Source organism: Cupressus sempervirens, chromosome 7 (genome assembly GCF_028749045.1).
Source record: "Cupressus sempervirens isolate cs-2001-9-10 chromosome 7, ASM2874904v1, whole genome shotgun sequence".
In the NCBI taxonomy this organism is placed as follows: domain Eukaryota; kingdom Viridiplantae; phylum Streptophyta; class Pinopsida; order Cupressales; family Cupressaceae; genus Cupressus; species Cupressus sempervirens.
The window spans coordinates 736,171,788-736,243,876 of NC_143124.1; the positions used below are offsets into that span (position 1 = coordinate 736,171,788).

Below are 72,089 nucleotides of genomic sequence, written 5' to 3' on the forward strand. Positions count from 1 at the left end.
GTACATGCCACCATACCTCTAGAAGATGTAGATGAGAACAAAGCCATTTTTTCTTGTCTGTATAGGGAAGAGGTCCCAGTTGATATTACAGTTTAGTCTCATGAAATAATCATTGACAAGTATGGGCAAAGCCTCAAACTAATGAAATGACTTAGTGTAAAGGAAATGGTCCCATATAGTGAAACGATAAAGGTTTGATAGATCCAATTGATGCTACATTAAGATGACCTTATGACTTAACAAGCCTAGGTTTTAACTTTTACATGGGAATCATTAGATCTGTACTAAAGTTTGATAGTCCATCTAAACCTAAATATAAGTGTATCTAAAAATTAGGGGAAAATCTTTGATGATGAGGATACCTTTCCTTATCCTATCCCGCTCAATCTTGCTATGCTCTTTGCACATCATAATGACTTTGTACCACACATCAGTACTCCCATAACTCAACTAGAATAGGGTGAGTCTAGTCATACAGTCATTGTTGCAAGAGTTGAAAAAAGCCAAGATGCTAGTGAAAGTGGAGAATGGGTGCCCATGACTACCAAGGAATACTTCAATCTACCTCCATGTAGCACGGATTCTAATCAGTATGATTTTTACTCCCTCTTGAATGCAACACATTATAAAGATATAGACATGGTACACACATATGAAAACTAGCTCAAAGTAGGAGAGAAGTCTAGGGTTCATCTGATGATTCTAACTCTACCAACATTGATGTTTCTTCAGTTAATATTGTTAGGACTTAGAGGAATTTGAACATACCTCTAGAAAAAGTTGTGCTAGGCCTCGACTTACTTGTCCATGCTATTTATGACTATAGTATGAACACACTTGAACTAGTCACTTCTCTTTCACTCACTTATCCCGAGCTAATAGATTGGAACACTAACAATACATCTAACAAAGTCCTCATGTTTTAGAATGACTATGATCTTTTCTATTACCCAAATTCTCTCAAACAGGTGATGTCTTCCACCAGTGAACATAGTGTAAACATGACAAAAGCTAACATCTAATATCTTCGTCATACAATCAAAAAGAAAAAAGATTAGGTGCTCTAATGGTACAAACCAAGTTGTGGCAATACCAGTTCGTAAAATAGTAAAATGAAAAGATGTATGCAAATGTGAAAACCTCTTTAAGGCACCAAAGGATGGGATATTTGATGCTCTTCCAAATCATTTTCAAGACCAGTCATCACAATTGATAGAACTAATGCAACCAATAAATCTGGGTATTGAAGAACATCCTCACATCATATATCTTGCACATTCATTTTCTACTGAAGAAAAGAAAGAGTTTACTGCATTCTTCTAGGAAAATAAAATTAACTTTGCATGGACATACTCAGATATGTTGATTTAGACCCTAATCTCATCATTTGTCACATGTCCATTGCATCCAGGGTAAACCTATTAATAAGAAGCTCCACAAGATGCACCCTCATGTGGTACTTTTGGTCAAAGACGAAATGGAAAAAATACTAAAATCTAGATTCATTCAAGCCATCAACTATACTGAATGAATATCTAACATAGCCCATTTTCTAAATATGATAAATCTATTAGAGTCTATATCCATTTCTAAGATCTCAAGAAATCATACTCAAACGGTTACTTTTCACTTCCTAACATTGACACGATAGTGGATATGATAGCTAGTATGAAATGTATTTTCCAATAGATGATTTCTTTGGCTATAACAAAATCAAGATTACACTAGAAGATCAAGGAAATACGTCCTTCACCTATGCATGAGAGACATTCTACTAGAATGTAATACCATTTGAATTTTAAAATGCTAGAGCTACATAACAACAAGATGTCACAATATTATTCCATGATATGGTACACAAAACAATGGAATATTATTGTGATGATGCTCTAGCTAAGAGCATGCAGAGAAAAAATCATCTCAAAGACTTGGGACCTATATTGGACCACATGGAAAAATTTAGTCTAAGGCCGAATCCCAAGAAGTGTACATTTGGTGTCACATCTAGAAAATTTATAGGTTATATTGTTTCTGCAAAAGGCATAGAGGTGGATCTTGAAAAGGTCCAACCTATAATAAAATTGTCACCACCTCATAATATTAGTCAGATGAGAGGACTCTAGGGTAGACTTTAGTCTATTTTCTGGTTCATCTCATAATGAGTAGATAAATCAAAACCATTCACTAAGGCTTTGTATAAGGGTGTGCAATACAATTGGAATGAAGAATGTGACAAGATCTTAACAAAAATTGAGCATTATCTAGACAACTTGCCTATATTGATGCCTTCCATTAATGGGAAGCTTCTTATTTTGTACATCTCCATAACTGACTCATCCTTGGGTGCCTTTCTAGCTAAAGAAGATTATAACAATTAGGAATGAGCTATCTACTATATCAGTCATACATTAGTCCCATATGAAATTAATTGGAACTTCATTGATAAGGATTTTCTAGTAGTTCTCTTTTCTTCCCAAAAGCTAAGGCACTACATGCTTTCTTACACTACTATACAAATTGTAAATAGTGACCCATTAAAATATAGAACTAAGTTAAGCTACCTTGACAAGAAGATAGACAAAATGTTTCATGATACCAAGTGAGTTTGACATCAAGTACATATGGAAAGGAAAGCCATCAAAGGGAAAGAAATCTCTAATAAACTAATAGAAGCACCATTGAAAATTCACCAACCAACAAACATTTAATTCATTGATGAGTCATTCTTCTTCTGATACACCAAACATGGACTATGTTCTTTAAGAGATCATTCACTCAACAAATATCAAGTGTTGAAATGCTATTCATCACACCACAAAAGTAATCTCTACTTAAGGAATACAAGATTCTTTTATCTTGTACAAATATTTTTTTTGAATACGAGGCCTTAATCAATGGAATGGATATCGCCATTAATTGGAGGGTGGATGAACTAAATAGCTTTAGAGACTCAAAATTGATAATCAACCAAGTCAATGACATTTATAAGACAAAGGATAAAACAATGATACCATACAAAAGGAGTTGATTATCTAAAGAAGTATTTTGCACATGCCACTTTTTAATAGATTCCTTGAGTAGATAATAAGGTGGCTGATGCCATGGTCACTCTAGCTTCCATGCTACAAATTCAAGAAAGTGACTTCAGAAATGAGTTCCTAGTGGAAACATTACCCTACCCTACTTATGTCTCTCTTGAACCCCTAATGATCTGTTCTATAATAGGACATGACTCATCTCATTACTATTGCATATACACCTACCTATGTGACTGGGAAAAAGTACAAAGTTGTGTCATCTTTTAGGCTAACTTATTAGAATGACTAAACTTGAGTATTTCTATCCAAAATCAATTTTGTTCAAACATATGATCTTAGATAAATTCATTCTAGCCAAGTTTTATATGCGCTCATGCTTTTCCAATTGGAAATGTTTATTAAATGCATGCATTATATGAGTTTGTATCCAATTACTAAAGAAATAAAATTATTTCAAAAAATTGATGTTTCAATAATTCTTACTATTTTTTATGATTTTTTTATTAACATATAAACACCCTTTTATAGAGCTCAAAGTCAAGAATATTATCATAAATATTTTATAGTGTTTTAATTAGATATAGAATATTATAATTAAAAATTCTACAAGCAAGATCAAGTGTAGGTTGTGAATTACATTGTAGAGTTTCAAAGCTTTCTAGCCCCCACTAAAGTGGAGGATTTGAACAAATTGATTAATGGTTTGCAGATCAATAGTGACTCCAATTAGGGTAATACTTTGCCTGGAGGGGATGCAGGGATCCGACTAGAGGAGAATCAAAATTTTGAGGAGACTCCAGTGGTCCATAATGACCAATGTAGCCAAACTAATGGCTAGGATTAGATGATAGCCTCTCTTTAAGTTCTTTTTTGATTTATATGTAAATGGTCATTTCATAAGGTGACTTAGCTTTTTTTTCTGCTACTTAAGTTCTAATTGTAGTATCACCCCCCAAATTTTGTAATTGTATATGCAATGGGGGTGTGAACAATTATGTTAATTCTCTGACTCTGCTCTATACATGTAATTATTTCTAAACTATGTTAATAGAGGAAAAAAAATCTACAAGCACTTATTTTAACACTCGAAAAGATGTCAAATTTTTAGAAAGAAAAAAAATGTAAAATCATATCAAAAAAAATTAAAAATTATATAATGTTCCAGAGGAGATAGTCCTCTTCTAGAATGTATATTTTTTCATCTAGTTAGAATAGATTTATTTTGAAAAATGTGGTGGTAGATGCAAACAATTAATTTCAGGTGAGTTGAAATTTGAATCATTATAAAAGACAAAATATAGATCTAAAGTCAAATTTTATTTTTGATTGTTCTAGCTATACATATAATCTATAATATAGTCAAAGTTCAAATAAAAATAAATTTATTTCCATATAGTTTTGTGGCGGGAACTAAACCCCTAACTTTTAACATTTTTCAACAACTAAAATATTGTCTATAAAAATTAGGAAAATAAATCATTTTTTATTCCAAATAATTATTAAAAATCATAATCCTAAACTTTATCCATTTCTATACATTTCATTAGTTTACTTCATTTTCAAATTCTAAAATAGTAATACAATTTTTATGTCATTGAAGGTGAATGTTTATACATTTGTTAGCCTTTTCCTTTACAAAAGGATGACATAGGTTTGTGCTTTTACTCGACTAGATTATTCTAGACACTTTGACCTAGAGTGAAAATTTTTGCCTTATCCAAAATGCTTCACACTATGTCATCATAGCTAATGAATTTTTTAGAAGAGGTATGGATGGTACTCTCCTTAGGTGTCTAGAACTCAAAGAGTCAAAATGTGCATTAGCTGAGGTACATGAAGGGATTTGTGTTTCTCACTCAAATGGCCTAACATGGGCTCAAAAAATTATTAGATATGGTTACTATTGGATGGAAATGGAGAAATAGTCAATCTAATATGCTAAGTGTTGGTAATATAACTCTAAAGCAATCTTAGCCACACACGTAAATTGAAAAAAGAGTCGTTTGAAAAGTCAAAGTTCATTTCGTAAAATATGAAAACCAAATAATATCCTTTCATTTATTAATTTAATGGAAATTATTTAGTTTCAACATTTAATGCAAATGAACTTTTACTTATTAATTGACTCTTTCCATAATTTATGAAGTTTTCATATGTGGCATTAATTATGAAAACTAGGTCATTACATGATAGTATACTTTGACAATTTAAGTTTATCTATATTATGGTGGTATAATATTCTGTGGCATGTTAGGGGTTTATGTGTAGAGATTCCACAAATGAAAGAAAATAATAATGCATATTATTAAGTGTTTCGTGTTTGAAATAGGTGAGGCAACATAAAATTACACTCAAATAAATTTATGGAATGTTTGTACATAAGAATTATATAGATGTTATATTGGATTTTATGTTAGATACAATGTTCTTTATTGGTGCTTAGAGGAAGGGAAATACGCTTTTTGTGTATTGGTTCACTAGGTATTATTTCGTTAGGTGTCTAGAACTCAAAGAGTCAAAATGTCCATTAGCTAAGGTACATGAAGGCATTTGTGATTCTCACTCAAATGGCCTGACACTAGCTCACAAAATTATTAGAGATGGTTACTATTGGATGGAAATGGTGAAAGACACAATCTAGCATGATAAGTTTTGAAAATAGTGCCAACTCTAAAGCAATTTTAGCCACACTTGTAAATTGCAGAAAGAGTTGATTGAAAAGTAAAAGTTCATTCATAAAATATCAAAACCAAATAATGTCCTTTCTTTTATTAATTAAATGGAAATTATTTAGTTCAACATTTAAAGAAAATAAACTTTTACTTATTAATCGACTCTTTCCATAATTTGTGAAGTTTTCATATGTGCCATTAATTATGAAAATTCAGTCTTTACATGATAATATACTTTAGGAATTTATAAGTTTATGTATATTCTGGTGGTATAATATTGTGTTCCATGTTAGGGGTTTGTGTACAAAGATTCTACAAATGAAAGAAAATAATAATGCATATTATTAAGTGTTGCATGTTTGAAATAGATGAGGCAACATAAAATTACACTCAAATAAATTTATGGAGTGTTTATACATAAGAATTATATAGATGTTATATTGGATTCTATGTCAGATACAATGTTCTCTATTGGTGCTTAGAGGAGGGGAAATAAGTTTTTTTTTCTATTGTTTTACTAGGTATTGTTTCAATAGGTTTAAAGATTCTTAAAAATTATCATTCCATCTGTAAGGAAGATTTTTGTACACTAGGTGAATCAATTGATCACTTATGTATTTTAAATGAGATATAATTTTCCTTATTGATAACAACCTTTCTTATAATGATCTTAGTTGACTCATGTTTTTTGGAGATGGATTTCTATGGTTTCTTTTACTTTGGTTGGATTCACTTCTATTCCTTTGGTAGAGACTATGTAATCTAGGTTTTATTTTATTTTCAGATGTTACCCTAAACACACACTTCTTGGAATTTACACTAGTATAAAAACAATAACATGAACACAGATGTAGTATGTATACACATCTAAGAATATACTACTAACACCGAATAACATAATTATCAATCCTCTAACCACACAAAATAAAGCTCCCTCTGTAACTTTGATAGTACTCATTAGAAGGTTAATATGTTGACATGAATGATAAATAGAGTCATGAATACAAAGCATAAGCATTCAATCATCTTGAAAACATTCCATAAAATCTCCCGTAAGCATTTAGCCAACAAAGAATGCACTATAGAAATAGATGATTATTATAGACTTGATTTTCATAATTGGTATAAAAAATTGGAACATAAAAAAGGAAACCTACTAGATTCTAGATCTTGAGAATGAAAATGAAGCATAGATGGAGAAATTTTAGTGCAATATAATTACTAAGGAATCCTTATTTATTTCCCTAGAAGATATTAAATATATTCATGTCATATAACATGAGACCATCCATGAAATTTAGATAAAATTACTATAAATCTATAAAGGTGGAAATTTTGTGTAACAAACACCATTACAAAGTCTAAAATGAAAGTTAGAATATATGAGTATGAACAAAGATGAGGTAATGAAGGTCTCCATGACTAAATAAACTACTAAAAATTGTAGATATATGACTAATTTTGATGACATGGTGTAACTAATTCCTTCAAGTCTAGATTTTCCTAGTCTGCAACCTTTGGATATGGTTTTTGAGCTTTAGTAAGGAGTTAACCTATTCTTAGTGTCTAGTATAAAGATTGTGGTGAGTTTGATTAGATTGAACTTCAAAAATGTCAGAAATAGAAGAACAATGAGTTTCAAAAAATTCTCTATGATGGTCAAATGGAGAACTATGTCAAAGGTATGGTGATTTTTCACCTTAGGTTTTCACAAAAGTTTAAAGAGTCATGGGATGATGGGAAGGTTAATATTGGCAGTGTTTCCTTCATGGTGATGGATGATACAATTACTACAACTATTGAACTAAGTACATAAGGTATCAAATTTCATAGAAACCCTAGGGCATCTTATAGGGAGGACCTTCAACATTTCTTGGACCCTACATATTTTCTTTTGATATTACAAGGTAGGTTTTGTTAGAAAGTAAAGTCCACCAAGATAAATAGGGAGGGGGGTGGTGGGGTAGTGGTGAATTAGTTATGAAATTAAAACAACTCTCACTATCTTCTTTAATTTTGAAACATGTAAATAGTAGATGTAATAACCATAGAAGGATAACCATACACAAGAACACTAGATATGTTAACTAGGGAAACCCTATTGAGGATGGTACCCGAAAGATGATGTACTAATATAAAAGTTCTTTGTGAAAGGATGGACCCTATTAGGAGTTAATGACATATATTCAGTATATATGAGTGCCTATTAGGATATTTTGAATCCTTTTTTAGTGATTCCAACCTTGTTAGGAATTGTGTAAACCTTATTAGGAGCTGAAAGGAAGATAAAATGATCCATTGTCCAAATAGTTTCAATACTATCCTCACCAAATAATACATGTATACATCAAGAACTATCCAAAAAAAACTTCTCTTGCCAAATAAAATTCCTTGTAAGCTCACCATTCCTGAATTGCACCAATCACTTCTCTTATCCAAAATATGTTTGCATGTTAGCTGATACAATACAATATGATCTCACTGATTACAAAATTTGCATTGGATAGCAATCCACAAGGAAATTACCATTCCTTTATATCAATTCCTAAAAGAATTATTGAGTCATCCTTGAGGATTTCCCAATTTACAATAATAATATAGGACATCCTTAAGATATTACATTACATGTTACATTACAATATTACATATTTTTTACAATTACAAGTAATCTATTAGGTCATGGTCTTCATAAATTTCCACCTAATGATCATATGAATATACATGATTAAACGCAACATCTTCAACATGTCTTCAACATCTTGCACAAACATTTTTCATCTTTTTAGGAGATACAATCCAAACATCAGTACCCACTTTCTAGAAACATTGTCTTAAATTTACCTTCACTAAATCCTCCATAACTCTATCCAGTCTTCATATTCCAATATGTGCTCTTACTTATAGCATCTAGACAGACTATAGAACATAAACTACATGCACATAAGATGATATTCAATCCTCAAACTATGTGAAGCCAAACTCTATCGAGTGTTCTACTAGTCTTCATAGAATAACCAGTAGGTTGACATCAATGACAAACTCTATCATGAATGCAACATAAAACTTCTGAATCATGTCTCCGATACTACTAGGATACTCCCCTATAAGAATTGATGGAAAAATAGATGAAAAAAATCTAAGCTCCATGAATACCAAATGTCTTTGCTAGTTCTTGCTCCCCCATTCTTCTTGCCCATGAATGTCAACTATACTATAACTATCATACACAAGGAAGGTCTTAATCTCCCCCACATATCAACATCTTTTCAAGTCCTCTTCATCAATTAAATCCTCTTCATCAATCCACGTGAATCTCTCCCTTAGTAATATTTCTCCCTCAAAGGATAATCTCTAATACATATCAAATATATTTCATCTATTACTCTCCCCAGTAAGATGTTTCTCAAACATTTATATCAAAGGATTTTTTCATGTGCTACTCTCCCCCATTGATATCAATGGTAAAGGTATCACTATGCCAATTCTCAAGGTATGATATGCAATAAGGTCAAGTGTCCAAAGAAAATGCTAAATACCAGTACCAAGAGTCCTCCATGACTCAACTCAAACACATATACTCCCCCATAGAGGAAGCATCAAGCATTTAGTCTAGATAAGATAAATAATGCTCTATTACCACTGGACAGATGCAATCTCTACATCAGCTACTCAAAAGTAGGTTGGCGCATAGCTCCAAGCATGCCTCTCAAGTAATTAAATGTGTCCTTCACCAAAGGTTTTGTAAATATATCTTATGTATGCTCCTTTGTGCTAACATACTCCAATCTAATTTCTTTCTATGAAACTTTCTCTCTTAAAAAGTGATACTTAATAGACATGTGCTTTATTTTTAAATGTAGAATTGCATTCTTTGACATAGTTACTGTAGTTTTATTATTAGAGTGTATGATACTAGGCTCTGCAAACTCAATTCTAATATCTTTCAACATTTGCTTCATCCAAATAATCTGATTAAAATTGTTTGTTGTTGCTACATGATATACTTCTAACATACTATAAGAAATACACTCCTATTTATTTCTTAGCCATGAAATAATTTTTCTTCCCAAGGAAAATGATCCACCGCTAGTACTCTTTCTGTCATCTACATTTCCTTCCTAATCTACATCAGTATATACACCTAAATAAAATCATTTGATCTATCATACCATAATCCATAATCACATGTGCCTCTTAAATATTTGAAAACTATTTTTACTGTTGCATAATGTGTCTCTTTAGGATCTTCCTAAATTCTTACCACAATTCCAAATGCACTAGCTATATTATGTTTAGTGTGTGTCAAATATTGCAATCTACCAATCATAGATTTGTACTTTTTCTTCTCAAGAGTAGGGGATTCATTTTTTCTAGAAAATATGCATTCAATTATCATAGGTGTTTCGATAGGTTTATAACTTTCCTATCCAAATATATTCAATAAGTTTGTAAGATACTTAGCTTGTGATATGAAAATAACATGCTTGTTATGTACAATTGGCAACCCCAAGAGATCTCACTAATCATACACATCTTAAACTATTTCTTCACTTCTTACGAAAATACCTTACTTATTTCATCATTTCCTCCAAAAATGATCCCATCCATAAATACTTCAACAATCAATAAACCATTGTCATTGTTTTGAAACACAAACTACTATCAATATTACCTTTCACGAATCCCAGACTTGTCAAATACTTATCCAATCTTACATAGCAGGCTCTAGGTGCTTGTTTCAATCTATACAATGTCTTCTTTAATCTACAAACTATATTCTTTTTTTCTATTAAAGAAAAACCATCAGGCTTCTCAATGTATACCTCTTCTTCTAGTTCACCATTTAGAAAAGATGATAACAATTATTAGAAACTAAAGTCCACCATGATAACTAAGAGGGAGGGGGGAGTGAATCAGTTATGTAATTAAAACAACTCCCAATATCATCTTTAATTCTAAAACACGTACATAGTAGATTCCAAACCCGTAGAAAGATAACCATATATGTTAACTAGGGAAACCCTTGATCATAGGGAAAACCCTGGTGGGGATGATACCCACACGATGATGTACTAGTATAAAATATCCTTATGAAAGAATGGACCTTGTCAGAAGTCAATGAAATACATTCAATTCATATGAGGCCCTGTTAGGAGACTTTGAATCCCTATTAGGATCTTTCAAGCTTGTTAGGAGTTGTGCCAATGCTATTAGGAGTTGAAAGGAAGCCAAAAGGACCCAATGTCCAAAAACCTTCAGTACTATCCTTATTGAATAATACACACATACATCAACAATTATCCAACAAAAGCTTCCCTTGCCAAATATAACTCCTTGTAAGCTTACAGAGCATCAATTGCATCAATCACTTCTATAATCAAAGATGCTTGTGTGTAAACTCACACAATACAATATGATCGCATTGATTATAAAACCTGCATTGGACACTAATCCACAAGGAAATTAACTTTTCTTTATACCAGGTCCTAAAATAAATTATTCAATCGGTCTTGAGGCTTCCTCAATATGTAATGATAATATAAGACAGACTTGACATATTACATTGCACATTACATTACAATATTACATCTTTTTCACAATTACAAGTAATTTATTGGTTCACAGTCTTCATAATTTCCACTTAATGATCATCTGAATGTGTGTGTTTAACCATAGCATCTTTAACATGTCTTCAACCTCTGTCTCATCTTGTGTAACTTGATTTAATTTATGTTAGGAGATACAATTTAAACATCAGTACCCTCTTTCCAAAAATGTTGTCTAAAAGCTACCTTCAATAAATCCTTCATAAATCTATCTAGTCTTCATATTCCTAGATGTACTCTTAACTGAAGCATATAGACATACCCTAGAACATAATTCCACATGTGCATAAGTTTATCTTCAATCCTTGAACTATGTGAAGCCAAACTTTGTCTACTTCTTTGCTAGTCTTCACATAATAACTAGTATGGTTACATCAATGAAAAACTCTATCATGAATGCAATAGAAAACCTCTAAATCATGTCTTCAACACTACTAGAATTATCCTCCATAGAAATTCCATCAACATTCACTCTAATAGGTTTAACAAAGAGAATCTCCCAAGGGATTGAAATTTGATTGTTATATTTCTCATTAAGTTTTCCTCTCTAGAAGGACAATATACAATGTTTCATTTCCATATTTTACTAATTATGATATTGCTAGAAGGATTTAATTGTGTAGTTTTTGATTCAAACTCATTGACCCATCTTTGACGAGTAGTGATTTTTGAATGACCTCATCTCTCATGAGAATAAATAGAACACTTAGCACTCATTGGATCTAGGTGAAGCTCATAGAGGTGAAGCAATGGGACTTCCCAGTAGGTTACCCATCCCAATACTACCCCAGCTTGAGTCCACTTAGCTACAGAGTTTACTCCATTCTTAAACAACCTCTTCTTGAAACCTCATTTGCAAATGGTGTTGCAAAAAGAGGTGGTTTAACCATGGAGGGAACTCTATAATTAAGCATGCTCGAGTTGGAGTAGTAATAGGATGAGTGACATCCCAGAAAGTTTCAGTGCTTCACCTTTGTGAGCATCTCTTAGATCCAATGAGTGCTAACTATTCCATTTATTCTCATGAAAGATGGAGTCAAGTGTGAATCAATTCTCATGATTTCAAGGTGGGTCAGTGAGTTTGAATAAAAAACCACACACTTAAATTCTAAAAGTAATATCACAATTTGACTTTATGTACAAATTTCTCCTACTTATCTCTTCCTTATGTTAAACCATTTTAGAAGGGATATAAATTTCTATTTTACCTTTTGGATACTTTCCACCTTGTCATTCTTGGTTTGTAAAATAAGTATTTAAGGGGGGTTCCTTTTCACTAGGGTTTCATTTTTAAACTATAGAATTTTCATTTAAATCCTAGTCTGCAATTGGGTTCCACCCCTAGTCTACCATCAACCTCAAATACTCCACCTTTACTCCTATTTCTTCTAGTTCTAAGATGTGGGTTGTATTCCTCTCCAAAACCCAAGACATTTCCCTTGCCATTGGCTCTACTTGAATTAATCTAGTAAAAAAGGTCAAAAATAGAAATTTTGTAGTGGAAGCCTTGGTTGAACTGTCAGAAGACTTGACTTCCCTTGGCCCACTAGGTCTAGGTGGACCCTAGATAATTTTATTTTCATTTTGATGTAGAATTCACCCTCTACTTCTTTTACAATTTCTCCTTCTTCTAAGACCTAATTTTGTTATCTAGGGGACCCATTTATCTTGAGATGTCCCTCCCCAAATATCATTCATATTATTCTCTGTGTCTTCATTGGGAGGATCTTGTTGGTAATATCGAAGAAAAATGTCTCTACCATAAAAATCTTAAACTAGTCAATAAGTGGCTACTTTGCTAGTTCTAGAATATGAAAAAAATTCATTAAATTAGAGGTGATTGGTGAAACTAAAAGACGAGTCAAGGATTGGACCAAGGGGAAGGATGATGATATCTTTTCTAAGAGGTGGGTAGTAGTTTAGTAAAAAATTACACATTTAGGAGTTGATGAAGGTGAAAATCGTGGAGCTCAAAAGCTAGGTTCCCTTTAAGGAGGAGGAGATGGAAATCCTTACTACCCTTGCCTTTATGAAGAAGTCTTAAACTTAGTTGCAAGAGAAGATTTTGGAGCTAACAAAGAAGATTAAGGAAATGAAAGAGAAGATAAAGAAGGATATTAATGATACTCAAGTTGACATGTAAGAGAGGAAGATGAAATGAAGTGAAGTGAGGACAATGTCTAGATGGGTCCTACAGAGGGTGTGGAAAGTAGTGATGTGGCCTCCTCTAGGTTGATGAAGAGGGATTCCTTTATGAAGAAGCTAAAGGAATTTTTTCAAATAGTTTTTGTTGGTGGTAAGGATTTGTGTTGGCTAGTTGTTAGTTAAATGTTGTACTGGTGGTTGTTGTTATTGTTCATGGTTTATAGTTTTCCATGCTATTGGTTCTTAGTTATTTTTTATTTTCTTCTAGTTTTTCCTATTTTGTATAGTTTTTATTTGTTGTTGGAATTGACTTCTTGTGAATTTTCTTTTTTTCATTTGTTGGACTTGATGTTAATTTTATGTTAAGGGTTCAAGCCCTTTCCCAATTTATCTAATCAAAACATTAGATCTTATCCATCTATAAGAAAACATAAAATCTCAACATGTACTTCCTCTCTAGTTTACGCTTGATAAGGCATTAGTATGGTAAGTGAATCTTTCATCTCTTATAGTAATCTATTAACTCGAGTGTATTCTAAAACTTTGATATTGTAGACATAGACCTATGCTTGGATTTTGTACCAATTAGGATCCATCTAGCTATTCCTATTTCTCCCTATTTATTTATGTCAATTGACAATTAGTATGATATATAAAAATTCATATTAAATATGTTATTTAGTTTGATAGAGAAGAGAGAGACACTCATACCCATTATTCAGTTTGACCCACATAGACTCTTCATTCTGCTCAGAAAAGTTATTTTTGAACTTGTTGAAGTCTCTAATTCTTTTTCTTTCCATGCATTCTCCTTCACACTTCAGACTAGTGGCTTCTCCAATTTTCTTCAAGGTAACCACAAATTTGATGCTTCCGATAGCAACGTGACCCTTATGCCAAGAGTTGGAAAACTTGGTAGACAAAAAACTATTGAAACCATGAATGGTTTGAATATAATTACCCAACCCCACTCATTTAGAATACTCCCAAATATCCTTGTTCCGGATCATTTCTCTGCATTACCTCAACTCAAGTTTCTTTGGAGAGCTACCCATAATGTTAACCTTTTCAAAAACTTGCTCTTTCAACAAGAAGTTTAGTTTAGTCCTCAAAACATTCTTCCTTTGAGCCTCAGTGCATGATATCATTCAATATTTTACTACTAGGAATACTTCTTTCTTTGTGACACCCAACAAAGAATTGGAGATCACTTCTAAAAGATTTTTAAGTGATGTGATATAATTGTGGAGTTAAACATAGAAGTTACTTATGTAACCTTCCCCAATTCTTGAGGCAAGCCAAGTGTCCTTGCTGGAATCCATCCTGCCTATGTTGGAATTCAAAAAATAATTAAAAAGTAAGAAAGTCTTATACTTCATAATTATTTTGGATCAGTTATGCCATTTCTCCTAGATTTCACAAACCTTATAATAATTGCTTGGATAAATAGCCAAAATGTAGGTAATCAAAGTTAGGACAACTTTATAACTAGGGAGGACTATATTAAATAGAGACTTTCTAAATTTAAGAAACATGTCCCTAACTGAAGAAAAAAAATCATTTTCTACAAGAAAGTTCTCGCCAAATGCAATGAAGAATTTAAAAATACATTATTAAATAATTATGAAAGGGTAATAAATTAGTTCCCATGATACAAAAGTATGTAGTTATTGAATTAAAATATAAGTATTCATTATAATATTATTTTCTTACTAAAGAATTTATATTCAAATAATACTAAGTATATTACTAATTATATATTTTAATTTTTTGTTGAATAATCCTTTCTCTATTAATAAAAATATTAAAGTTAAATATTCATAAAAAAGAGGTGGAGGATACAAGATCATCTCACAAGAGTTCACATAACCAAAGTCAGAAAGCATAATAACTATTCATAAAAAAAGTATAAATATTTATGTTTTTATTTATTAATACCAAATATTATAAATACTTTTAAAAAGTAAATGCTTTCATTTATTTAGTTATACTAGATGTATATTATTTAAGAAAAAAAAACACCAGTAATTATTTTCAAATATGGAAAAGGAGAGAATATTTGCATTTTAGAAAAAGTAATATATAAAGCAAAAATCAAGTATACATGCAAGGCTAAAGGGCAAAGTATCTTAATTTTAGAATATTAGGAAATCATTTTTAGAAAGAACCAAAAGTAAATGTTTTTATTTATTTAGTTATACTAGATGTATATTATTAAAAAAAAAAACAATAATTATTTTCAAATATGAAAAAGGAGAGGATCTTTGCATTTTAGAAAAAGTAATATATAAAGCAAAAATCAAGTATAGGTGCAAGGCTAAAGGGAAAAAGGTCTTAATATAAGAATATTAGAAAAACATTTTTCAAAATAACCAAAAGTAAATGCTTTTATTTATTTAGTTATACTAGTTGTATATTATTTAAGAAAAAAATACCAATAATTATTTTCAAATATGAAAAAGGAGATAATTTTTGCATTTTAGAAAAAGTGATATATAAAGCAAAAATCAAGTATATCTAAAGGGAAAAAGATCTTAATTTTAGAGTACTAGGAAATCATTTTTGGAAAGAACCGAAAGTAAATGCTTTTATTTATTAAGTATATTAGATGTATATTATTTAAGAAAAAAATACCAATAATTATTTACAACTATGAAAAAGGAGAGAATCTTTGCATTTTAGAAAAAGTAATATATAAAAAAAAATCAAGTATACATGTAAGGCTAAAGGGGAAAAGGTCTTAATTTTAGAATATTAGGAAATCATTTTTGGAAAGAACCTTCGACATGAGCTTTTCATTATGTGAGGATTTGTATTTTTGTGAAGAAAAACCTTGTTGTAAGGAGAAAATTTTGTTGATATGCTGGTAATGAGCTATGAAAGCATTGGGGTTCCTAATTTTTCCTCATGCAAAAGAAGCAATAGGGGATGGATATAATTCTTCTGAGAACTAACATTGCAACTCTACTAGGGAGGAGCAATGAGCATCTGAGTGTGATGCTTATATTCAAGAGATTATAATGCAATAATGTTTGGACTCACTAGGGCCAATATTGCATTGATGTGAACGATGCCTGAGGTGCAAATTACAACGACGTTCAATGCAAATATAAATGGAATAGGTCAGGAACAGTTTCTTTGTTTTTCCCATATTTTTTGTTTGTTTATTTGTTTTCCAATGGTTCACTTTCGAATAATTTTTTGGTAAGGACATGCATAATGATTTGAATGCAAGATTTACAAAGAGGTAGATTATTTTGTAAAAGTAGTGTTGATGGCGTGTTTTCCTATTTTGAAAACAAATGTGAATTAACATAAAATGTGCTAAAATTAAGTAGTTTTAAAGGCATCCTATTAAGATTTGATATTCAATTCTTTGAAGCTCGATTCTTTTAATTAGTCTCCATTCTTTTAATTAGTAGACTAGTATGTTTCATAGTCTTTGATTATTTCATACAAACAAATTAGTATGCAAGTGAATATTGATGGTGGTGTGCCTTATTGTTAAAGATGGGTTAATTGATTTTATTAATAAATCATATTTATAGGTAAGATCATCTTTTAATTTTAATGAGTATAATATTACTTTTAGAGAAAGTGTGCGCTTAGCTTCATGAGATATATGTGTAAACATAATTAAGAGGAAGAGTTTTAGTTGCAAGTATTATTTCTAGTTTGATAATGAATATTATAAATTTATTTTGATATTTAAATAAATGAAAATTATAGAAATTCTTTGTCTAGATTGCTATTACAAATGCTGTTGATGTAAATAATTAGTAATTTTTGTTTGAATATTAGGTTTTGGTTTTTGATAGAGGCAAACTATGGGTTGTTGTTGTTGTTTGTGTTTAAAATATTAATGTGTTACTTATTGTTCTAGGGGCCAACACCCTCTTGCTACTTTTAATGATAAAAAACAAGTTAAGAACATATAGATAGTAGTTTGAGATTTAATTAATTGATTATATAAGATTTGACATCGTTTGTATTCTATTGAAATTCAACTTCTTACTTATTAGTGATATTAGGCCTAGTTTGTATTTTAGATTATATATATAATTATTAGTGACATTAGATCTAGTTTTCATTTTAGATTAGGTCGAGGCCAGCCTCCTATATATTTCATGTTTTGTTGTTCCTCCTCCCTCCTTCACTCAATACGAAGCATTTGAAATAGTGTGAGGGACCTGCCTGAAGTAAGTAAATAAAAACAAAAATGTCACTTATATAAAGTAGATGTGGACAAAAATACTTAACTACTAGTTTTCTGTTTGGATGTAGCCAATGAAGCTCATGTAATTAAGGACAGTTTATCTTGATTTTTGCAATACTATAATATTTTCCAAATTATAAAAATTATAATAAGAATTATGATAAAAAGAAATTATTATTCTAAATTATATTTGAACCCGTTGAAACTTCCGAATATACAATTCTTTCGACTTCTCTTTTGCTTTACTGTGGTATCCCTTTCTGCACCGTGTTTAAATTTGAATAAGCGGAGAACTTTCGGGATTCAAAATACCACAGAGCTTTCTTGTTTTATGGTAGAGGCATTAAAAGGGGAGACGCAAAAAAGAATGAAAATCTCCCAATGCACAAAAAGGTGTATCTGTAACATATTTTAAGCCGGATTTAGTTATTTTTAATTCTTTCTATTCATTGATGTATTCCCAGTCCAGGAATAACTATTGCAACCTGTTGACCGTCTGCATTTGCAGTTTACTTTTGGATTTTGATCTATGTTGCTCATTACATTTCCAGTTGGAACAGGATATTCATGAAGTCGAGCTGGAGCTCGCAAATGAAAGGCAGCTTGAGCGTGCTTCTTCTACTTTATCTCCTTCCCACTTCGCTCATTGTCCAAGCCTAAACAAGCTTTGCCTTCAACCAATTCAATGTGTCGACACTCCAACTTCTTGGGAATGCTTCAGTCCGCTCCAACGCCATCTCCCTTAATCAAGCATCACATAATAGTATGGGCCGAGCTTTCTATCCACACCCCCGTGCGTATGAAAGATCCTGCCCCTCTCAATTCTACTTTCTCTTTCTTGACAACTTTTGGGTTTGCCGTTCTTCCTTCAGAATCGGTCAGCGGGTTCGGGCTGACGTTTATTATGACGCCCAACAGATCTCCAGAGGGATTGGGAGACCCGTCTAATCATCCGTTTGCAGTCCACTTCGACACATCAGAGACTTCGGAAGCTGGCGGCTACTGGATTTACAACATCCAAATCCTAGAATTGAATCTCAAAAGCGGACAGAATATCCAAGCTTGGGTTAATTATGAAAATCTTCAGAACGAGCTCAAAGTCATCGTTCCGGAAGTTGGTCTTGATAGCTCAAAGCAAGCACTGTTATATATCAAAGATTTATCCCTTTCCAACATTGTAGAAGAAGAAATGAACGTTGGCTTCTCAGCAGGTAGAGGATCCATGTATGAAGAGAATTACATTCTCGCCTGGAGCTTTGCTAAAATAGAATCGCCCCGCCCTTGAATACATCTAACCTTCCATCCTTTGGACACAGAAACCCCAAGAGCTCCAACTCCAGACTGATGGCTGGCATTAGCGCCACAGGTTGTGCTGTCCTTGTTCTAGTGGAGGTGGCAGCATCACTTGGGATGTTGCAGAAGAGAAACAAGTACAGAGAAACTATCGAAGAATGGGAGATGCAGTATTGGCCTCACAACTTTAAGTACAAAGACCTGCATACTGCAACAAAGGGCTTCCGAGAAGAACAACTTTTGGGATCGGGAGGCTTCAGTCGGGTATACAGAGGAGTACTTCCCACAAGCGGTCTCCAAGTGGCGGTGAAATGTATTCTTAGAGAAAATAATGATGGGGTGAAGGAATTCATTGCTGAAATCTCCAGTCTCGGTCGCCTTCAACATCGAAATCTTGTGCAGCTGAGAGGCTTCTGCAGGTGGGAGAAGCGGCTATTCATAGTTTATGACTACATGCCAAACAGGAGCCTGGACAAGATCATATTTGGAAACCCAAAGAAGATTCTTGATTGGGAAAAGAGGTACAGAATCCTAAAAGACGTGGCTTCAGGTTTGTTGTATCTTCACGAAGAGTGGGAGCAATGCGTAGTGCACAGGGACATAAAGTCCAGCAATGTTTTACTGGATTCGGAGCTGAATGGGAAGCTAGGGGATTTCGGGCTAGCCCGTCTGTACGAGAGTAAGGAAAGCTCACACACCACTCTTGTGGTTGGAACAGTGGGGTACATTGCACCGGAGTTCGTAGAGACAGGAAAGGCGAGTACCGCCACGGATGTGTTCAGTTTTGGTGTTTTTATGTTGGAGGTCGCATGCGGAAGGAGACTTGTCGATTCCTCTCTTCAATCTGATTATATTCCTCTGGTTGACTGGGTGAGAGAGTTGCATGGCACAGGAAGTCTGATGGATGCGGCCGACCCAAATCTTGGTATGGAATATGTGCGAAGTGAGATGGAGAGAGTGCTGAAACTAGGTTTGATCTGTTCCAATCCTCAGCTAGAAGGCAGGCTTGGCATCAGACAAGTACTCAAAATACTTGAAGAACAAGCTCCTTTACCAGATTTTGATCCTCCGTTTTAATTGGATGCGGGTGCAAATTTACGAAAAAAGCTTCCATATTCCAGTGGCGGTACAGAAGCTTCCATTTCTCTTTCTGGTGATTTCACTGTATAGGATCGATCTCTGTCTGGCTTTTTTCGGTGCCACTGTAACAATTTTGTAATTGTTACAGTCACCTGTGGCTATCCAATCATATATTTTGATAATTATAGAATCTTAAAACCCTTCATGAGATTTTCTAAATATCCGTCTCTGAAAGACTTTACAGGACCAAGTATTTGTTCAGTATAGCTTTAAAGAGTTGTTACTGTCGAAAAGATGAATTTTTAATTTAGCTAGTGAAAATCGTCTAGTTCAGTCGACTTTTGATGCAACTATTAAAATCTCCTCCTCGCCACATGTCAAACTCGAATCGTTGTCGTAATCGACCTAATGTAGTCCGCTTTCATTACCACAACATAATCTTGCCGACTTGTGTCTCAGGACTGTAGAATCCTGAAAAAGACTTTTCATGTTGATCTTTAGAGTAATGATCAAGAATCCTAATTATTATTGTCGTTCTTGAAATCTTGCTCGTCCTTTTCACATTGCTCGCCTTGCGAGCCCAACTAATAATTTTGTCGAACTAATGCAACGAGTCTGCAAGTTCTATGCCGACGACACTATGATCGAGGTATGCAATACAAATGTGTTGGAGGGAGTATGTTAATTGGGAATATCCAAAGCCCCATATATTTGGGATTCTAAAAAGAAAGGAAATGTTTTACATTAGTTAGGGGTCTACATGTAGCGACTACTAATTACTCAACAAAAGAAGCACACATAATCCTACCCGAAGCATATATAATCCTACCCTCTTAATGTCCAAGCATGAGCAAACCTTGCCACCACACAAGTTAATATATTTTTATATTTTTCTCTTTTAAAATTATCTTTAATAATTATCTAGTTTTTAATTAATCAATTAAAATTAGTAATTATATCTTAGAGTATAATGGGCACTGTAAAGAGCTAGGATACATTAATGAAAAAATGGGTCATGTTTTACATATATTTGTGTAGTACACAAGATCAATTGATAGTAAAGTTATGCAATAGTTTTTGAGGTAACAAAACTGTTAATAAAGAAGTGATAGTTTTATATTTTCTATTCATTTCACTGATAGGGATTCTAACAAGGTTAAAATAAATCCTCTGAAGGTGAAATATTTTTAGGGTCCATTAAGAGAAGACTCATGTTCTTTTTGCAATAAGAAAGGTGTATGTATGTATGCATTATATATATATATATATATACACACACACACACACACAACCCCCCCCGATGATGTCCCCAGAGTGGGCCCCTAACAGAAGGTGACGTAGGTCTGTCGATGCGATTTGTCGCTACCATGTGTCCGGGGTCCTCGCTAGCGAGGCTGTCCTGGGGTTGCCCCCTTAACATGGGGAGGTGTCATTTACTAATAGTCTGGGCTTTTGGTGCAACAATTACTAACTTGGTATCAGAGACGGAGGTCTCGAGGTCGAGACCCGCGGAGCGTGATGGGCTGTGATGTCCCCAAAGTGGGCCCCTAATGGAAGGTGACGTAGGTCTATCCGTGCGGTTTGTCGCTACCATGTGTCCAAGGTCCTCACTAGCGAGGTTGTCCTGGGGTTGCCCCCTTAACATGGGGAGGTGCCGTTTATTAACAGTCCAGGCTTTTGGTGCAATGGTTACAAACTTGATATCAGAGCTGGAGGTCTCGAGGTCCAGACCCGCGGAGCATGGTGGGCTGTGATGTTCCCAGAGTGCGCCCCTAATGAAAGGTGATGTAGGTCTGTCCATGCAGTTTGTCGCTACCACGTGTTTGGGGTCCTCTAGCGAGGCTATCCTGGGGTTGTCCCCTTAACACAAGGAGGTGCCGTTTACTAACAGTCCGGGCTTTTGGTGCAACGGTTACTAACTTTGTATTGGAGCCGGAGGTCTCGAGGTCATGACTCGTAGAGCGTGGTGGGCTGTGATGTCCCTAGAGTGGGCCCCTAATGGAAGGTGACATAGGTCTATCCATGCAGTTTGTCACTACCACATGTCCGGGGTCCTCACAAGCGAGGCTATCCTGGGGTTGCCCCTTTAACATGGGGAGGTGCCATTTACTAATAGTCTAGGCTTTTGGTGCAACGGTTACTAACTTGGTATCAGAGTTGGAGGTCTCGAGGTTGAGACTCGCGGAGCGTGGTGGGTTGTGATGTCCCTAGAATGGGCCCCTAACGGAAGGTGACGTAGGTCTGTCCATGCAGTTTGTTGCTACCACGTGTCTGGGGTCCTCACTAGCGAGGCTGCCCTGGGGTTGCCCCCTTAACACGGGGAGGTGCCATTTACTAACAGTTCGGACTTTTGGTGCAACGGTTACTAACTTGGTATCAGAGCCAAAGGTCTCGAGGTCGAGACCCGTAGAGCGTGGTGGGTTGTGATGTCCCCAAAGTGGGCCCCTAACGGGAAGGTGATGTAGGTCTGTCCATGCGATTTGTCGCTACCACGTGTCTAGAGTCCTCACCAGTAAGGCTATCTTGGGGTTGCCCCCTTAACACAGGGAGGTGCTGTTTACTAATAGTTTGGGCTTAACTGATGGTTACAACATCAGGAGAGGCTTCTCACTGTAGTGACCCTTACCAACAGGCCACTAAAAAACACTAAATTTAATACATTGCTGAATTAAGAATTTTTTCTGCTTAAATAACTGATGTAAAATAGTGCCAATATATTCATTCAATGATCACCAAAATGTTTTTACATATGATATGCAATTTTTAGCACTAAAACATTATGACATGGCACATTACAGACAAACCCTAACTGGCTATATACAATTGAGAACTTGTTACAACTACAAATTGAAATGAAGAACCTGGATTGATCAGATACTAGAGACTGACTGCTGAAGAAGGTGAAAGTGCAACTCCACTTGAAACTCCAAACCAGAAATTAAGCATAAGTGAAAGGACTGAAATATCCTTCTCATAGCTACAATAATTCAGGTGATCTTTCACACCCTCAAAATTGCATACCAATTGAGAGTTTTCGTTCTCAATGGCCAATTGTGACTACTTGCAGAAACCCTAGGCTCCACAACACACATAAGCAAAAATCAATAATAAATCTCAATGATAGGAAATGAGCCCTCAATGCCTATTTATTCCTCTTTTTTCTCGATAGGTCGACGTCCTTTTTAATTTTTTCTCCACTTCTTCCAACAGCCTCTAGAAGATTGTTTTATTTAATGACTTTATAAAATATATCACTTTATTAAGTTAATAATTAACTCCTCCAAAAATAGGGACATTACAGGTCCGCCCCTCTTAATGCTGGATGCTGCAAAATCACTTCTCCCTCCCAAGTAGCATCTTCAATAGGTAAATCTTTCCACTTAACCAGATACTCTCCGATTACTCTCTTGCAAGCTACTTCTCTCTACTATCCAGAATGGATTCTAGTACTAGGATCAATTTCCCCTCATCATCCAAGGGAGGTAATACTGCAGAAGGCATCACATTCTGACCCAATGCCTTTTTGAGGCGTGATACACGAAACACATTGTGCACTCTACTATCTGTGGGAAGCTCCAACTCATAAGCCACTTCACCCACTCACCTGATGATCCTGAATGGTCCATAATAGTGTGGCTTGAGTTTCTCTGCACCACTCTTCTTGAGAGTGGACTGCTTATATGGATACAACATGAGGTAAACCATATCATTTACCTCAAAACTACGCTTAGTCCTCTTCTTGTTTGCATACTGCTTTTGCTGGTTCTGAGCTCTAGCAATGTTGTCTCTGAGAGTAGCAACTATATCCTTACTTTCCTATAATAGTTCACTTGCACGGGGTACTCGACAATCTCCCAACAAAAAATCTAAGAAACTAGGTGCCTCATAACCATAAAGTGCCATGAAGGGTGTCATTTGTATAGTCATATGATATGTAGTATTGTAACAATACTCATAGAGATATACCCATCTGACCCAAGCTCGCTGTTGATCTGCCACATAATTCCTCAAATACCCTTCCACCCATTTATTTACAATCTCTGTTTGACCATCGGCCTATGGGTGATAACTAGTGCTAGGTGTAAGCTCAATGCCACACAACCGAAATATCTCCTGCCAAAAGTGACTCATGAAGTGGCTGTCCCTATCACTCACAATGCTTAGAACCAAACCATGTAATCTAAAAACTTCCCTAAAGAAAACCTCCACCACCTGAGTTGCTGTGTATATAGCAACGATAGGGAAGAAGTGAGCATATTTTGTTAGCCTATCCACCACCACATAAATACAATCGCGCCCCTGGGCCCTGGGCAAGCCCATGATAGAATTCATAAAGATGCACTCCCACTTCCTATCAGGAATAGGAAGTGGCTGTAGGAGCCCTATTGGATAAGTGTGCTCTTGTTTATTTTGCTGGAAAACATGACACTCACACACATACTATAAAACATCAGCCTTAAGTCCCTTCCAAGTGAATTGTTCTCGTACTAACTTGTAAGTCTTGAAATACCCAGGATGGCCTGTTGTAGGTGAATTATGGAATGCTCTCAAAATCAACTACTTCACTTTCCTAAGTAAATCCTATTCTTATAAATGATCAAATCATCTATGAGAGTGTATCTGGTGTTGATTGTTGCTCCCTCCACTATAGCAGAGGCCCACAAGTCTTTAGCATATTCTGCTACAATCAAGTGTCACCAATCCTCTGATATCTGAATCATAGAAGTGAGGTGTGGCCTACAGGATAAAGCCTCTGCAATAATATTCTATGTCCCCTTAACATATGTGATATCAAAATCATATGCCTATAACTTGCCCACCCACTTTTGCTGACGATCATTTAGGTCCCGCTGTCCCAAAAAATGCCTCAAACTATTATGATCAGTTTGAATACAAAATTTGCTGCCCACAAGATATTGTCTGAATTTGGCCAAGGCATGTATGATGGCCAACATCTCCTTATCATATATGCTGAATGATCTCTTAGGCCATCTGAGTTTCTTGCTCTCATAAGCTATAGGATGCTTGTCCTGCAAGAGTACAACACCGACTCCCTCTATAGAAGCATCACATTGAAGCTCAAATGGCTTCATGAAATCAGGCAATGTTAATACTGGACATGTAGTCATTATTTCCTTGAACCGTATAAAAAAGTCTTGTGCCTCCTAAGTCCACACAAATCCCCCTTTCTTCAAAAAAATCTATCATGGGTGTTGCATGTCATGAGTAGCCATTGACAAACCTGCGATAGAATCCACATAGACCAAGGAACCCCCTTAACCATGTAAGGTTCTCTGGTGGTGGCCAATCAACAATAGTGCGAATCTTTTCAGGATCCATTCGTACTCCTTCTGCACTAATGATGTGTCCAAGATACAACAATTTTGTCATCCCCAAATCACATTTGGACTCCTTGGCATACAAGGACCCCCTCTGTAAAATGCTCAATACTATCTCCAAGTGCTCTAAATGTTCTTGCCATGCCCTGCTATAGATCAAAATATAATCAAAGAATACCAACACAAATTTCCTGAACTGATGGTGGAAGACCTTGTTCATAGTGGACTGAAAAGTGGCAGGTGCATTAGTCAAACCAAAAGCCATGACTACAAACTCAAAATGCCCACAATGACATCTGAAAGCATTTTTTTCAATATCTTGCTCTTGAACTCTGATCTGGTGATAGCTTGATCTCAAATCAATTTTTGTGAAATGACAAGCCCCGTGCAATTTGTCTATTAGCTCATCGATGCGTGGGATGGGATACTTGTTCTTTATAGTTCTCTTATTCAACACCCTATAATCAATACACATTCGTAGAGTTCCATCCTTCTTTTTTACCAAAACAACAGAATATGCAAAAGGTGACTTACTTGGTCTAATGTGTCCCATTGCTAGCAACTCCTTGATGGTCCTCTCGATCTCATCTTTGAGTCATTTTGGGTGCCGGTATGGTGTGATCATGACAAGCTTAGCACCTTCCTCCAGCTCGATAATGTGCTCTATACCTCTGTCTGGTTGCCTGCCTGGTGGAATCTCACTGAATACCTTCTCATACTTGATTCTCAATTTTTGAATATCTAGATGATATTTAGTCTTATGTTGCTCCTCCTAGGTAGGCATCAAGGCGCATATTGCCGGCCACTCTATATTATTATGCTTGGCTAATCTCTCCAACCACCTAAATGAGATAGTCCTGACATCACCATTACAGATAGCCTTCAACACATGAATCTTGCCATCCTGGTCATTATTATGATTATTTCTCTTATTTTCCCCAATCAAATGTTGCATCATAACCATCATTGCCCGTGTACTTACCTCTATTGACTGTAGAAGCCTCTCATGATGCTATAAAGTCTCATCATCTCGCACACTTTTGGATGGGCTTTGAGAACATCTCTCATCCATATTCTTAGTTATGCTGGTTCCCTATGTAAATTGGCTAGATAAACCCTATCAGGATGGCAAGAAACCTGCTCTGATACCACTATAGTGACCGTTACCAATAGGCCACTAAAAAACCATAAATTTAATACATTGCTGAAAGTATATTGCTAAATTGATTTTTTTTTTTTGCTTAAATAACTGATGTAAAATAGTGCCAATATATTCATTCAATGATCACCAAAATGTTTTTACATATGATATGCAATTTTTAGCACTGAAACATTATGACATGGCACATTATAACAAACCCTAACTGGCTGTATACAATTGAGAACTTGTTACAACTACAAACTGAAATGAAGAACCTAGATTGATCAAATACTGGAGACTGACTGCTAAAGAAGGTGAAAGTGTAACTCCACTTGAAACTCCAAACCAACAATTAAGCACAAGTGAAAGGACTAAAATATCCTTCCCACAGCTGCAATAATTCAGGTGATCTTTCACACCCTCAAAATTGCATACCAATTGAGAGTTTTCATTCTCAATGGCCAATTGTGACTACTTACAGAAACCCTAGGCTCCACAACGCACATAAGAAAAAAACAATAATAAATCTCAATGATAGGCAATGAGCCCTCATTGGCTATTTATTCTTTTTTTTTTCTCGATAGGTCAGCCTCCTTTTTAATTTTTTCTCCGCTTCTTCCAGCAACCTCTAGAAGATTGTTTTATTTAATGACTTTATAAAATGTATCACTTTATTAATTTAATAATTACCTCCTCGTCCCCCCCCCCCCCCCCCCCACACACACACATTCATATACATATATAGATACATCCATGTGCATGTTCATATGCATATGCATTTACATATACACATTCATATCCATATGCATATACGTAAAGATAGAAAGAAAAAGAGATAGAAGACACCTTTTTGATTGTGATGAAATTTTACTACAACATTGTTATATTAAAATGTATTACATTCAATATAAAATAAAACTAATTGACAAGACAAATCTACAATCCACATATTCCACTTTAATGGAGTTTTACTCTATTACCTACATTTTTCACTAATTAATTTCCTCTCACTAATACACTAATATCTTTTGTCAATGTTATATTTATACCGCTCTTCTTGAAAAAATGTCCCTATTCATATGAAAATGTATGATCAATGCTGAAATAGATTAAATCCACTGATCTTGATAAGGTTGTTTATTCAATAATATTTATTTGAAATTTAGATCCCCTACTTATCTATGTGCGACACATAATAGTTGTACTAAGATAGACTTATTAGCAACAATTAATTGGTAGCTCCATAAAATATTTCTTTCCTTATAAATCTTATAATCAGATGCAAGCATGGAAAGGAAAGAAATTGAATGACCACTTTTGGAACAAAAACATTTCTTGAAGGGAATAAGACAAATACCAACAAATAATTTTTTGTTCTTGATTTTGAAAGATTAATCATGAATCTCTACGAGATTAATCTCAACATATAAAGGAAAATAAGTTGGATAAGGTTTTGAGCCTTCGACCATCCATCAACTTGGGTGAGGTGCCTCACTATGATAAATATATGTATCTTTACTTCAATGCCATCACCACTTCTATTTGGGGTGATAATCTACTTCTCTCATATCTCTAAAAAAGGCTTCACTATAAATGGTTTGGAACCCTTTATCATCAAGTAATTTCTTCTTGTACAATTATTATAGTGTTTAATATAGTTGAACTTAAGGAGAATGCTTTGAGAAAACCCTACTATTTATTGGAAAGAGACATTCATATCATATCTTGTAGGTTTTCATTGATGGAAACCATACAGGATTCTATTAATCACTTTCCATATATTTTGGCTATATCAAAGGTGGGATTGATAAATTAGCTAAGTGTGGTAGAATAAGGCGAGCCTACAAGTTATAATACATGAATCAATATGTACATAAAAGTTTTATTTTAAGTCAAACAACTAGGATATGGCTCTAGATCTAGGGCATATACTATGTTATTATATGCTTGTTATCATTTGAGTGAGTTATGACATTTAGAGTGTTATTTAAGTGTGAATATAATAGTCTCAAATAGTTATTAGATCAATCAAGGATCCTAATAGCTTGATGGTCGATCAATTTGAGATTATAATTGATAGAGCCAACATGATTAATAATATCTATATATTTAGTGAAGGTTAACTTGAAGATCTAGTTACTAATTTAGTCAACATATGTGATTATTTATGTTCTTAAGGCCAACCAACTGAGTTATTATTTTTATAAGATCTGGTATATAAGATTGAGTTTTTGAGTTGATTTGATATTTAAAAAAAGAGAAAAGTGCAAAGATGGTATGTTGACATGATTTGTGTGTGAGTAACTTGATTACGAATGTCAAATTGATGATTTTATAATCTACATACATGAAAATGTATATGCATAGTTGATGTTGTTTCTCATTTTACTATTTTGGATTGTAGTCCAATCATTTGTCATTGCAAGAAAACTTCATATGTTGTAACCTAAGTAGTGAGTTCTAGGAAGTGTGCCTGAATGTAACTACACTGCCCTCTTGTACTCAAACCTTAAAAAGGTTATTATTTCAATAGAGTGATCATTTTTGAATTCCATCCCTACTGTGGCTTTCCCACTAACATGGTTTTTGCAAAAACATTATGGTGTCATAATGTTGTGGGTACGTTGTTTATGGTTTTGCTAATTAGTTTTAGTTGTAGTTGGGTTATGGTTTTACAATACGTTTAATATGGTTAACAAGTTTAGAGCACTAAGTCACCCCCCAATGTTCCTCAATCCTAACACTATTGACATGGCAATATTTTTCTCATCTTCCCTTGGAAATTGCATTATCAATACTTTCAAAAACTCTATCATCTTGAGTAAATATGGTTAACGCTTTCAAATCCACCCTTGGAATCTATATGGTTCAACATTTAAAATAAAATTGGGAACTCTAGGAATATTTATATTTTTAGGCTTCTATTTTAAATTCAAATAAAGATTTATGTTCTACGTAATCCTATAGTTTTCACCTCTAGGGATTGTATGTTAAAATATAAAAAAGTGGGGACTGCAAACAGGATCAACTAGAGGGAATTGATTGTTAAAAAAAGTAAAGATTTCTATTGATGCTAAGTTATTCTATCTTCTTAAATAAAGAACTCAAACTATGAAGGTCATGAATGGTTTAAGTATCCCATTTCAAAAATCTAATGAGGAATCCTCAATTATAGGAAAAGTTAAAAAATCAAACCACAATACCTCTATACTCTAGAGATCAACCTATTTCCAATGGTTAAAAGAAAACAATACTATTGCTAAGGATTAGATGATGAGTAGGTAAAATGTCCAACATCTAATAGGTTTTCTTCAATAATAGTGTGGGGAAAACAATTTAGTCATTTCATCATCAATCCTACATCAAGCTAGGAGTAATTTCCATAGATAAGGGTATATCAAATGTACCTATGTTTTTCTTGTTAGAATTTACAATATTAGAATTAACCCTTATATAAATAAATAAGATATAAATAATTAACATGAGAGTCATGCACGCATAAACATAAAGATTACACAAGATATGCATGGAAAAACCCCCTTAAATAACATATTTCGTAAAACATCATTTTATTAAAATACATATCTATGTACTCTATAAAATAAACTAAAACCTAAAGATGCTTATCCTTACCTTCATTGTCTATAATACTTTTTGTTTCAATTATTTATTATTCTTTTGAAAGTATACAAAATGGTTCTCACATTTGATTATTACTATTATTATATTTTCCTTTCTATCTATTACTTTAATATTACCCCTACAAATGATATTAAAAAGTTAATCTTTGTAACTCTTATTAATATTTAAAATGTTTTGAACAATTCTGTTGTCATTGTTGCACGACTTCATTACGTTCTTAGATAGCCAACCTTATGTCAAAAGCGTGCTCCGTCAAAACCCTTGTTACTATTAATTGAAGTGTACGGGTACTCGAGCTCAGGTCTGCATTGAAACGCGTGGAATCCGCCACAATACATGAATCTTTCGGTTTTGCTTTAGTTGTGCACCGTGTTTGTATTGAGAAAAACCCCGAGAGGTAAGGCGTGAGAAGGGACAACACCCAGAATCAATGGAAAAATTGCGATACAATAAAAGGTAAATCTGCACCATTTTGTAAGCTTTATATCCTCAAATTTATTTTCCCATTATGAGGTGTATTTCTATTTCAATTCTGCTCCTACGGGAAGAATTATATTATTTCAACCTGTTGGCCATTCTCTTTGAACCTTTTATTTGGATTTTGATACGTTGTTGGTCATTATGTTCCAGCAGGTTATCAAAGTCGAGCTGGAGCTCGAGAGTGGAAGGCTTGAACGAGGTTCTTCTACGTTTCCTCTTCCTCACCTTGCTTCTTGTCCAAGCTCATACAAATTTTATGTTCAGCCAATTCAACGCCTCCACCCTCGAATTGTATGGGGATACTTCAATGCAGTCCAATGCCATCTCCCTCAATTGTCGATTCATATTTATGTTGGGCCGTGCTGTCTATCCACATGCCGTGCGTATGAAATATCGGAATTGTACTTTCTCCTTCAGCACAAATTTTGTGTTTAGCATTGTTCCTTCTCCTGCTTCACAATCTGGGTTCGGACTGGCGTTTATGATAACACCCAACAGATGTCTCTTCCCAAGTGTGAACCTTCCCTTAATTAGCAATCTATCAGTTCTGGGTGAGGCCTCAAATCATCTGTTTGTAGTCGAGTTCGACGCATCAAAGAACATCGACGACAATCACGTCGGCGTGGATCTCAACGATCTCAGGTCTGTTAACTCTACACCTGCAGGATACTGGATTAACAGCACCCGATTCACGGATTTGGATCTCAAAAGTGAACGAAACATTCAAGTTTGGATTGACTGTGACAGTCTTCACAAGGAGCTCAAAGTCACCATTACGGAGGCTGGTCTAGATCGCCCACAAAAACTACTATTATATATGGAAAATATGTCCCTGTCCAACATTGTAGAAGAAGATATGTATGTTGGTTTCTCACCAGCTACGGAAAGAATATATGAAGAGGATTACATCCTGTCATGGAGTTTTACTACAAATGGAATTTCCCCGTCCCTGAATACATCTAGTTTTCCATCCTTCTCACACAGGAAGTCCAAGAGCTCCAACTCCAAATTGACGTCTCCTATTATCATTCTTTGCGTCCTCGTCATTCTCCCGGTGGTGGCAGGATGCCTTGTGCAGTCGAAGATAAACCGGTACAGAGATATGATCGAAGAGTGGGAGGTGGAGTATTGGCCTCACAGGTTTAACTACAAAGACCTCTTTGCTGCAACCAAGGGCTTCAGAGAGGAAGAAATTTTGAGATCCGGGGGTTTCGGTAGGGTATACAGAGGAGTCCTTCCCTCAAGCGGCATCCAAGTAGCAGTGAAATGTATTTGTAGACAAACTGATGATGGGATGAAGGAATTCATTGCAGAGATCTCCAGTCTTGGTCGGCTTCAACATCGAAATCTTGTGCAGATCAAAGGCTTCTGCAGGCGGAAAAAGGAGCTGTTCATAGTATATGAGTACCTGCCAAATGGAAGCCTGGACAAGATGATATTCGGAAACCCAAAGAAGATTCTCGACTAGGATCGGAGGTACAGTATCATCAGAGATGTGGCTGCAGGTTTGTTGTATCTTCATGAAGAGTGGGAGAAATGCGTAGTGCACAGAGACATCAAGTCCAGCAATGTTCTGTTAGACTCAGAGCTGAATGGGAAGCTAGGGGATTTTGGTCTCGCCCGTCTGTACGAGCACAACGAGAACTCGCAGACTACTCGTGTGGTTGGAACACTGGGATACATCGCACCGGAGCTTATGCACACAGGAAAGGCGAGCCCAGCCACAGATGTGTTCAGTTGTGGTATTTTTATGTTGGAAGTTGTATGCGGAAGGAGGCCCTTCGATCCCTCTCTCCAACCTGGTCAGACGGTCATGGTGGATTGGGTGAGAGATCTTCATGCGAAAAGCAGTCTGATGGATGCAGCAGACCCGAGTCTAGGTGGACAATATGTTGAAGGTGAGATGGAGAGGGTGCTGAAACTGGGTCTGATATGTTCTAATCGTCAGGCTGAAGGCAGGTTTGGAATGAGACAAGTTGTGCAAATATTTGCAGAAGAAGCTCCGATTCCAGGTTTTTATGGCCGTTTTAGTTTGGAGTTGAGCTCACCACGCAGTGCTACCAAGTCAGTTCAAGATTATATCCACAGCAGTGACGCTTCCATTTCGGAGTCTTTGGACGCAAGATAGGTTATGCGAAATCAGGCAGTGCTCAGTTTATGCAAGTCTGCACCATATTACAGTCGCATCACAGATGCATAAGATCGATGTTTTCGTGGCTTCCTGTTGCTATTGTTCTCTTTGTACATCCATGTAAATCTATCTATATACTATCTATAACCTCAAAAAACTTTATTATGTATCTTCATCTCCTCTGGTCTCCTCTCTCATATTCCTCTCCCTCCCACTTCCTTGTTTTTTTTGTGTTTTCCTTCATAGTTATCTTCTTCATACATATACATTCTATCTTTCTATTTCCTCCTCATTATTTTTTATCAATATCAATCTTTTCACCTCTCTTCTCTCTGCATGTTATTCATCTTATTAAGTCTCGTAAGCTCTATCCCCTTAGCCCTCCCTATTTCTCCCTACCCTTCTAATTATGATTGACGAGAGGTCATTATAAATATATTATTTAGGTATAGCATATAATATTTAAAGAAAATTCTATTATCATTAGTATTATATTGAAATTGCAATACTACTGGACATTTTAAATAATGTTATATTATTAACATTTTCTTTTATATTATAGGTACGTTAATTTTATTTTTTTAGATATAATATTTGACTCTTTTATAGATATATATTTTCTAGATTATATATTTTAAAACCATAAATTAATAATGAAGGTCTATTTGTCAAAAACAATATTCAATCGCTATATATTTTAATTTCAAAAATGCAAAACTTTCATTTTATATCAATTAAAATGTATATTACAAATAATATACTATTATATAATTATATTTTATTAAATAATTAATATTTTAATGGAAATAATATTTAAATTATAAGAGAAAAAATTTAACAATGCAATATAGATATGAAATCCATTCTATGTTTTTAAAATGGGTTTGTGTAGTTTTCCCTAAATTGACGTTCTTTCAAGTTCTCAATTTCCAATTCTCATATTTATTGATATAAATGAATTACATTGAATATTTGACATATTGTACATCTATATATCTACTAGATTTGTTTTAAAATGTAATTCATTTATATCACTAAGAAAAATACAAATAATCATAAAATTTAACCACGATAATATTTTTAACTCTATTATTAATAAAACCTTAACCCTCATAACCTTGCTTTCAATCTTAAAGTACAACTATAATCTAATGGACATTACCCTTAATCTAATTCAATTATAATGGTAGACCAAAGTTTATCTTAGATTAATAAGAGAAATATTTTCATTTTGTATTTACCATTAACACATTGGTCCAAATCAAGTGAGATAAGTTAAGATGTGTAGTGAAAGAACAACCATACGAATATTCCCTTAAAAGTCATTTTAGAATAGTTTGTATGCATCAAAATTCAAAGACTAAATAATTCTATGAATAAATCAAATAATAAATAATAAGAAATACAAATAAATAATTATTAAAAATAATAATTTTATTATTATTTTGTTCTTTAACTAAAGTTTACATTATTATTTATTTGACAAACTAAAACAAAATATAAATAAAATATCAATATCCATAATATCATTATCTTTTTAAATGGTATTATTCATAGATATAATTTAGAAATCTCAACCTCCTTTGTACAATATTACTTAAAATTTGAAGGTAAAAAAAAAAGACTTTATTCCAAAATAAAATACCACACATCCTCAAATGTCTTATATTATAATACCTAAATGAAACTTCATACAAATATTTCCTAATATAGTTTTTTTATATTATTATTTTTAATTATTTTTTTCCTACTTCATAAAACATATCCTTCAATTATACTTATGAATCATAAAATCATATATGTTAAAGCTATCTATATCTATAATGATCTTCTTAAACATGTCAAAATCAACTTTTCTTAAAAGAGAATCTGCATTTTCTTCAATCAAATGCAAATGAAGTAAAAGTGTATATAATGTTTCTAATAATTTTTTTGGAAAAATTGAATTTATCTTTTAATTAATACTTAATATGCAGGAAGTATATAAATCAATTATCCAATGAAGGATTTGGGTAATTACCAATCACACTTACAACTCATTAGCGGACAAACTAATTATTCCTTTTTAAGGTTTCAATTGTGATTGTGATTCCTATCATTGCAATAGTAAAAATTCACTCAAAGCATCTACAAGGTAGATACCAATGGTGCTTCTAACATCAACATCACACTTCTAATATAATTTCTAAGCTTCCATAATATGGCATAAGTGGCAAAAAATTTTAGAATGTAGATTCATTTCATTGAGAGAAAATACATAAAACTTTTTAAAAAACTTTTCCATTTTCATGGTCATTGCAATGAAACTGCAGACCGACATCTGATAGAGGCATTCGATTGGTATTAGGCATTATAGTCATCCCTGATTTATTTAGTGAAAAGATGTTGAATGACTTAAACGTGCAATGGATGATTCCAAATCTAATCTTCATAGTTGTGTTGTGGCCCCTCCATTTGCAACTTGTTGTCAAACATTTTGCTAAATGACCCATTCTATCAAATGGTTCACAGCCTGTGTCATGCTTCTATGTTTTGCGTTCATTGTGTATCATAGAACGATACACTCCTTAAATGGGATTTTGAGCATAATATTTTCTTTGACTATGTTTTCTATTCAATTTTGGGTGATAAAAATCCCATTTTAGGCATCCGACAAAGCCAGTAAGTCATAACATTTTGGTGGCAAGTCTCATAGTAATAAGCCTATCAGCCTAAATATACTATGGTCACATAGGAATATCAATGCATTCATACACAATTATAAGTAGTAATTGTATCTAAGTGTGTAATGGGTATGCTAAAGAGGTTTGAAGGTTAGTTAGGAAAAAAATGTGGTTCATTTTTGCATACATTAATGAAGCAATCAAAGTCAAATGATAGTATGTTAAAAACAAGATGATTATACATGTTCAACAAAGATCTTGATGGAAAAGTGATGGCTTCAATTAAGAATTATGCACACACTTCAACTTTTTCTTCTCCCTATTTCTCTCCCTCTCCATCCCTCTCCACCTCAACCCCACCTCTCTCTCACCTATTATGCTCACTATAGTTTTAATATATGGTAGCAAGTTTATTTTCTTTCTTTACATGTGGCGAAAGCCTTGATTATGTAACCATTCTAACATACATTTATGCTTTTAATTTACTCTAAAAAAGATACCTGATGTCATACAAATCCTTGTTTATTAATAACTAGGTTCACTATAATGGCGAATAACCACAAAATGACGATTGTTTCCCATAGACCAATGTCAAATTGGCAAAGTTTTTACACATGTGCGGGTTGGTGCGTTGCCCCAAGTTTACCAAATATAAACCCCTAGGCCCATTGATAAAGGATTTATGTCATCAGATCATGTTTTGAAATGAAGTAGCCAATCAAAAATATTTTTAGCATAGGGAAAATTAAACACTTTCGCCTATGATTTCAAATTCGATATTATTCGTCCTTGATTTTAAAAAATATTTTAGGAGAGGGATGACATTTTCCACCCAAATATGCATATGCTTATGCACAAAAATTCAAATTTTCCATCTATATTATGCATGACCGTATAATGGACAAACCATATTTGCCATAGAAATTCTAGAATACAATTTTTTCTTAGGTGGGCATTGCCAAATATTTGGTATGTCCTATTATATTCCCATGGATTTCACCACAAAAGAGTGGTATAAATACATTTATAGATAAGTAGGTTGTCCCAATTCCAATCAGTATTTAGTTGCAAAGTCTCAAATTTTCATACTGCTGAGATCATTTTCGAGCAAGCTGTGAGTGCCATGACTACATTTTAGCCAAAGGTAAGTAACTTAGAACCCTATCTATATGTTCTCTATAATTTTAGTTCATTCTTATATGTAGTAGATACAAGTTAGACTGTTAGTGGTCAGTTATCAATTGGGACTAGTACAATAACTAGGGAGACTTAGGACATCTATATTTTAAAGTGTAGGTCATGTAACAACCAATGAATACTATTTAGATAAATATATGTAATAGACTATAGTCGATTGTCAATTTTTGAATACCTTGAATTTTGTGGTAGCCTATATTTCTTTGGAGATGTCAAACATGAACAAGGGTAAAAGTCCTACATGTGGTGGAAGTCAAGAAAGGCTAGCCAAGCACACTTGCACCTTGATGTCATATTTTGGTGGCAAAAATTAGGAAGCAACATCATCACAAGTGCATTTACAAGATTTCCAACCACAACCACTACTAGTTCCACTGACACATATTGAAGAAGTTGGAAAATCTAATATATCTGATCATGATGAACTTGAATAAGATATTGAAGAATCTTTTTAGGGCCATTGCTAAGCTAGGAAAAAGACCTAAATTTGACATTGACATGCTTTTGGGAAATCTAAACCCAGATGAGTTGATCGAATGGATCAATGAGCTAGAGGAATATTTCGAGTATGAGGATATCAGGCACCCTGATAGGGTTAAGTTTGTGAAGGAAAAAATGAAAGGCCATGGAAAAATTTGGTGGCAAGAAGTTCAGTTGGAAAGAAATAGAAGAGAAAAGGAGAAAATCTCAAGATGAGATTGCATGGTGGACAAACTAAAGAAGCAATTCATTCTTGTTGATTACAAGATTGATTTGTTCAAGAAGATGCAAGGGTTAAAGCAAGTGGAAAAATCTATTCAGGAATACATAGAGGAGTTTTACATAGTCCTTATTAGGGCAGGGCATGCACAAGCAAATAAGGAGAAGGTTGCTCGTTACCTTAATGTGTTAAGACCTCACATTTAGGAGGAGTTAAGTCTGGTTAGAATAACTAGCATTGAAGAGGAATACCAATTTGCCTTGCAAGTTGAAGAGAAGTTAAACAAAAAGTTTAATGGAACGAATTGAATATTGCAGCTTCGTGTTCAGAACCTAATTCCTGTTCAAACAACGACTTTGGAAATTTATTTTTAGAATATGAATTGGATTCTGAATCAAAAGGTGAATGTTACGCAACTATTGATGGAACCTCATACAAAGTACTTACCCGTGGACAAAGAATGAAGAATCAAACCTCTAGTCATACTCATAGAGATGACTTTGGTCCTTCTACGAGTAAGATACATACTGATCAAGGAACATCCACTTCACAAATAGGTAAGGAAAATACATCTTTTGATTTCATTCAATTTTGTGAAGAGTCAAAGGTTCAAATCTCTACTATTGATTATTTAAAGTCACATCCTTTTGAACTAAAGAGGTTAGTAGATAAATGTAAAGGAGGTATCTCAGACTTGAATCATAATGTGACTATTGAAATTGAAGATGAAACCTTAACATCTGGCTTGTTTAATCAAGAAGATTCTACTATTTTAGCAACCTCCCCTAGACAGAAGCCTAAACCTTTTTATATCTCATTGTATATTAATGGATGTAAACTTAGCAATTGCATAATAGATTCAGGTGCATCAGATAATGTTATGCCATATTTCGTAGCCAAAGCCTTGGGGTTGAATCTTACTAAAGTGCATGCGAGATGTTATTCTATGGATGCCAAAGAAGTCCCTTTGCTTGGACAAATTAAAGATGCACAAGTAGCTCTGGCCTCATATCCAGAAAAGAAACTCCTGTTAACCATTCTGGTAGCTAATATTCTTGCAAGTTATGGACTCCTTTTAAGCAGAAGTTTCTACCGAGACTTAGGAGGAGAAATCAAGCTAGACTAGTCCCAAGCTGTGATACCTATTGGTAATAAGAAGGTCAAGTTGGAACCTGAAGAAAAAAAAAAATTCACAGTCTTGAAATTGGATGATCCCAAAGCTCAAATTTTATATTAGGAATTGGAATTCGGTAATTATATGTTATTTACTAAAGATGATTCAGGTAAACAAATGAATGAGAATCAGGTCGAGAAGGTTCCTAATGAAAACAAAGAGGTTTCTGACATATGGACACTCGAATTTGACGAAAGTTGTTCTTCCTCAGGTTCTGGAGCTGGCGTAGTGTTGATATCCCCAGAAGGAGAAACTGAGCCCTTAGCCTTCAAATTGGAGTTTGGTAACACAAACAATACAATAGAATATGAAGCTTTAATATTGGGGATAGTTACTACAAAAGAAAGAGGGATAAAATTCTTAAAGGCCCAAGGTGATGTAGAGCTTATTGTGAGACAAATCAAAGGACAGTACTCATTGAAGAATCATAAACTGAAAAATTACAGGAATAGGGTGTGGGATGAGATAGAAGGTTTAGACACCTTCTCCATTAGAGCCATGCCAAGAGAAATGAATACAAAGGTTGACTCACTGGCAAGCTCTGCTTCCTTGTTACTCCCTCACCCAGATTTTAAGGATAAAAAATATTAAATTGAAATTATATATAGATTTGCTATACCAGATAATATAGAGTCCTGTCAAGTCTTTAAGGATGATAAGAGTTTGCAACTATTTCTGGAAAATGATAAGGCCAGTTTTGAAACTGAGTCTCGTGAGGATGATGAACATAGAAAAAGTAGTGAGGTTCAACTGAAAAGCAATATTATTCCCCCATATTTTGTAGCTCTGGAAAAGTTATTTAACAAACATGATGCTTATGTTAAGCAGAAAAGAATAGAAAAGGGACCAACCACAGGTGAATATGAAATATTGAATATTGAATATTGGAGATGTCCATAGTCCCAAAATGATTAATGTTGGAAAATGTTGTACTCCCGAAGAGAGAGAAATCGCAAAGAGATTATTCGAAGAATATAGAGATGTCTTTGCTTGGAATTATGAAGACTTGAAGAGCTACAGAGGAGGAGAGGTGAAACATCAGATTCCTCTCAAACCAGATGCAATACCTTTTCGGAAAAAGCAAATAAATTATAATCCAAAGGTTGTAGATTCCATTTTCTTAGAAGTTGATAAGATGTTAAAAGCAAGAATCATTTATCCTATCCATCACTCTACCTAGGTAGCTAACATAGTGCCTGTTAGGAAGAAGAATAGAGAGATAAGGATTTGTGTAGATTTTCGTAATTTGAATCAGACATCTCTCAAAGATAATTTTGCTCTCCCGAACATGGACCATTTGTTAAAAACAGTTACAAGATCTGAGATGATGTCTATGCTCGATGGCTTTTCGGGATATAACTAGGTCGAAGTAGAAAAGAAAGATCAACATAAAACAATGTTCACAACTCCTTGGGGTACATTTGCATATCACAAGATGCCTTTCGGACTGATCAATGCTGGAGCTACATTCCAAAGATGTCTGAGCGAGACCTTCATTGATATGAAAGATTGAATAATATTCATATACTTGGATGATCTTACGGTGTTCTCAAAGAAAAGGAAAGATCATATGGAAGATCTTAGAAGAGTGTTACAAAGATGCAGGGAGCATGGAATTTCCCTCAATCCAAAAAAGTCAGTATTCTGTGTAACTGAGGGAAAATTACTTGGACACATAGTGTCACAGGAGGGCATTAAAATTGATCCTGATAGAGTAGAGGCCATCCAAAGACTAAGTTTTCCTATAAACAAAATAGGGGTTAAATATTTCTTTGGCCAGGTAAATTTCCTTAGGAGGTTTGTTCCCGATTTTGTAGAAACTACTAAGCATATAATCAATATGATGAAGGGAAATTCAAGTTTTAAATGGAGTGAGGAAGGAAAGCGAGCTTTTCAAAATATAAAAACTGTTGTTTCTAATGCCCCAGTGCTATGTCACCCAAATTACAAGCAAGATTTTATTATTTATTGCTATGCCTCAGAACATACATTATTAGCTATTCTTGTGCAAGAGAATGGTGAAGGAATACAAGCTCCCATTGCTTTTATGAGCATACCTTTGAAAAATCATGAATTGAAATATTCCCAAATTGAAAAGCATACTTATGTAGTAGTCAGGGCACTTAAGAATTTCCATTTCTATGTTCTACATTCACACTTTATTGTCTTCATCCCAGACACAGTAGTAAAAAGTGTACTAACACAACAAGAATTAGGTTGCAATGTCAGAGGAACATGGGTGGTGAAGATACAGGAATATGATATTGAGATTAAATCTACCAAGCTGATAAGAGGAAATGCTCTATGTAGAGCAATTGCAAAAAACAAAACCACTAATGAATTAGAAGAATCAAATAAGAAGCAACTGGTGCTGGCAGTAGGTCTCTACGATTCATGGTTGAGAATATTTCTTACCTCTTAACATATGGTGAATGTCCAGAAGGTTTGAATACAAAACAAAGAAGAGATCTTAGATTAAAAGCAACCAAGTATGTGATTTGGGATGACAAGCTTTTCAAAAGGGCTATTGATGGTACATTCCTAAGGTGTGTAGATAAACCGCAACAAGAAAAAGCTATTGAAAGCATTTCATGATGAGGCATGTGGAGGACATTTCTCTTCTTCAGTTACAACTTTCAAACTACTAATGCAATGCTATTACTGGCCTGGGATGTTCAAAGATGCATATGCATGGGTAGGAAAGTGTGAAAAGTGTAAAATGTTTTCTGGACACCCTCAATTAGCTGCACTACCACTCAGACCTGTTATCATTGAAGGACCTTTTCAATAATGGGGTCTTGATTTCATTGGTCCAATTACTCCTACATCCACTGCTGGTCATCAATACATCATAACTACAACCGACTACTTCACCAAGTGGGTAGAAGCTAAGGCTACAAAGAAGACTACTTCTGAGGTGGTATGTGAATTCATTAAAGAAAATATTTTGGTCAGATTTGGCGTTCCCATTAAATTAGTGATGGATAATGCATCCTATTTTTCTTCAATTGAGATTACTGATTTCTGTTTTGAGTTTGGGATCACTGTCAATCATTCATTCGATTATTTCCCTCAAGGGAATGGCCAGGCAAAATCTAGCAATAAAAACTTGATCAATATCGTAAAGAAACTGGTGTCAGATAACCAAAAGAATTGGCACAAAAAGATTCATGAGGCACTCTGGGCAGACAGAGTGACACGCAAGAGAGCAATTGGTATATTCCCTTTTGAATTGGTTTATGAAACTAAGGCTAATCTACCCCTACCATTGGAATTGGCTACAAGAAAACTCAGAGCAATAATTGAAGATGATGTCTATAAGGATGGTCTAGAAAAGAAAATCCTGTATCTGAATAAACTGGAAGAGGAAAGGATGGAAATTGTTGATCATATCACACAACACCAAATGCGAGTAAAAGAACTTTTTGACAAGAAAACAAGACCTTGAAAATTTATGGCAGGAGATATGGTGTTACTCTGGGACAAAAGAAAGGCTCCAAAATGAATGCATAAGAAGTTTGATACTCTATGGAAAGGCCCTTTCAGAATTCAAAAAGCATTTGAAAATAATTCTTTCAAATTAGCATATGAAGATGGTGAAGAACTGCCCCTGACTTATAATGGTTAGGATCTCAAGCTCTACCAAGTTACAAATTGAAAACATGTAACCCCTATAATGTACTATAGTTAGACTTAGTGTTGTGTGTGTCTTAGTTAGCTTTTCCTTTCCAGTGTCTTTTCCTCTCTTTCCTTGTTTTGTTTTGTTTTGGTTGTGTTGCTGCCTTTTATTTTCTTTTGCGAAACCAAAGATTTTGAATTCCTCACTTGGGTATACTCTACCCAAGTCCCCAGTCAGAGCTAGCTGTTGCCCCACTTTTCAGTATATACAAGTTTTGCAAAGTGGAAAGTAAACTAAAGTCACATTTTGTCAAGTCGGGTCAATAGGTCTTTCTTCTTTAGGTGCTGAGTTTCTCCATCGGGTTTTCATCTTTTCCCTTCTCCCGTGTCACATATGGCCTGGGTGGGTATTTTCTTCATTATCATGAGTCTTAGGGGTAGTTTAGAGCCGTCCTCGATGGAGATTCTTGATTTGTGCTACATCATTCAATTTTCCTGTAGTCCATTTAATCTAGAATTAAAGAAAATAACATCAGTGAAAAATCAAGTTCTGGCTTCTCCTCGGTGGGTTTTCGCACCCTAAAGACAAATTTTTGCAAGACTAGTAAATGCTATTGGTAAGCTTCATCGAAGTAAAGTGAATCATGCTAAGAAAAGATCGTTCAAGTGATGTCATGATTTCACAGCGAGAGTCATTTTAAAAATTGGAAAATGATCAAGATAAACATCGGTAGAAAACCAGAAAAGAGCTTCTCCGTAGCGGACTTCAAAGTCAGTTCCTAGTTTTTTGAAGAGATATATGTAAAGGAATTGAGAAAGCCAATGGGCCCCACTCCTCACTTTCAAAGTCAGCTTTGTGTTTTCCGAAAGATTAAAATAAAGTGAATGGAGCAAAGGAAGTAAACAATGGGCTTTGGCAGAAAAACAAGTTTCCTCTTATTCATTGCGAGTTTTCACACCCAGAAGGTGAACCTCCATCACAATCTATAAATGCTATCCACAGGCTGAAACAGGGAAAGAATAAGAAGCATCAGAAAACTCAAAAAGAACTTCTCTTCTGGTGGACTTCACACCCCAAAGGGAAATTTTTGCAAAGGCCCAAATAGAGAAGTAAAGTAACTAAGCAGGCCCCATTTTTCTCGCAAAGCTTCTCTTATATTTCCCAAAGGTTTAAATAAAGTACTTAAAGCAGCAAGGTAAAAGTGAAAGCTTAAAAGGAAAATTGGAAATCTGTTTCTCTGCTGCAGGTTTTCTACTCTCGAAGGCCATTTCCTGCATTTCAAAGAAAGTCATTCTTGAAGGCATGGTAAGTATGTGATTGGGTTGCAAATTATTTTGGGTGAGTAAATAGAAGAAAATCAGTGGATTGATTAGGTTTTTGTAAGCAGAATTGACCTAAGTGGATTTTTCCCAAGGAAGTACTCTGTTCTTGTTTTTTCGAAAGATGAATGAAATGGGAAGTAAATAGGTAATTAATGAGAGTTACCGTTGAGCCAACAAAAATAGTGAAAAGATAAAGATAAATACATTAGAACCTCTACATCCAGCAATCCAATAGATTTACCCTTAATTTTGCTCATGTGGCGCAATTTATGAAATTCAACGGGCAAATCTAGGTTATTTTATAAAGAGGGAAGTAACAGATTTTCAAACTCCTATTTCACTATTATACTGTTGTACTAAATAGTGCTTTCAAGTAATTGTCAAATTACAGAGTTTGCTCCTTGTATCAATTGCAATTGTTCGAGCTGTTACTATCATACATCATAGAAAATGGCAACAAGATTTGCGGGTTTCGATGGTTTGGGTGGAATTAGGTTGGAGTGGTCGATTTTCATGGATACTTCACTCTGTTTCTATGATATGCAAGACATTCAAAGGAGGTTAAGAGCAGAGCCAATTCATCCCATAACGAAAAACTTTAGGGAAGCAGATTAGTTGAAGCAGCTGGGTTCCCTGTAGTAGTACAAGCCCTAGAGTTGATTCTAGAATGTATCAATCGTTACAACCCGGATACAAGGTAGATTCTATTGCCTGATTAGACAGTGTTAATTTCAATCAATTGGCAATCAGTAGTGAATTGCTTGCGAATTCCAGAATGGGAGGAGTTCTCTGATTTGATGATGAGTGGAGCCATGTCCGAGTACTCTTTGAAGAAGATGGTTTAGAGGAAGGAGATCATGCAGTCTTGGTTTCAGAAGCTAAGGGGAGCTCAGAGCAAAGTCCCTAAAACTCTTTTCAGTATGGACCTCAAACCAAAAATTGTTGACATTTTGGTTCTATTGCATCGACTCAAAGGTGAGGTAGAAGCTTTTAATTTCATAGAACAATACTTCTTTTTGGTGCAAGTTATTTTCTCAGACACAGTATATTGACTGGGCGCATGCGGTCAGTGAACAAATTTCTAGGGCTCTCAGTGCAACTAAGTTTTATAATTCTTTTTATATTTCCTCATTCTTGATATACATGTTGGCTTCTCTTCAATTGTGGCCGAGACTTTCTAGAATTGAGGATTTACCTGACAATGTAAAAAGTTATGAGTTTTATCCATGCTTGCAATTACAGAATAGTTATGTAGAATACATCCGGGTAAATGATGCATTCACCATGAGGATTTGCAAGGAACTACAGGGATGCTCAGAGCGGAGATTCAATCTAGAAGCGATGGCAATCATTAGCCAATTTGGTAGTTGCTTCATCCAGTTCTCATCATTTTCTTATTTGCGTCTTGCAGTGTTCAACAAATTCCCACTGAAGTTGCCTAGGTATCTAGATGATATGATCATTCTCATGGAGATCATGAGGCAAGCAGTACAAGTGAATGTGTTGAGCCCTAGTCTGAAGAAGAAAGGGTATGAATTCTATATAAAAGTTGGAGCATACAGTTGTGAAACCAGATCAGATGCAAAGAATATACTCAAAGCGTTTGAGAGTAAATACAAATTGGAAGAGTATGAAGTAGTAAGGCCCCTGTTTGATCCTAATGGATATGCCAGGGATGTGCTCCAGATTGGAAGCATGATCAAACATGTAACAACCATGGAAGATTATTGGGCAGATTGTAAGGATGAGCTAGAGAGCCGAGACCGTGCCTTTTCCAGATTTACAATTGATCAAATAAAGACATATGGAATAAATTTACATGTGGAAGGGCTGGAGGATGAAGGTCAAAATATGTACAGCAATACATATTTGGCAAAATTGAGGAATACTTCTATTAGCTCTGAACCATATGTTGACATAGAGGAAAATTTCGATGTCATGATGGCAAGAATTATCAAAAGAACTGGGAAGTGGGTTGAATGGAAAACTAAGAAAGGCTGAAGCAAGAGCAAAGCTACTCAAGCTTCTCTAGCTGCAACTACTCCTACTTCATCTCAAAGTGCCACTCCCAGTGCTACTGCCACGGCTACTCAAAGACCAGCCCAATATGTAGGAGGAGGTGATTAGCCCCTAGAGAAGCATGTTCCAATAGCCCCAACCTATCAAGGTAGATCACTACTAGTCATTGGAGCTCAAGTTGAAGCTGAGAAGGGAACGAAAGAGCAGAAAGATGGATCCGCTGCTCCAGTCTCACCTCCACACGCCACTTTACCCCCATCTCCTCAAGCTTCTCCAACTCCATCTCCTCATGTTGCCCCTATCTTATCGCCTCATCGTAGCCCTACACCATCTTTAAGTGCTTGCCTTCTAAAGTCCACTGGTTCTCCTATTCAAATAGTAGAGGTCGAAGATGATAAAAGTAGTAGTAGCGAATCTACTGATTCCAATGAAGTTGCAAAGAAAACCCAAAAAGAAGACAAAGCTCCAGGTTCATCTTGGCTTCTTTCTCAAGATCCAAAGACCCCCTTTTCTACAACTACAACAACAATGACTCCAGTGAAGAAGAAGATGTTCAACATTGAGTCACTTGGAACATCCTCCAAAGTGATTAGTATAGAATCTTGGCTTGAGGATACTTTGGAAAAGAAGAGAAAAAGGAAAGATGAAGGTGTTCCTTCGAAAGATGTTGTATCCCAAGCGGTTCACTCAGGATCTACCATGGTGAAAGCTAATAAGTAGAAGACTTTGTCAATTCTAGGACAGGATCCAGAAATAGGACACTTAACTCTGGAGGTAGCAAAACCAAACAAGGTAGGGCGAATTGAAGATATGACGCCAGAAGACTTCACTCTGCATTCAATTGATCTCTGGGAAGCTAGGCATGATACAAAAGTAGGCCTATGGAGATCGAGTAACAAGGTGATAGAGGAACAATTGGAGGATCTCAAATTGTCAAAAATTAGAATGAAAGCAGAGATTGAGGAATTAAAAAGATTCATCAGGCAACTAGTTGTTCCATTGGCAACCATTACTGGTGTGCCTGCTACTGAGAACCCTACTGTAGAAGAAGTGCAAGCCTTCATCTCACAACTCCAGAAGGATAGACATTTTGGCCAGATCAAAAAAGAATGGATTGAGAAGCTCAGTATAGATGGAGCTATTCTGATTGATTAGATTGGAAATGTTATCCTTCGGTTAGAAATTGAGAAGGATAATATCACTTCTAATCATAACACTTTAGTTGCAGAAAAGGCAAGGTGTGAGGAATGTGTTTTTCTCCTAAATATGGTCATTCAAATGAAGGCAAAAAAGGCAATCGAAGCGAATATTTTGAAGAAGGGGACTGAGCCTCTATTCGAATGGCTTCAGAACATGCAGTTCAAGTAGGAAATGATTCAAGAGGTAGAGGAAGGACTCAAAGAAACAAATGAAAAGGTGAAGAAGATCCAAAACAAAGCATTTAAGCTCATGCAAGGGTTACACACAGATCCACAAAGTAGCGGGCAAGGAAAGGCTCTCATTGGGATAGAGGTAATGAAGGATAACTTCTCCACATACTTGAATAATCTATTTGGGATGACTTCAAGCAGTCAAAACAGAGTGGTAGAATTGCAAACACTTGGTGGATGCATACATGTGGTAGCTGGAGAGTTGACAAGTCAGCTGGGTGCAGTAAAGGAATTGGCTCAGGAGAATTCAAAGTGGCTCTTAAGATTCACCAATGTACATTTTCCTAGTCATGAGGAGATGATCCCAATTATAGTGGTTGCCAGAAAATATAGGGCAAAAATTGAAAAGGGAAAGAAGTCTAAATGACTTATTCAATACTCCTTTTCTATTTTCTGATGTAAATGTTATAAATTTTGAAATTTGACAAACTGGCATCTTGCCATTTGTCATCTGAGAAGATGAACCGATTGATATTCCTATTGTAACGGTCATCTCTCAAATCCTATATGTATGAAATTTAATGGTTAATCAAAGGTCGAAATTTTTTTGGTGTGAGATGCTTTTTGTTGTAGAGACAATTGAGAGTACTCAATATCAATTTTTTTTTGTTCCGTAGAATTGTTGAAATTATTGTTTTCCTCAAATGTTTGGAATTGGAATGAGGAATAAATAGAGTTTTACTTCTCTTGTTCATAATACGGTGAGTGAATGTAATAAGCACTGTTATTGTTCATTCAAAGAGGAAACTTTAGTATAATTAATTAATAGCAGTAGCTTAGCTTCAAGTTTTCGTAGTTAGATATCTGAAGGTTTTGTGAATTCATAAGATTGTGAATACACAAAAATAATTAGATTCTTAGAACTCAAACTCACCTGAGTTAGGCCTTGTCTAAGTCTAACTTGGTTACACCTCTGCTATTCTCGGGTCAAGAACATACCCCAAATTAGATAGGAGGAACAAAAATAATTCATTGAAGATTATTCATATAGGGAGCTGTACCTACCAATTTAGAGAAAAGCCGGTAACCATAAGATGGCTTTTCAACTGTTGTGAATAGATATTGTTAATAATTTGGGCATTAAGAGTCATAATTTCATGAAAGATAAAAGAACAAATATGTTTACCAACAAGTTGTTGTTGACAAACATGTAGGTTGAAGTGGTTGGGTTTGATGAACTCAAGAATTTGTACCCTGAGGACCTTGACTTTATAGTAGCTTGGAAGACTTGTAAAGAACCTGTTACTCTAGATAGGACTAGGTGGCTAGATTAGATGATTTAGGATGGTATGTCATTCAAGGGTAGTCAATTATGTATTCCAAGGAGTTCCATGAGGGAGAACTTGATCAAGGAGAACCATAGTAGAGATGTGGCAGGACATTTTGGTCAAGATAAGACCATTGCTATTATTAGTGGACCTTATTTTCGGCCTCAATTGTCACAAGATGTGAAGAAATTTGTGCAAAGTTTTTGAGTATGCTAAACCACCAAAGGATTTAGTCAAAATACTAGACTCTATCAGTAATTTCCTATTCCATTAAAACCTTGGGAGGACATAAGTATGGATTTTGTTCTTGGATTACCGAGGAAACAAAGGGGTAATGACTCAATATTTGTGGTGGTTGATATGTTCTCCAAGAAGGTACATTTTATTTCATGCCATAAGACTCATGATGTAGTGCATATTGCAATTTTTTTTTTCAGAGAGGTAGTGAGGCTACATGGTGTCCCAAAAAGTATTGTTTTTGACAGAGATACTAAATTTGTTGGGTATTTCTGGAGGACTTTGTGGAAGAATTTGAAGATAGAATTAAAGTTTAGCTCTACACATCATTTGTAGACTGATGGATAAACAAAAGTAGTAAATAGAAGCCTGGTCAATTTTTTGAGGTGCTTAGTAGGAGATAAGCCCAAGGGATAGGATTTGATTCTATCACAAGTAGAATTTTCTTACAATAATTATGTAAATAGGAGCTGGTAGATCTGTTAGTAATTAATGTTCATAATATAACTGAGAGGGGTGGGTGAATCAACTATGTAATTATTGAACTCAATATCAACTTTAATCGAACTTAATCATGTGAGCAATGTAGTCAGCAATCATGAAAGATAGATATACACATTGACACCAAATATGTTGACTAGGGAAACCCTTGATTAGAGGGAAAACTCCAGTGGGAATGATACCCACAAGATGATGTACTAATATAAATGTTCGTTGTGAAAGGCTAGACCCTATTAGGAGTTGTGGAAGGCAATTAAACCCACCATCCAAACAACTTTAGGATCAGATCAACGAACCCACTGTCCAATTGACCTTGGTACTATTCCTTTCAAAATAATAGATGTGAAACAAGCTTCTACTTCTTCCTCTATCTAGTACATCATACTTCTTCTCCTTCAAACTATACAATCAGATTTGGAACTCTATACTCAGTAATAATACCCTTAAGGTCACTTACATGCATAGGTAAGTTACTCTACTTCAGTAGCACTCTACTGCTCAATAATTCATAAGTCTCATCTCCTCTCTATCTCTTAAACATAGAAAACATATTTCCTTTATACCATGCTCAATAATAAATCCTTGAGTCAGCTTCCCACTTAATTATAATACGTCAATTAAATGAATACACATTTACTTAATGATGTCAGCTCACAGGTTATAAATAGAATTTTACACGTGCGACTTCTATACATACGCACTCTCTGATGTCATCAATGACCAATATACTATTTCTAGTTAACTATCCAACCTTTCACACTACAACAATTGCACAATAGGAACTTCTTTTCTAAAACTCTATTTTCATGCAATTCTCTATAGATTAATAATATCTTATGTACATTGTCAATTCAGGTTTCACACACTTACCATTGTATCAAAGACATACTGTAGTATGTAATTGAAATTGCACATTAATAGACATAAAAAAATTACAATCTACTGCCCTGTGAGTATTTACACACTTATTACTATGTTGTCATCAATGACAAACACAATCATGAATGCATCATATCAATGTTCTACAATGCTCCCCCATAGCATCAACATTCATGCTAACAATCTCCCCATTTAGGATTGATGGCAACATAGATGAAAAATACCTAAGTTCCAAGAATACCAAGTATACATCTTCTTCATCAATTAAATCTTGCTTCATCATGTTCTCATTTCTTCCCCATTAAACTACACAGAATGTTTTTCATGTCACCCTCTCCCCCATTGACATCAACGTCAAAGACAATACAGGATAAGTGCACCAAGTTGTGGTCCCAAAAAGGTGACACCTTTTTTATTTTTTCTAATTTTCAATAGCGTGTACATGCTATAGTGTGTACATGCTATAGCACATATGCGCTTTATAAAAAATCAAATTATTATAAATGGACTACATACCTTTAGCCCATTCATTTGTCCTCTATTTTCCTAGTGCCCCTCCTCACTTGTATGCAAGAATAGAAGGTTTTCACCACCCACCTTGCCAATGTGCCTCCTCGCCATCAAATTTTGAGATCATGAGCATGTCGTATGTTATCTAACTTTCTTTTTGCATTGTTTTATATGATTTTTATATTGTTTTGTAGGTTTTGTTCAATTTTTCTTTAAATTTTTAATTTATTTAGATTTCAATTGATTTCTTATTAGGAAATGTAAATGATGAACCAAAAAATCCCTAAGAAGATCAAAACCAAAACCCTCAACAAGATGAGAATCAAAACCCTCCACAACAAGAACAACAAATTTTGCAACTTGAACCAATTGTAAGACCTCCTCCTGGCACACGAGAAGACATAATAAATGAAATAGAAAGAGGCAAAAATGAATTAGAAGCACTAATTGGTAGGTTGAAATCTTCTATACAAAACAATTCAATGAGAGCTTAATTGGCATCCTCTCTTGAGTCCATTAAGACCCATGTAGGTTCTATTAGTGGTCAGTTGGAAATTTGGTGGGTTAAGAGGGATGAAAAAAAATGATATTATGCAAATAAATTATCATATCAAGATGTTAAAAAAAAGATATACCAAAAGGGAGGATTTGTGCATTATTTAGAAAGCTTGGTGAACAAGATAGTGTTAGAGAGAATACTAAACGGTTCCCCATCCATTGGTGTATACATGATGGTATTAGAAATAATTTTTGGGATAGATGGTGGATGGTTTTTGATGCCCCTCCTTGCAATAATCACAAGGTCCCAATGTATTTCTTAAGCAAATTGTACTATGAGTTTGTCCTTGGGGAGATCCCCAATTATTTTGATATATTAGAATCTCAGGGTAGAGGTGGGGGGTCATCATTTGAGAGGTTGAGGGCATGTCATGACCCTAATGTAGTTAGGGCACTCATGGTCAAGCCACAGGGTGAGCATGTAACTATTCCTTAAGTTGTGAAGGAACATGTAGAGGTCAACGCTCTAAGGACTATTAATGCTTTGACACAGACCCTCATTCATTGCACGAGTCCATTAGTTGAGAGGAGCCACATCCCAGTCACATGTGCACATCATGTGAATCCTTATGCACATTTGGTAGTCATGCTATAGATAATGCAGATGATGGGCTCGTCACTGATCAATTTTGAATGAGACATTTGGCATTGACACATAGGTAAATTACAATTATAATAAACTAATTTGATCACATTTCATATGTATAGTGAATGACTAATAAATTAGCATCTATTGACATTGTTAAAAATTCAGGGTCAAAGTGTTGGCGGCCCTAGTAGCGATCCCTAGCCCCATTTTTTGTCCTGTCGAAAAATCCAAAGGTACGTATCAATTTAATCATTTAAATTAATACATATATTTATTAAGTAATCATATTAAGGATTGACAAAAAACAATATGCATGTGCATTAGTTCTCTACAGGACTATCAACATTCACTATGGACTCCGAGCCTAGATGTGATACAAGCTTCTTAGAGGTACATTTGTTTCATGTTTCATGTTACATGTAATGTGTATTTTATGACATGTGGCTCTTGACATCTAAGACACCTCCTCATCTTTGCCAGTCTGTCGATCGTGGAGTGGCTGCAGCTATGGCTAGTTCACAGCCATTGACTAAGGTATGAAATAATTTTCTTAGTTTTAGTTGTTGTTTATAATAGTTAGTATCAAAATTTCTAATGTTATTTATAAGTGATTATATTGATTGAATTATTGTAGGGTCTTGTCACACCTAATCATCCACGAGCCTTCGAGGTGGACTTGTAGAGTGACTATTTGATGGTGGTAAGAAAGTAATTAATTTTGTGTGTACATATATTTGATTTCAATATATAATAATTATTGATTCATATCTACTTTGTTTGTATCAGCTCGAGTTAGAGAAGAGCCTCAACAAGAGGACGAGCAAGTGTGTGAGGAAGACCCCATCATCACCACCATCTCCCTCCACATGATGACCAAAGACCTCTAGAGATTTTTTTCCTTCCCCTCATGGAAAGGAGAAGATATAGTTGATAGACATACATGTATAGGCATCAACAAGCATATATGTTGGATTTTATGTCAGTGGACATATTCAATATACATTTGATGTATATATGACATTTTATATTTGATGTATGACATTTATTTGATGCATGACATTATTAGACTTATGACATTATTGGTTAATATATGATATGTTTGTTCATGTATGACATTATTGGTTATCATTATATATTATGTGTTTGTTAATGTATGACATTATTGGTTATCATTTTATATTATATGTTTGTTCATGTATGACATTAAATTGGTTATCATAATATATTATATGTTCCTTCATGTATGACATTATTGGTTAACATAATATATTATATGTTCGTTCATGTATGACATTATTAATTATCATAATATATTATATGTTCGTTCATGTATGGCATTATTGGTTATCATAATATATTATGAGGTAGCATGGGTACTTGTATCCACACCCTTGGTACTCGTACCCACATACCCACGATTTTTTTTTTGTATTTTTTGTTTGTGTATCAACTTGTTTCTTATCAAGCTTAATTCAATACCTAATCAGTTCAAAACTTTTTTTCTTTCTATTAAGATAGTTTAAACATTTACAAGTATATCCGAGAGTCTAAGATAAAACAACTGATCACACGCCCAAATACATATACAATTACAAAAATTTTGGGGGGTGAAAATTAAACTTAAAAGATCGAAGGACTATTAGCTTTTACATTTACATATATTGATTACATCTTTATATATGATTATCATAACAAAAATCAAACTAAAGGAACAAGCTAGCTCCAACCATCATTCTGGCTATCAAGATTAGGCTGAGCCCTTGGAACTTCATTAGGATTTTGTATCACATCAATAGTTGCCTCCTCTTGTCTAGCAGCATTGTAACCTTGTACCACATTACTTACATTGTTTAAATCTGCTACCTTTGAGGGAGCTAAGAAACTTTGGTAATCAGCAATATGGTTTGTTGAATGCACATTATCCTTGTTGATCATCAAGCTGCCTTCTTGCATAAGTAACATAAAATCACTCCTAGAGATATGTAACACCAAAGCCACCTAAGACATAATTTGAAGATGGGTGAGTTTAAAATTAAACTCAGTAAGTACCCTTCTCTCTTCCTGAAAGATTTCTTTGTTCCTATACTTCCAAAGAGTCCATAAAATCTTAGTAGAAAGAGAAAACCAAAATGTGTTAAGTTTAGAATCAAATTTCTCTACATAACTAGCAAGAATTTCACTCTAGGAGTCACTACTAGCACAATTCCAAATACTAGAGGAACCAAGATAGATAGGCCGCAACTTATGGGCATAAACACATCCAAAAAATAAATGTTCAAAAGATTTAGTGACATTACACAAACTGCAAGACATAGAGGATAAACCAATAGAAGAAAGAACTTGACCCACAACTAACTTTTTTAGCAACAACAAAAATTTAAAACACATCTTTTTAGGCTCAACTTTACCCTTCCAAAGAAAATAAAAAAAGAAAGACCAATCAGAGAATGGGTTAATTTTCCCCTAGCACTGGATCACTCTAGTAATGAGAGATGAATCATTCTTCATGCATAGATAAAGCCCTTTAGTAGTAGTATCCTTCAATAGAACACCATCAACCCATTTGGCTTTATCAAGAAAGACCTTTGAATCAATAATATCACAAGGACTATTAAATTTGATCACTTTCTTAATCAAGGTGAAAGTATTTTTCTAAGAATTAGGAATATTAAATTTTCCTTTTAACTCCTCCCATACCCCTAACCTCCCACCTATCAAGATATCTTGAATCAATGAAATCCCCTTCAAGTTCCAAGCTTTGGCAGAACAACTCTAAGTAAGGGGCAAAGCATTATTATTATATGAAAGCCCCCACCAAATGGATGTATCCTTCATAAGGAAATAAGGAGGAGCTTCTATAGCTTCTCTTTCCTATATAAACTTCCTCACCTAGATCCAAGCCTTAAAATAAGTTTGAATTTTTTTTGACCCAAATAGTCTCATCTTAAACTCCCCTAAAACATCAATCACTGGAACATCCCTCCAATTCTTGCCTTTCCTAATGATAGATTTCAAAATGTTATTCCTAATAAGAATTTTCCATGGCTCATCACCCCATAGTGCTTTCATCACCCATTTGGAAGCTAGCACCATACCTTGAGCTTTAATATCCTTCAACCCCAAACCTCCCTAACTTCTCACTTGACAACACCATTCCCACTTAACACAATGTCTCTTCTTACTCCCTTTTCCATCTGACCAAAGAAAATCTCACAATATTCTTTCTAACATGTTCACTTGAGAATTAAGAAACATCTAGGCTAAGGCAAAAAATATATGATGAGAGGACATAACTTTTTGCACCACTTGCATTCTACCAACCAAATACAAGGAATGGGTCTGCCATTTCAAGTGCTTTTTATTAATTTTTTCATAGACCCAATCCTACATCTTATTGAGATTTGGTTCAACTAAGAAGGGGATACCCAAGTATCTAACAATCTTCTTAGGTCTAGACTAGTGCCAACCCTTACTAACCAACCAATCTAGAGGATCAATAGACCAACCTAGAACATTAGATTTTGAAGGTGAAATCTTGGACCCAGAGGCCATATAGAAGAAATTAATCCTTTTACAAGCATTCTCAAAATTCTCCTTTGAAAGCCCTATGAACAAAGAAGTGTCATCTGTAAACTGAGCATTAAGTAACACCTCCCCATTAGGCAAGGAAATACCATTTAGTGGAGGACCCAACTCCTTTGCATTTAAAATGTAAAAAAAAGCATCTACTACAATGAAAAACAATAAAGGGACAATTGGACAGCCTTGCCTAATCAACCTTTCTAATACAATAGGTTCTGACAAGTACCCATTCACATCTATGATAGTGCTAGAATCTTTAAATAGAACTTTAATCCACTTGTAGTATGTTTTTGGGAAGCCAATTGCTTTAAGCACACCAATTACAAATCCCTACTCAATCTTATCATAGGATTTCTCAAAATCTAACAAAATCATAGCTTAATCTTGCCCATCATTTTTAGTCCAATTCATGGCCTCCCAACGAGTAATCAGATTCTCCAAAATATACCTCCCTTGAATAAAACCTATTTGTTTGTGACACAAACTTATTTATCAACAAACCAATCCTTCTAACAAGCACTTTAGCAAGAATTTTATAGAATAGGTTTAGTAAAGTTATGGATCTCCAATTCTTAACTAGAGACTTATCCCCCAATTTAGGAAAAAGGTTAATAACTCCTTTATTAATGAAGCCCCCTAATGACCCCTTCTTAAAAGCTTCTTCATAAGTAGCCAACAGCTCAAGGCAAATCTAACTTTTGTTTTTCTTATAGAACTCAGCCAGGAATCCATCCAAACTAGGAGACTTTTGATTAGGAAAGGAATCAGTACCAGCTTCAATTTCCCCCATCGAGATCTTCTTGCTAAGATTAATTTGCTCCCCTTTTGACAGTTTAAGAGGAATGAGTTTAAAGCAATCTTCCATCACTATTCTACTATCTCGAGTCATCTCTAAAGAGAATAAGTTTCTATAAAAACTATAAAAAGCATTTTGAATCTCCTCAAGGTCATTTGAAATTCTATCCCCAACAAGAATATCACTAATAGGTTCTCTTTTGTGCTTAGCTTTAATAATGTTAAAAAAGTACCCAGAACCTTTATCCCCTTCATCAATCCAATTCATCCTCACTCTAATCCTCTACCCTTGAATGTTGTACCTCTGTATGCAACTCAAATGGTGCTTAATGCTCACCATTTACATTTCCAATTCCTCACTTTCCCCTATTTCTTGTAGCTCTTTTTCAACCCATATTAGTTTGATCTACCACAAAGCTTCCTCTTTATTCTTGTCCATGGCTACCTTCTTACCAATTAATTGAAGAAGATTTTTCCAAGTCTCCACCTTTAAGTTCCAGAGATCAATAGGATCAAGCAAAGGATTACTGATTCTAAGAATCTTAGTTACCATGACTATGGCCTCAACATTATCAAGATCGTCAAGAAGCGAAGGAGTAAGTTTGAAAGAACCATGAATCCTCTTAGGAACTGGAGAATTTGTCAAAGCTTCTATCGTACAACAAGTATGCATAGGTGAATGATCAGAGAGAGAAGCTAGAACAACTTGGATCGACGCACAACTATTTTGTTGGAGGAAAGAAATAGAAGAACTACCCTTGTACACCCTATATAGTCTACAATAGACCCTTTGCTTACCTGATTGATTATTGCACCATGTAAACCAAATATCTTGAAACTTGCCATGCATATTTTCCATGGGATCCACCAAATTGAATTTTCTTTTGAATTTATACCAAAAATACATTTCATTACCTTTCCAATAGTGGGGAAAGCCTCCAACCTTATCAATTTTTTGCTCCACCATGTTAAAATCCCCCACGACTACCCATGGTATCTTTGGCAAGTGCATACAATGCCACTCCCATAGTTCTGCTCTTTCTCTATAATTATTTGAAGCATACCCATTACAAACACCCAAATCATTTTCACCTTGCTTGAAAATCACCCAAATTACCCTCTGACACACTAAGCACCCATGGCTAACTACAAATCTTTCCCATTTAGGGTGAATAAGAATAGCCACACCACCCTTCCCTCTCTCATGATTGGAGTGGAATCCTATAGACTTGTCCCAAAGGAACTTCAACATATCAGTTCAAAACTTTGATAGAATATTGATTAACAATAAACTTTATCACTATTTAAGCATAAGTTTATCATTTCCAATATGTCATCATCATATGATTTATGATCTTGTTCATGTTTAAAGTTTTCCTTCTTCGTTATTTGTTTATCAAGCTTAATTCAATACCTAATTAGTTTGAATATTCGATACAATATTGATCAGTAATAAACTTTATTATTGTTAAAGCCAGAAATTTATCATTTGCAATATATCATTGTCATATCATTTATGATCTTCTTGTTCATTTTTAAAGTGTTCCTTCTATTTTATGCATCTAAAAATTTATCATAAATTATTATTGCAAACATATAACAAATCTGAAACTAAAAACAATACATTACATTTGCAAACTTTATCACTATTCTTGATTTGAAAAATTATTTTCATGACTCATAAATTCAGGTTTTCTATAAATATAAAAGTATAATTAAAAATAAAGTATAACATACCCAAGCACCCTCGTCCCTTATTATAAAAAATAGTTGTACCCATACCCGTACCCATACTCGTACCCTAAGTACCCCAAGTACCCTCATCCCCTTGCAACCTTGTATATTATATGTGGATCTTGGTGTTTTATATACACCTATGTGGCCTATAGGATCTCTTTCTACTTAGAACATCCACTGACCTTGCCCAGCCTCCTCACAAGGTTAACTGATCCAAACTTGCAGCATCACTCCCTTACTCTTCTAGGAATAGTATCCCTCCAAAGGTTTTATATGTCTAATATGGTAACATAGCACTCCCTAATCCAGCCAAGGTTTATATTATGTCCTAAGGTGTTATTGGAACACTTGTACTATTCTTGAATGGATAACAACAATGGGTTTGTACCCGATTTCAAGATTTCTTCACAAAAGGGCTACAAGGAGAGCCCCTAATTAGGCCTCCACCTGGATCTCTAGGGCCAATAGCTCCTTTGTGTTGTAGGATAACCTACTCTACCTTTAAAAAGAACCATAAAGATTTCAAAATAAGGTCCTTGTGGCCTTTAGTCATGCTTAGGAATAATATATTTAACATTGGATCTCATTGTAAGGCCATAGTTACAAGATTGGCATATTATAAGCCCTTGTCTAACTATTGGACATTAATGATCCAATGCATAGGTATTTACATGTTTTTCATGCTAACATCCTTTAAGGATCATAAAAATAAGGTTAGGATCAATTTTGGTCACTAGATATGCAAAATTGCAAAATATGCAAAAATTGCTCTAAAAGTTGTCAAAGCAACTTTGAACAACTTCTTAAAAAGTTGCTACAACTTGTAAAAATCCTCTCCCAAATTTATACTTGGTTCAAACCACTCATATAACCATTGGGATAATCCTATATAATTCCTTATAGGTGGGTGATAGGACAAATATGTAATTTTTGCATTGAAAGTAATAAAATCAACATTTTTCCTTGCGTAAACATGTGTTGCAGACCATTGTATAGATGTGTATAGATGATTGGATATGCCTTAGTGGATCTAAATTTTTTTAAATTTTATCTATTTCATTTTGCAACAAGTCTCATGTTCTAACTCTTCATAGTTTGAAAGTTATTCAATTTTTATTGCCAGTTGCCCATAAATTAGCCTACAAATCAACAACTTGCTAGGGCTGGGTTATTATGGCATATTCCACCATGGGAAATTGATTCCCTTTGGTATAATACAAGGTGTAATAATTTACTTTCATATTCTGCAATTTTTTTTCCAGAAGATGCAAGGAGGTGACTTTGTTGCCATACCCTAGGTGTGCTTCATGAAGAGTACACCAAATCAGCATTTACAACAATCCTTCTAGATTGAGTTCTTGGGTTCACTAGAGGCTAAGACCCTAGAGATTTGTCTCATTTACATGACTCCACATGTCCTAGTTTTTGGACTATATTTTCTCTTTGTAGAAAGTGTACCTGCAGTGCAAGCAATGCCCTAATTAGGCCTTCAAATCCAGTCTAATGTTGCAACAGCAACAACTTCCATTCTTCTCCATGCTTGGAAACTTTGGCATGATTCATAAGACCCAAAAGGGTATCAAAATCATTGGTCAAGTCACCATGTCCTTTGGAAGAATCCAAATTTACACCTCTTCCTCATTTTAGGAAGGCTACAAGCCAGTTTAGTGGTTTTTCAAACCAACTTCATACTATAAGTTGTCTTTGATGAAATGAATCATGGATTCATGTTTTTTAGGACCTAAATAGGCCATATTAGTGATTTCAGGTCACCCTTGGTGTTTTTATTCAATTTTTGGGTTTTGATCCCTCTTTTGGCTAAGGGAATCCAGTGGTGCATATTGAGTTTTTGGTGCTTGGTACTTGGGTAGACCTAGTGATTAGGTTACCTTGTCTTGTGGGGTTGTGATAACCTTCCATTAAGACTATATCCATAATTGTGATAGGTATTTGACACTAGGACCCTTCACCTTGGGTGTTGAGGGAATTTGAGCATTTCCACCATTCCTTGTTATTTGAAGACTTCTATTGCATACTGCTGTATCATTTTTTCTTAAAGTTTCAAAACCTCTAGCATTAAGAAAAATTGATACATAGGACCCATGCTCAAGGATTTTTAAGGTCTCAGGGTGCATACAGGCCGTATAAAAAAAATAGCAAAATTGAGGGTTTGGTAGGGCTTCTTGGCTACCTGTTGTCCCCACTTTTAAGAAACCTTCCACACTTCATCAAGACTCCTCCTCCACAAGTGAGAACCTTCTCATACCCCTCTTCAATCCCTAAGAAGGTAAAGTCTTCATTCTTCAAGCTTTGCTCTTGAGAGCTCTTTCTTTGCTGATAGTCCCTAGCTAGACATTGCCTAGCTCGCCTAGGGCTTGGTCAAAGAATTCCTTGCACTCACTTTCAAGGCCCTTGCTTGCATAATATAATACATCTTTTGGAATCCATTTTCTCATTTAGTCTATGAATTTTGGAGCGCCTATTGTCATCATCTTCTTTAACACTACTATTGCCATAATGCTATAACTGTCACATTCTCCAAAGGGAAAACCCCACTATTTCAATGTCTTATTCTTAATGCTATGACAATTGCACATCTTTGGACCTCTAGATTTGTTAGGTTCTTCATCATTAGATCACCGTTCATCATAACAATATAATAATATATTGATATAGTGTAGCCTCAAAATCACCATATATCACTAGTGCACTGACATGTATGCAAAAGTATTTGAAAGCCTTTGTTGAATTCTCAGTTCATGCTAGGTGAAACTTATAAATTTATTTTAATAGAGTTCAACATTGAAAAAATAGGAGTAGATAATAAGTTTCCTCAAACTGCCAATCTACCACCACCTAAATGGCATTTGGAGCTCCTCTTCATAGCTTTAGAACTATGATTGTTCCTTTGTGGTTATCCCTTTATGAAATAACTCACAACTTTACAACTCAGTAGTATTTGATTGTGAGTCATCTTGGACATACAAAACTAGGTTTTTTGTTAAAATATCCTTGAAAGATTTTAATTTATTACTCCTACTATAAATAGTACTAAATATATTCTATTCTATTACACATGATTACTAGATTTATTTTGATTTTTGTCTCACTATGTCTTATTTTTTGTTAAATTCACTATCATATGATCCATTAAATTAATTCTTACATAGCTCTACCATAAAGGTTCTCCATGATTTTTACCATATGACTATAATCTATGTGATATAGTAGTAAACTAGCTTTTAAGAGGTTTTTCATTATACTTTAATCAATCATTAATCTCAATTGGACACCTCTATTCCATTTGCACATAACTACTACATAGGCTTCTCACATGTACTTTTTCACTTGTTTGGACTAAGCACTATTGTTGTGCTTAGTTGAAAGAAAATTCAGAATGATTTTAAAGATTTTCATGATCATACTTTGCCACTTGACATTCTTTTACTTATTCCATCTACATAGGAAATGATTCCACTTTCTTTAACCCTACCACAAAGCCTTAGAAATGAACACAAATATTAAGTTTAATACTGTGTCATTGTTTTCATGGAAATTAGCATTTTGATAAAGATTTAAGAGTTTTTCTAGAGATGTTGATAGTTACACTACTACAAAGGTTTAAAAAGTTGTACTTCATCACACTCACTATTGTTGCCTTGAATATTTTCCTTTGATCTCATTCCTTCATAATGTCTTTACCTTATGCATTGATTATCATTAATGTTTTTTTGACAATTATAGTAGCCTTTTATTTGAAACCCTTCATGAATATCATCTCCCTTAGTCTATGACGTACATCCCAACTAATCATTACTTGGAATGTAACACAAAAACATGGTCATTCCCTATCATATTCAAAAAATGTTCTCTACTTTGATATTTATTTACCATTATCCACTCTTTATTTTCATATATTGAATGAGTTTCTTGGCTTTCTCTTTGGAAAGCTATCCTTAATGCATTGTGTAGAGTCTATTCACTTATTGTCATTCTAAAATATACTTTCTGATGAGGAAAGTTTAGGGTAGACTACCTAGTCTATGCCACTAATTCATGCTAGGATCTTGGTGTTCTCCTAGCACCTAACTTGGTCTATAGGATTTCCTACAACTTAGAACATCCCCTGACCTTCCCTAACCTTCCCACCAGGTGAAATGATCAAAACTTGCTCCATGACTCACTTATCCTCCTAGTAGTGCAATTCTTCCAAAATACATATGTAGGTTTATCAAGGTTCCAAAATAATCCCTAGTCCAACCAAGGTTTTGATGAGTTTTAAGGTTCTATTGGAACACTTTTAGTATGCTTGAATGGATGGTAACAATGGGTTCATACCCGATTTCTTGGTTTCTTCGCAAAAAGGCTACTAGAAGAGCCCCTAATTAGGCCTCCACCCGGATTTATAAGGCTAATAAATTATTACCCTTAGGGATTCATCAGACTTGGCCTTAAGAAATTTTTTTTCACACAGCCCATACTCAAAGATTTTTGAGCTTTTAGGCCACCAAAAAGTCATACAACAATAATGGAAAAAAATGAGGGTTTTGGGGGTTTTGAGGGTTGCATGTTGTCCTCAACTTTTGATCACCTTATTCAACTCATAGAAACTTCTCCTTTTCAAGAAATAACCTTCTTATATCTCTCTTTAATCCCTCCAAAGGGATTAAAGAGGGATATTAATAATTTTAAGACATTTGGTATTCAATTTATGTTGGAGACTGACTTGTGGCTCTACATGTATTTAATGTAAGGGTTATTTAATTTGTAGCTTACTGGGTCAACTTATGGCTTAGTTGGGTATAAGTAGGGGGTGTCGTGGAGTCTTTAGTGATGATTCATCCATCTTGGAGAAGAGGATATGGTAGAGGAGTGAATCTTGAGAAGGGCTAGTAGCCGAGGCTTAGGAAACAAGGAGATTGCTTGGTGGGTTTGCGAGCACAAGTTTAGATCTTCCTTGGAGGTTTCCACCAGAGTGTGGATCTAGATTAGCTAGGGTTTAGATTGGATCTTGAGGGATCTTGCAAAACTATTATTTTCTTTTTATTTGATCGTAACTAGGAAGGCCTTACAACCTAACACATTAAATGCAATCAATTATTTTTATGAATAAAGAGTTGTGATTTGTATCAGATCTTGCATTTTTGTCATGTTTCTACTATGTGGTTATTTTTTGGAGGCTAGGACATCTCCTTTGGGGATTCTCCTACCTTGAAATGTATCATTGTTGCACGAAGATCTACTTTTTCATCTACCGCTAGATAATTCGAATATTAATTGAGAGCCATTTCTTCTATGAAGTCCTCATGTATACCAAGAAGTTGCCTTGTCTTTTATCCCACCAGTTGTTCATTGTCTGACGCTTTTTCCCCATAGAAAATGTGAGCACATCAGCTTGTTTGATTGTATTCACTTTTACCAAATGCTAACTATGAAACAAAAACTCTTTTCTGTAATTTTTTTATTAAATAAAAAACAAAAAAATCTTGCAAAAATATTTTTTAAATCATGAAAATTAATTAATTTAGAGATTTTTGTCGAATGCATAGACACTTCCTTCACTGTTGACATCACATTCTTGACAAGTCTCTAACAATTGGATTAATTTTCTATATGAGACATTACATTTCCCTACTGAAGTCTCCTCTATATTAGCCTATTAGCTAATTAGGTTAATTCTTCCACAAGTAGTTAAATTTTGATATTGTTTCTATTAAAAAGGTAGGGATTGGTAGGGCCTTGAAACTTGTTACATCAATAATAACTTAGAACAAAAAACAACAAACAAAAACTTAGCTAAGAAAACAAGCTTCTAAAGCCAAGTCCAATGAATTTTTGAAAGTAACCCAGAACCTTGTAGGATTTTTAGAAGGACCCCAAACCTTCAAGAATTTTCCTAAGGATCGTAAACCTTCTAGTCCTACTAAAATCACCATGTATGTCCAGCCAAAAAATAAAATGTGCCTTTAAAATTTATAGCATATGCCACACTACCACTACCATAAAACTAAAAATAACAAAACCTAGAAAGAAATAACATACTTTCTTGCAATAGTAGCCTGAAAAGAGATGCATCCAAAGGGGAGAAACAAACCTCTAAATAGAATAGCACAAAGAAAATAAAATGTAAACTCTCTTAGGCCTAAAAATAGAGAACCAAAGAACATCTTTGACACTAGTTTTAAAAACAAAGGGCTTTTCAAACCCTCCAAACACAATCCCCAAAAGGGAGCACCACCAACATATGAATAAGGAAGTGAAGAAAAAAAGCTTGCTCATGAAAAAACCACTAGCACCCCTTATGTTCTCCACCCCCACTGGAAACTTCCTTACCCAACTTTCAACCAACAAAGAAACCACTAGAAATTCTCCAACCAAAACACTACTAGAGATTCAAAAACCATAAAGTTGTTGTAAAAATAGGACACCTCCCATCCTTAAGAGGACAAAGTTCCACCACAAAAAGAAAGTTGATGGGAAGGGTAGGAAAGAAGCCACTATCAATGTCTTTAGGGCATTACCAGAGCAATCACCTAAAGAGACCCAAGACCTGCAAGAGTATCCTAAATATCCAATCTTCTTGACATAAAAGGATAGCAAAGGACTACAAAGGAAACTCTAGTTTTCACACCAATGCTAATGCAAACAATACAACACAAAGAACCATTACATTTGAAACCAATAAAGCCCTTTAGTGGAAACCTCTACCAAATTCTTGAGAGCCAAGTCCACAAAAGGAAAATAAACTCACCAGACACCATAGAAGGTACAAGCCCCAAAAACCAAAAAGGCACAACCTTGCAAGTTCAAAGCTAGGCACAAGCAATCCCCTTCCCAGAAATTGAACAAGACTTTTGGGCAGCAAGCATACCTCCAACCAAAGGCAACTAGAGCCCCTTAGCACCCAAAAACATATGATAAGAGCCATGAAAAAGTATTACAATGAACATTAGTTGATTTGAACCCTCCTCCCTGAAACTACACTAGTCAGACCCAAAATAGTTTGCAAAATACCACAGGATACAAAGAAAATATTTTGGTTACCAAATAACCTACCATCCACCAAAGATGCTTCTCATCAAAGGGAGAAATAGATAAAATTTTATCTCCTAGAGAAGAAATCTTCTCTCCATCTCATCAACACTGAGAGACACACATTTGTCACCGACACACCACCTCTAACTTCCCTAACTGCAGGAAAAGTCCCAACAATAGGAAACTGGTAAAAATGTATATGAAAAGACATTGGCACAACTACACTAGTCCAAGTCTAGAAGAGAACCAACAACATTTATTTCCCACCACAAACAAAGAAAATAAATTTTCCTTCCACAATAGACTCTATTCAGAAAACCACAAAAATAGGGGTAGTAAAAAGATGTGGTAGAAGCACATATACCCCATCCATAGCTCCACAGGTACTCCCCTCTAACACCAAGAGACCAAAAATTAGTCAATGATACAACTAGATCATCATCCTCTTCTGCATCCTCTTCTAGATCTCCATTAAAACATGAAACCCTCACTACAGATGTAGCTCCTTACAGTCCACTATTCATTTTTAATGTTGATCAATTCCAAATTTTGATATTGTTATTAGGATCTTTTTTTTAGACAAACTAATGAGTAGAGGTTCACAATTTGACTTGAAAGAAATATTTCCTACCTATCAAGAAATCATATCCATTTCTATATTTTTTACTTTTATACATCTTTCTTTCTTTCTTTTTTGGATTACTTTGAAATTTTTAACAAAAAGCCATGTGGATGTGGCGTTATAGTTATTTGAATGGACTCTAAACCAAAGTTTTGAGCCAGGAACTTAACAAATACAAGATTGAGTGTGATTTCAAATATTTCTTGAATACAATTTTTGGAGATGTGAAGTTAGAGTATTTCATTATAGGTCCTCTCTCTTAACTACCCACACTTTGCACCACATAATTTCAAGTAATATTGTGAAATTTGACTAGAGAAAAAATCAATGACCAAAACGTATAAAGAAACAAAAAGAAGAAGAAAATATCTTGTGACATTTTCTTTCTTATCTAACAAAATTATAGACATTTTCGTACATGTTTTTATTTATTAATTTTCATGTAATATGAGCCATCAACAAATTTATGTTATATAAATGTAACAAAAATTGTTTACTAGAAGTAAACTGTATATAAGCAATGAGAAAATAATGATATGGCGACCTTTTCTATTTCATTAGGTCCTTGTAAAGAATCATCCACACACATGTTTGGGTCCTTAATTTATTCCAATTGTGGGGCTACTAAATTTACAAGATTGTATACTTATATCAATAGTTTGTGTTGTCATTGATGTCAACCCTCTACTTGATGTCATTGATATGTTTTTGTATCATGGTTGTCTGAATATTGGGCAATTATTGGTAATATGTTTTATATTATTGTGTCATAGATAATTTTTGTAATAAAAAAAGATAAAATTTGTTGGGAGTATGATGATTTCATAATATGTAGAAGATAATAAAGATGTTTGATAGATTGGATGTCTGCCCTCTTGGTGTTGTGTTGTTTATCAACATTGTCAATTTGTAAATATGGAAATTGATGGGAGAGTAATGAGGTCATAGTATGAAATAGATAAAATGGATGATTCAAAGATTTCTTGTAGTCGATATCAACCCTCTTGGTGGTAATATGTACACTTAGTATGGTGTGATGGTAATTGTGTTGACATTATCTATGGGTTGCTAATGTTGATTTTTCAGCTATGTTGCTAATGAAAAGTGTTTCCATGTTAATGTAGTACATGATTGGATGAAATATCTTTTTAGTGTTGATAATGATGGGCTGGAGATTAGATATGGAGGTAAGATATGGTAAGTAGACTTGTATCCTTTTGGTTATTATCATAGATGACATCATGGTGATGTCATTCTAAGATGAGGATTAAAAGCCTTGAAATAAGGATTATAACCACATGTAACAATGACATTGATGACTGTTTGATGCAAAAGTTATTATAGAATCTCTCATATTGCTCTTGGATGTCAATTTTTTGTTACAAGTTTGTTTTGGTCGTTAAAGAATGTTGAAATGTAAAATTGCAAGGAGATTTATTGGTTTTTTGGAAGAATGTTTTACTTTCCTCTACATTTTATGTCATTTTCATGTAGTTTGGGACATAGATTATGTGCTACACATGTTGTACTCTTATATTTTAGTTACCTAATGTTGTTATATATAATTTTGGGGGTGTGTAATATGTTAATTATTTGGGTAAATATGTAAGAATGAGTTCAAAATATGTTTTACATTTCTCCATGTTGATGGAATTTCTTTGTGTTGATGTTTCTAAGATTGTGTCTTTAGGGTTGTGCTTATAATGGTTGTATATTATCTTAGTTTAATCTTTAGTAATGATGCTTACTAGAAATATTTTTATGGTAGATGTGCTTCATTACACTCTTCCTAGCTTTCTACTTATAAAGACATACATATCACAATGGTTGTAGCAACTTGGATCAACATGAAAAAATCAAATATTTATTTTGATTAATGTTGATAGGAGGGATTCATTGATGGGGAAATACCATATCATGTGCATTCATACCAGGAGGCTTAAATGGGAAAAAAATAGGGCAATATATTCCCTATATATACGTCCTAATAATGACTATCCACTTGTTTAAAAAATATGCTAACACTAAAATATGAGAGGCCTATATTGATGTGTGTAATCTAGAGAGAATATAATAACATCTAAACCATCAATATTAAAGTTAGTGTGAACTCTATAGGTCTTAGAAATCATGATATTCAATGCTATTAATTTCTACTTATACACATGTTGTTTCAAGAAGATGCAACTTAGTCATACAAATAAACAACTATGAACTAAATTATCAAAGTTGACTTTGAATATAAGAGAAACTCTTCATCATCATATAGTTTTATAGGAACAAGATGTATATTCAAAAAATAGCCTCTATCGATTCCATAAAGTCTTCATTCTCTCCACATGTAGGAGTAACAAGACAAAAGTTTGTTGGTTAGACTACTTTCATTGATCATCATCTCGAATCCTTCCATAGAATTGTAACAAAGATAACTTTCTTGCAAGTTAATATGAATTATTTCTTCCTTGAAGTTGTAGGTTAGTTAAAATAGATCAAGTAAACATATCCTATTTTTATCCAAAACTTCCTTAAAGTTGTAGGTTAGTTAAAATAGATTAAGTAAACATATCCTATTTTTATCCAAAACATCATATAGTTGCAATTTTAACCATTACATCACACAATATCCATATATTATTTTATATGCTATTATAATATATACTTATCATTGTTATAGGTTTATCAACATATCTCCAAATATAAAAGGTTCTTGTATTTAAGCTATAAAAGTAGGATAAACACTAACCAAGTACTTGTAAAAAACACACATATTTTCAGACTCCTTCAAGGCTATAGATATATGTATATATGTGTGCATATGTATGTATGCATAATTAATATGTCTACATATACATACACATTCATGTACATATACATCCAACACATCTATGCTCATCAATTCCAATAAACTGATAGTTGGGAGAAAATAGTACAATTAAAAGGTTGAGGGTGGTAATCAATGCTAGGAGAAATATTAACTCATAAGAGGTGTGAATTACTATTACAATGGATAGAAAAAAGAACATACATAATGCTATTAAAATTTGAAATAGTTCAATTAATTTGATATATATTATTCTTTCAATTTAAAAATAATAATCAATACTTCAATTGTTTACTTTTAGGCTTTAAGAATAGTCTTCTATAGATTAAATAGACTAATAGATGAATAATAGTAACATTCAGCTACTTTTTAAATATGATTGTAATGTATTGAAGCTTATGATGGAATACATATATAGTATAGGACCACAGATTCAAGAGGATTCATTTGTATGACAAATAAGTTTCACATGTATAGAAGCCTTCTCATTAAAAGTCAAAGTGAGACCTTGAATTTAAATGAAATGATAAATTATTTGACAAGAATATATTTTGAAGATTGAGGGGTTTATTTTTCAAAGTCATTCCAATCTCAATCTCATTTCAAATATCATATCTTTATATTTTCATAAGTTTGGATTTAAATATTGAGAGACATTTTTTTTCAAAGTCATTCCAATCTTAATTTCATTTTTTATCCATAACTTTGAATTTAAAAGATTGGTGATCATTTATTCTTCAAATTCAATCCAATCTCAATCTTACACATATTCCAATAATTGCTATATTAGTTATGGGTTCAATGCCCAATATTTTTGACAATATTTTATTAATAGTTATGATTTAAATTGTTGATGATAAATACCCATCATTGAATGAAATGTATACAATTGATGTAAAAAATGCCAATAATGTGGTGCTGCATTACTACACCAACAAAACATGACTTTGTGTACATGTACGTGTCTCACTTTTTTGTGGATCTTTTTGGACATCTTGGCAAAACATGTTGATGTGGCATCATATTTGATGATATTCCTTTCAGACCCTAGTCATAAGCAATAGACTTGCCATAAAAATCATTGAAAAAATTGAAAGTGCTATGAAATGTTCAAATAACAGTTTAAGAAATAGAAAGTAAAAATATTTGAAATCTTTACCTTATCATATTTTTATATCTCCATTAGTTTAAATATTTCTTATTATAATTTAATAGTGCATGCAAACATAATACACCCATCTATAGTGGCAAAATTATCTTCATGAAAAGCTATATTTGAATAGTATATATGTAAACTATATTGAAATATAGTACAATCATCTAGATATCTAGGAGTCTAAAACCCAATGTGTATTCCTGAGAAGAAGATTGTACAATTACTAACAACTAGGTTGTAGTAGAAATAAGTAACGATACACCAAATCATTTGAATGCCTAGCAAGAAGGTTTAGGGGTCTACCATACATGGAGGAAAATAAATAAACAATATTGTTCAAGTGTCTAGAAGTGGTCTCAAGACTGTGGAATTGGGATAGGCAACTTGGTTTGTTTGTAATGCATTCATTGTTTGGAGTCAAGTATCAACTAATGAGATAATATTGTACATATTGATGTGAAGAAGAATACGCGAGTGTCAATATATGGTGATTTTGATTAAGTAGATGGGGAGAGGATCTTGATCCTACACAAAGAGTCACATTAAAACACAACAAAGACCAAGGAAAATAATAGGCTAGAATGCTTGAAGACGAGCCAAGCTATTTCAAAATATCAAAAGGAATCAAATAAGATTCTAGTGAAAAAAACAATAGTTAGACAACCACTTGAAGTTATCACAAAACTTACTACTATTAACCATAGAGATGCAATTTAAAATATAAACATAATATATCTTATCAATACAAACTAAAATATCAATCCTCTGTGTGACAATAGTAAAAACCCAAAATAAAACAATGTTCATAATATGATGTTAACTTTGTGTCAAACTTGTAATATTTGTGGGACATCACTGCTGTAGTAACTTTTAGTTAAGAAAATAATAAATAAAGCTTATACATACATTGGAATCTATTTTAGTTATATTCTTTTGTGTCCTTGTTAGTTAATAGCAATAAACAACATATACATCTGCAATTAGAAACATGTAATCAAGTTGCAAGCCAATTGTTTGACAAAATTGTATTTAATAGAAAGATGTGAAAATTAATCATGAATAGGGGCTCCCTTAGAAAATATTGAAAACTAAAGACAATACAAAGATCCCTTGAATGCCTAGCAAGAAGTTTATAGCAGAAAATGATCACTTGAATGCCTAACAAGAAGGTTATAGAATAAACTAAACACCATGCAAAAATCCATCTCATGCACATTAGAAATGGAAGCATCAGTACCTAGAATCAGAGCTTCTTCTTCAAGGATTTGCATAACTTGTCTCATAGCAGGCCTACCTTCTGACTAAGGATTGCAACAAAGTAGTCCCAATTTGAGCACTTTCTCTAGTAGCCTACATGCTCATATTTTTTATGCAAGGTATGAGGGCCCAAAACCACTCCCAAGTTACCCTTGCTAGAGAGACACATGGAAGAAAATAAAATATTGGAGAAACTACAAGAAATTATATAGATTTCAGTGGAGATATGATGAGACAACCTTTTGATAACATGCCAAACATAAGGCCTACCTAGTTGCACCCATATATATTCAAATTTTAGTCAATGAGCTTAGAAGCTCAGGCTTACAGAGTCAAAACTTATTATGTTCTTTCTATTTAACTTTTTCAGCCTAATGTTTAATCATAGATCTCAAATTATATAGCCAACAAAACCACAAGTTGGCCTATTAGGACATTTACATGGAAAGAAAGAACATGAACATCATCAACCATTCTTTGAACAATAGGCAAGACAATAAACATGAAATCTTTTTGGTCAAAATTGTCAAAGTATCCAAGATGCTCTTGCATGACTAAGAATCCAATATTTCATGATAGGTATAAAAATTTAGACATCAAATATCACTTCATTAGGGATTATGTACTATGAGGGATTGTTCAAGTAAAATAGATACCTATAGAGGAGCAAGTAGAAGACATTATGACTAAGCCATTGGTGAAGGAAAAATTCATCTTCTTCATCGAGATTTAAGTTGGGTGTCATGTAGAACAACTTCCTTGCTAAGAGAGAGTGTTAGTTTTGGTAGCTTGGATGACTACTCATCCATTTACTAATAATTAGTACATAATATTTTTAAAAATAAATTTGTTAGAGAAGAGACAATTATTAATTAATTAATTAATCTCTTTTGGAGACAACTAGAAAAAAACTGGTTAGGATATATTAAGTTGCTTTTATATCTCAGCCATTGATTGAGAATTGATCTTGACTATTGGTTTTCCAATGAGAGTAGTATAAAATGGGTTTAGTGGGCATGTGGAGGACACAACTTGCAGAAGCATTTATAGAGTTAGAAAATGAGTTTACAGTGATAGAAAATAATCTTATAGTGTTAGCAAGAGTGTAGTGATAGTGTTGGGGATAGCAATGTAGGAATATCAACATGAAGAATTGAGAGATTGTCAAAGCTCTATCAGTAAGAGGAAATGAATTTCATGTCTCTTAATTTGCTTAAGTTTAATATATTTCTCATCTCCAGAACTAGTTTTCTCTTAGGGGTTTTTCCAAGAACAAATTATCCAAAAATATTGAGTCATTGTGTTACATATTCATTTCTATATTTTTTATTGGTGAAGTTGCAATTGTGTTATTTTTAATATAAGTTGTTAATTAATTTTTGACACTTAAATGATCTTAATAAGATAGGAGAATAATAATCAGTGATTGCAATAGATTTTTCACAACTCCCATCACCATCTATGGCTTTTACAGTATGTTGGGAATATATCACCAGAAAAATATTATGATTTTTTTTTTTTAAATACACATAAAATTGTCAATGAATATTGTGAAATATTGCTGGAATTTCCTTTCCTAATGAAACTAATATCACTAGCAATTTAGAGGCTTATAGGAATGCAACAAATTGTATG

At 34.2% G+C, this 72,089-nt stretch overlaps 2 protein-coding genes and 1 pseudogene across 2 annotated transcripts; all 3 read left to right on the top strand.

The window, feature by feature from the left end:
• The first annotated feature begins 18,476 nt into the window (after positions 1-18,476).
• Positions 18,477-18,962, top strand: LOC149549336 (lectin-like protein At3g16530). The gene has a single exon (XM_089794304.1). The coding sequence runs from the start codon at positions 18,477-18,479 to the stop codon at positions 18,960-18,962; it is 486 nt and encodes a 161-aa protein (XP_089650430.1).
• Positions 18,963-19,021: 59 nt separating this feature from the next.
• On the top strand, positions 19,022-20,047 carry LOC149549337 (L-type lectin-domain containing receptor kinase SIT2-like). Its single transcript, XM_089794305.1, has one exon. The coding sequence runs from the start codon at positions 19,022-19,024 to the stop codon at positions 20,045-20,047; it is 1,026 nt and encodes a 341-aa protein (XP_089650431.1).
• Positions 20,048-30,602: 10,555 nt separating this feature from the next.
• On the top strand, positions 30,603-32,780 carry LOC149549338 (L-type lectin-domain containing receptor kinase SIT2-like; annotated as a pseudogene).
• The last annotated feature ends 39,309 nt before the right edge of the window (positions 32,781-72,089 follow it).

Bases quoted from the DNA above. Each gene is read 5' to 3' on its own strand.
- LOC149549337 (XM_089794305.1), top strand. From the start codon at position 19,022: ATGGCTGGCATTAGCGCCACAGGTTGTGCTGTCCTTGTTCTAGTGGAG.
- LOC149549336 (XM_089794304.1), top strand. From the start codon at position 18,477: ATGAAAGATCCTGCCCCTCTCAATTCTACTTTCTCTTTCTTGACAACT.